Raw genomic sequence first — 69,404 nt, 5'->3', positions numbered from 1 at the left:
TGCTGCCTATATGTGGATTCATCTCCACACCTTCCAGCAGGAGGCGCTAGTTTGCAGCTTCTGAGAGCTCCCCTTACCTCCAGCCCATCAGGGCCAGCCTGTGGCTCTTCTTGCTTGAATTCTTAGGGCTCCTCCCTTTTCAAAACTTCCTTGTGCTTTTTTTTTTTAACTGACGTGGGAAAAGAGGACACAACCATATCTATTGTTTGATGGAAACTGACATAGTGTTTGTCGACATCTGATCAAAAGCTTTTGATGTGGGAATAGACGGTGTCACCTGAAAATAGCAAAATAAAGTTACATAGCATGTGTGTGCGTGGGCTTGTGTGGGTGTGTGATACAACACACAGGAAGATCTGCATTTTCAAGGGCTTGGCATCCACACTTATTTCCCCCCCCCCCCCCCCGATTTTCCAAAAAGCTCAGAACTCATTTAAGTGTCCAGATAAGAAGCCCGATTTACAACCAGGCACAGCACCCACCATCTCCTGCTGTGAGCCTCAATGCTGGCTTTTCACAGGTGTATCCAACAGGCTGCGCTCTGCTGGAGGTCAAGTCACTTATTTGGGGGCCTAGATGGGAGCTGAGCTCTCCTGCGAATCTGAACCATAAAACGCGGAGCAAAGACGGTATCCAGGAATCATCAGAGTGATTGCAGACCGAAGGTTGTGGTCTGACTTCCATTACAAGCCTCCTTCAGATTTTGAATAAGGCGAAGCAATTTGTCTGCAAACGTATGTGGTTAAAATAAGTGATTAAGAGCATTTTAATCTTGGGAACTTGGAAAGTAGGAAATTTAAAGAGACAAAACTCTTTCATATGCTACTCGATACAAAATGATCTGGGTTTAAAATTTTACAGCTGCCGAGGGATCTTTTTCTGTCCACCTCTTGCTCAGCACAGGAAATCCTAAAGTTCCCCATAAAACACCGAGTAGTTCTGTGGCACCTTAGAGAGAAATAAATATGGAGAAGATCATGAGCTTTTGTGGGCAAAACTCACTTTTTCAGAACCCTCTGATGAAGTGTGTTTTGCCCATGAAAGCTCGTGATGTCTATAGATATGGACACATAGTTAAAAAACAACAAATAGTCTAGCAGCACCTTAAAGACTATCAAAACATGTAGGTGGTATCATGAGCTTTCGTGGGCACAACCCACTTCTTCAGATGAACGGAGTTAATAAAGGTACAGCTCCAAATAAATAGGGTATGGTGGGGGGGAGAAGGAAAAAGGGTGAAAGAAATAGTCAATTATAAGGCTACATCTACAATGCAGAGTTTTTGTGCAAACTACTGTTTTTGCACAAAAACTCATGAAGGGTATGTCTAGACTGCAGGGTTTTGTCGACAAATGTGAACTTTTGACAACAAAACTATACCAGCGTCTACACTACCGCCGAGTTCTGTCGACAACAGAACTCGTCAACAGAACTCGGCAGTTTTGTCAACAGCGGTAAACCTCATTCTATGAGGAATAACACCTTTTGTCAACAGAGTTCTGTCGACAGAAGGCGTTATTGCATCTACACTGTCCTTTGCATCTACACTCTCATGTCAACAAAGCGGCTTGCTTTGTCAACGGAACTGGATGCAGTCTAGACGCTCTGGGTGTGTCTAGACTACTGAGTTTTGTCGACAAAAGTGGACTGATAAGGGAAATTTATCCAGTCTACACTACCGCTGAGTTCTGTCGACATAACGTCGACAGAACTCAGCAGTTTTGTCGACGCTGGTATACCTCATTTTACGAGGCATAACACCTTCTGTCGACAGAGTTCTGTCGACAGAAGGTGTTATTGCCTGTAGGGTTGCGTCTAGACTACAGGGTTCTGTCGACAAAGCAGCTTGCTTTGTCGACAGAACTCAATGTGTCTGGACGCTCTTTGTCGACAGAAGTTTTGTCAACAGATACTGTCGACAAAACTTCTGTCGACAAAACCCGGTAGTCTAGACGTACCCTCTTTGTCAACAGAAGCTTTGTTGACAGTATCTGTCGACAAGTCTCTGTCAACAAAAGCCTGTAGTCCAGACGTACCCAAAGAGTCCACACTACAAGCGCGTTTTTGCTCAAGAAAAAGTACAGTAGTTCGTCAGAAGACAGGGCTTTCTGCACAAGAGTTATTTCTCTTTCTACAAGGAATAAGCCTTTTTGCGCAAGAGCTCTTGCACAAAAAGGTGTGTGTGGACGAACAACAGGAAAAAGCACAGGTGCTGTGATGGCCATTCTGTGAATGACCATCAGAGCTTTCTTGTGCAAGAACATCCATGGGAGTGTGGATGCTCTCTTGAGCAAAAGCACATGGCAGTGTGGATGTGCTCTTGTGCAAGAAATTTTTGCGGAAGATCTCTTCCGCAAAAAGTTCTTGCGCAAGAAGTCTACAGTGTAAAAGAAGCCCCGAGTATTCATGTCATATGAAGCTGATAGAGAAGGTGCAAACTGTTCTTCAGTACCCATTGTTTGGGTTTAAGTCATTAGGACGTAGAAGGTAGTGTGCTAGCCAGGTAATGTCTTTATTCACACCTTTGTGTTGGGTCCCAAACCTGTAAATGAAGGTAAGTTCCAAGGTTTCCCTGTGTATTTGGCTTGTGGAATAGGCCTGACACAACACAGTGACTTTGAGATCCTTTTTCCTTCTCCTCTCCATTCCCTATTTATTTTGGAACTGGACCTTTATTAATTCCATTCATCTGAAGAAGTAGGTTGTGCCCACAAAAGCTCATGATACCATGTACATGTTTTGTTAGTCTCCAAGGTACTGCTAGACTATTCGTTATTTTTTAAGTATTTCCAGTTGCAGACTAACACGGCTACCCCTCTGAAGCTTTTATATATAGTTAGTTAGTCTCTAAGGTTCCACAGGACTACTCGTTTTTAAAGTTACAGACTAGCACAGCTACCCCTCTGAGACGGTTGAAGTTCTCTCTGTATCCCACACATGCATAGCTAGATCTCCGCATGACCGGACAGCATGGGGTTCTTACAAAAAGGGCATCTGGAGAACAAGGGATGGATACATCCTTGTTGACAGGGAATAGATCTCTGATAGTTGCTTAAAGTGTTAATTGCCCAGTGATTAAAATTTTAATTACTGAGTAATTAGCACTTGAAATGTTGAGTGTTAAATTGCTTACTTGCATCCTGGACCTCCTGGAGCAGAGCAGGGTGAGCCATGACAGAGTACAGAAGTGGAGGAGGATGGGAAGGTGTGTGTATGGGCAGGCAGGGGGTGTTACAGATAAATAACATCCTACATATGCAAGTATCTAGCAGACCTGCAAAAGTCCAGTAGACTGCAGAGGGAAGTGTGGACTGGGGGAAAGCAGAGGGGGAAAGAAACTGGCAGGAGCCAACTAGCTGCAAAAACAATTATACCTGCTCTGGGAAAAGCTTTACATACCAGGCTGGAAGGGACAGACAAGCTCTCCAGGGGCTAGTCATGTGACACAGCAGGAGCTCGGCATCAGAGTGATTTCATCTTATCTAAATTCCCAACACAAAAACTTTAAGCCGCAGTAAAAGTTTCTAAGTCCAGCTGAAGGGCAGATGAGCCATGCAGTGCGTGGGCGTACATTATATAGACCTGGGTGCCCATATGCAGGACAGGCAAATGGCTGGTTTTTACAATCGGCAGCGACTCCTAAAACATTGGAGAGGGGGGAACAACTTACACAACGAATAGGCCTGCAGCACCTTAGTATCATGAATTCAGGTTGGGTGGAACCAAATCCGAAACTTTTCAGAATTTTCAGTCCACTGTAGAGTCTGTTTGGGGTTCCAAAGGTGAAGATCCATATCCCGGTCTCCCACCACACCCCAGCCTAGATACCACCACTGCTGACACCTCCTCTGGCTACATAAAACAGGACTATGTAGCACTTTAAAGACTAACAAGATGGTTTAATAGGTGATGAGCTTTCGTGGGCCAGACCCACTTCCTCAGATCAAATAGTGGAAGAAAATTGTCACAACCATAGACTGTTTGGGGAATGGCAGAAACTATTCCTGTCAAATTCACAAAGCAACTTGTAGGGACGCCTCAGCTGTGTTCTACATTGGGCTTCAAAGGGGCATCGATGCTGGTTTTGCTCTAAAGGCAGAGAGCCAGCTGATGTGAAACTTCACAGGGGGGGCGGGAGGGGGGCTGTCCTTTGAATTTTCCTTGTCTCTTTTGTTTGGTTTCTCTTCACACATTGCTCAAAGGAAGTCTTTGAAATTGGGCTCTGGTTGAAATTTGTCATTGTCCTACTGCTCTGAGTTGACCTGTCTCTTGTAAAACCCAGAAATTGGTAGCGAGGGGGATCCTGAGTCGCTCTGCCTCAGCAGGTAGATTTTAGTTGAAAAATGTGGGATTTTACACCCCTTTCTGCTTTCATTCAAGGTGGGCGTAGGGCCCTGCACATCTGCGGACAGCCGCAGCTCATGTTTGTGGATACAGATGCAGATACAAACTTTGTAACTAGAACCATGCACATTTGTGGATACCTGCTTTCTATCCATGGGGATCCACATCCAAACGTGTGGATGCCGATTTCTGTGGCTCATGTTTGCGGACACAGATGAGGATGCCGATTTCTGTGGCTCATTTTTGCAGACACAGATGAAGAGACACATTTTTGTTTCCATGCAGGGTAGTAGGTAGAAGGGAAAGTTTAGGCTCTGTGCATACAAACGTGATTGAGAGGGACCAGGCGCACACCCATCTGATTAGGGCTGGCTACACATGAACCTTTCTCCCTCGGGAATGACGCATATGTGTCAGCTTGGAGCCTGCGACAGAGACGGGTTCATGTTCAGGTGCAAGTGAAGGAAACATAAATGTGTTACAGGTGCTGTCCTATTGCAAGCCAGGTCCCTGCCAGCTTTTTCAATAGCTCCTGGCTGGCTTTTGCCAGAACTGCACGCCAGGGCCCACCTGCTTACTTTCACCTCTTGCGATGACACTACAATCCATGTGGAGCTGCTGATGGATCAAATATTCTGCCAGCACCTGCTTCTTGTTCCCCGGTCTCTCTGGGGGGTTTTCTTCCCTTCCCCCTACTTTCTGTTCTTTGGAAGAGAACCTGCCAGGGCCCTTTCCCAAGAACAGGGATGGGCAGATGCAGTTATAGAAGGAGAGAGACGGGCAGGCTAGTTAGCAGTGTCTGGGGTTTGCCCACTCCCATGCCGTTATTCTCCCCTGTCTTTGTTGCCATTTTCCCGCTAATTACCACACTTAGCTCTCCTGCGGCACCTCTCCACCCTGGCTCAGTGTCACTACCCGCGTTTACAGGGGAGGAAGATGAGCACTGAGTAGGGAAGCGGTTCTCTAAGGCCACGCAGCAAGGCCTGCGAGCTGCTAGGCATTAAAACTCAGCTCCCCGGCTGTGTTCTTGCTGTCGGACCATGCTACCTCAAGAGTTCTCTTCTGGATTTGGAGTGAAGGGGGTGGTTGAGGTCAGAATTCCACACTGACTAATCAGCTCTGTGGAGGACCAGGCCCGACACAAGAATTTGGTCAGGACACTGGAATTAACCTCCTTGAATTTGATCTTTAATTTCCACACGTGGCCGGCATGTTTCATCTAAAAATGGATGCCCTTGGCCATCTAGCGTAACCTCGGAGTTTATGCCCAATAAGCAAAGGACCCTGAGCAGTGTTTCCTGAATCCAGGTGTCCAGTCCTTGTTTACCGTTCCACTGATTCATTGTAGCAAGCGTAATAATCACGTGCCATCCGGCAGTGAAGGTTGGATTTCAGCTTCTATTCTATCCTGCCACCCTTCCATTGCGCAGAACGTTCTTGAAGAATGTCCTTTTGGGTTGAGATTTTCCAGCCTTCGGTCTGTTCAACCATTTTTTTGAATTATGTAAGTGTGAATAACCGTTTTCCCATGTGTTCCAGTGAGAGATGTTGTGCTTAGGTAACTCAAACATCTGAAATCACAACATCACCCTGGTTTCTGAATCATTTCGAGATGTGCATTTCCAGCTACACGGGAGGCCACACGGCTCTGTATTTTAAAAGGGGCATATTTACAGTTAGCAAGTTCGCACATATGCAATAGAATTTTTTTCTCCTTTTTTCTATCAGGCTTACGTTTTTTTATTCTCCTCACCCAGGCCCGCCACAGCTATGTTTACACTGCCAACCCCAGGCCCTCGTTTGCCTCTCTGGGTATGTCTACACTACAGAGTTTTTTCGGAAAAACGGCCATTTTCCCGAAAAAACTTCAAATCCGTCCATACTGCAATCGCGTTCTTTCGAAAGAGAATGGAAAGAACAGAGGGTTTTTTTCCAACATTGGTAATCCTCTTTTTATGAGGAAGAAGCCTTTTTCTGAAAGGCTTTTTCGGAAAAAGGCGTGTGTGGATGAGGAAGAGGGAATTGTTTTGGAAGAAGAGGAAAGAGGAAAAAGCACAGGTGCCTTGGTGGCCACTCCATCCATAGCACTCACAATTTAAATGCAAGATAGCATCCATTCAGTCAGGATGCTGTCTTTTGAAAAAGCAGATTTCTTTTTTGATGCACTTTGGCAGTGTGGATGCTCTCTTTTGAAAGAAGTTTTTTCGGAAGATCTCTTCCGGAAAAGCTTCTTCCGAAAGAAGCCTGCAGTCTAGATGTAGCATGAGTCAGCCAACTTTGCGCTTCCTTCCACGCTACCCCAGCCAGCTGCTGCCCTCTTCTCTTTCAAACCCCTCCAGCTGACCCGCTTCTCCGAGGTCACATTCTGGAACAGACAAACAGCATGGCAGCCACTTTCCTGAGCCAGCACGAGGGAGTGAGTTCTCCCAGCTCAGAGAGGTTGAAAATTTTCTCTTGAAGCTGCTTTCCCCGTGGAAAATTAGGATTTTGACCAAGTCCATTTTTCTGTGAAAAACGTGCGTGTCTGTGTAAAAACTGCCCGAGAAAAGTGTCTGTCTGCATTAAAAAAGTCATTTTTTCCTTGAAAAACTTGCCTGGAAATTGAAACTGGTGATTCTGAAATGCCAGTGCAGTGCAGTACAGGCAGTCCCCGGGTTACGTACAAGATAGGGACTGTAGGTTTGTTCTTAAATTGAATCTGTATGTAAGTCAGAACTGGCTCCAGATTCAGCCGCTGCTGAAACTGACCGCCAGTTCTGACTTACATACAGATTCATCTTAAGAACCCCAAGTCAGCTGCTGCTGAAACTGATCAGCCGCTGATTCCAGGAAGCCGGGGGCAGAGCAACTGTGCCTCGGGCTTCCTGTAGTCAGCCACTGGTCAGTTTCAGCAGCGGCTGACTTGGGGATGACTGGGGCAGAGCAGCTGGGGTGCTGCCGGGTTGGTCCAGTAGTGCCCAGAGCGGCGCTGCGGGACCAACCGGCAGCGACCCAGCTGCTCTGCCCCAGGGTCCACAACAAAAGCCTGGTCTGCTGGGGGGGGCACACTAGCTGCGCCCCCCCCCCAGCAGACCAGGGACACGGGGAGCAAAGCCGCAGCGGCGGGGTGCCGCGCCTCTGAGGCTTTGCTCTGGCGCGGGACCCGCCGCCGCTGCGGCTTTGCTCCCGGTGTCCCTGGTCTGCTGGAGACGGTCCCCAGCAGACCAGGGGCACCGGGAGCAAATCCGCAGCCGCGGCGGGGTCCCGCGCTTCTGAGACTTTGCCAGAGCAAAGCCTCAGAGGCGCGGGACCCCGCCATGGCTGCGGCTTTGCTCGCGGTGCCCCTGGTCTGCTGGGGACCGTCTCCAGCAGACCAGGGGCACCGGGAGCAGCTTTTCTCGCCCCGGAGGTCGAGGTGGCTGACCGCTGCCTGCGAGCTCCGGGGCGAGAAAGCCCCGTTCGTAAGTGCGGATCCGACGTAAGTCGGGGACTGCCTGTATGGGGGTTGCAGTTTGGACACCTAATGCCCCGTTCTCCTCTATCAGCCAGACTTAGCATGTGCCATCCTTGAACAAAGCCCCCACTAGGTATTCCAGCCTGCTGGTTGTGTTTGTTCTCCTGGCCTTTCTAGGAGGGGGGGATGAGGCAGTCAGGGCAGTGAACAGGGAATGCTGAAGAGCAGACCTCCCTGTAGGTATGGGGAGGGGTGTTAAAATGCCTGAATCTGTGGAGCTCTGTGAGCATTTTCGCAGATACTTAGCGCATGCCCGAAGCCCCCTGGGTGGCAAATGAGACCCCAGGGATACAGCCAAGCTAATCAGGCATGTTGATTCATGAATCTCTAGTCTCAAAACTCTCCCTACTTCCCTTTGCTCAGCCAGCTGGACCTCTCGCTGCTGGGGCCCCCTTCTCCGGTAATAAGCCTGCAAAATGCAACCCAAGCAGTGGGATAATGTGCCCTCCAGAGAATGGAGAGGAGTTTAGGATGCTGAGCAATGTCCATGCTATGCTTGGTGCTGTCCACACATGCAGCAGGACACAGGCCTGGTCTGAACAGCTAATACAGGGGCCTAGGCCCGGGAGGTGGCAGGCAGTAAGAACCAAGTCCCCGCGGGGCATGTAGTGCTATGTATGTTTTCGGTTTGGGGGTCAGATCCTTTGCAGCACAGCAGCAGCAGACCCTGCCCAGCAGCAACAGACCCTGGCTGTGTAGCAGGGGAGCTTCCTATTTCCTCCGAGGCTCTTTCCAACCGGGATGCTTGCGCAGAGCCTTCCATCCATGCCTCGGGGCAGGTGTGTGGGCGACACTCAGCCAGGGGAGCAGTGGGCCTACACCAATCAGTGGGTGTTGACTCTTACGCCCTAAGGCTGATGGGGGGGCATTTTTTCCAGTAACGCGTGGGCAAATGTGCCTACTTTGCATGTGCAATTGCCAGTGTGCCTAAGTACCACGCTGACTGCAGCTGCCTGGAACTGGGGAACCGTAGCTGGGGTAGGTTCTGCTGTGGGCTAAGTCCCCCCGCAGTGCTGGCAGGGGCTCCGCTCTGTAACCCTGCCTTCTAAGCAGCTGAGGGCCGCTGTAGTGGGTGAGGAGCTGCGGAGATTCATCATCCACTGCTGCCCTGCTGGGATTGGGCCTCTGTTTCCGGTTAGCACTGGCTAAAGTCACCCCCTGCCCTGCTAGGCCAAAAAGCTGGACATTCCTCTGGCTTCCTAGCCGAGTGGCAAGGCTGAGTTGAGCTTCTGAGCTGGCCCACATCAAGCTAAAGTGCAGCCCTGGGGGGAGGCAGGGGCTGAGGTACCTCGGACTGGGGCCCCAGAGGATGAGAACGGACTCTTTCGACACACACGAACCAGGGGGGCGGGTGATGCTGGCTGGCCCAGTCAGGCACACGTGGAAGCGCGAGCAGCCCCACGTTCATCGGCAGAGGGGGTGAGGAAGAGGAGGCTCAGTGGAATGCAATGCCCAGCCAGGAGGCAGATGGATCCCTGCTGCAGCAGTCGGTAAAAGAGCTGCATCGGACTCAGGCCCCACGGCACACCATGCAAAGCCCTGGCAGAGGCAGTGCCTGTCTTGGAGAGCTCTCGCTCCAGGATGTAGTCTGGTAGATGGGGGCGGAGAGCAGAAGGAGTAGGTAGGTAACTGGCTGCAGGCTGTTCCTGGGGCTCACACTGCCTGCCTGTCTGGCCTTCAGCAAGTCATGTGGGAGAAATAGTCCGAGGTAAACAGGATGAAGTTTAATAAGGACAAATGCAAAGAGCTCCACATAGGAAGGAACAATCAGTTTCACACCTACAGAATGGGAAGCGACTGTCTAGGAAGGAGTACGGCAGAAAGGGATCTAGGGGTCAGAGTGGACCACAAGCTAAATATGAGTCAACAGTGTGACGCTGGTTCTTTTTTTGGTTGGTTGGCCGGGTTTTTTTTTCACAGAAAGATGGGAAATTTCTCTTTAAAAAATATAGTTCTGGTGAGAGATTGCTGCATCTCACTTCTAGGAGAGGACACATTGCAAAAAAAGCAAACATGACTCTGGGCGGCATTAACAGGAATGTTGTGAGCAAGACACGAGACGTCATTCTTCCGTTTACTATGCACTGATTAGACCTTGGTTGGAGTGTTGTGTCCAGTTCTGGGCACCACATGTTAAGAAAAGCTGTGGAGAAATTGAAGAAGGTGCAGAGAAGAGCAACAAAAATGACTCAAGGTCTAGAAGTATGAGCTATGAGGGAAGTCTGGAAGAACTGGGCTTGTTTAGTTTAGAAAAGAGAAGACTGAGAGGGGACATGATAGTGGTTTTTATGTGCCTAAAAGGATGATACAAGGAGAAGGGAGAAAAATTGTTGTCCTTGGCCTCTGAAGATAGAACAAGAAGCAATGGGCTTAAACTGCAGCAAGGCAGGTTTAGGTTGGACATTAGGAGAAACTTCCTAAACTGTCAGGGTGGTGAAACACTGGAATAAATTGCCCAGGGAGGTTGTGGAATTGCCATCATTGGAAATATTTAAGAGCAGGTTAGATAGACGTCTATCAGGGATTATCTAAATACTCCAACTGAGGCCTAATCAGTGCAGAGAAGAATGACTTCTTCCATCTTGCTCACAACACTCCTGCTAATACATCCCAAAATCATGTTTGCTTTTTTTGCAACAGTGTCACACTGTTGACTCATATTTAGCTTGTGGTCCACTATAACCCCTAGATCCCTTTCTGCCGTACTCCTTCCTAGACAGTCGCTTCCCATTCTGTGTGTGTGAAACTGATTGTTCCTTCCCAAGTGGAGTACTTTGCATTTGTCCTTATTAAACTTCATCCTATTTACCTCAGACCATTTCTCCAGTTCATTTTGAATGACAGCCCTGTCCTCCAAAGCACTTGCAACCCCTTCCAGCTTGGTATCATCTGCAAACTGAATAAGCGTACTCTATGCCAATATCTAAATCGTTGATGAACATATTGAACAGAATCAGTCCCAAAACAGACCCCTGAGGAACCCCACTTGTTATGCCCTTCCAGCAGGATTGTGAACCGTTAATAACTTTACTCTGAGAATGGTTATCCAGCCAGTTATGCACCCACCTTATAGTAGCCCCATCTAAGTTGTATTTGACTAGTTCATTGATAAGAAGATCGTGCGAGACTGTACCATATACCTTACTAAAGTTTAAGTATACCACGTCCACCGCTTCTCCCTTATCCATAAGACTTGTTATCCTATCAGAGAAGGGTATCAGATTGGTTTGACAAGATTTGTTCTTTACAAATCCATGCTGGCTGTTACCTATCACCTTATTTTCTTCCAGATGTTTGCAGATGAATTCCTTAATTACTTGCTCCATTATCTTTCCCGGCACAGACGTTAAGCTAATTGATCTGTATTTTCCTGGGTTGTTCTTATTTCCCTTTTTATAAATGGATGCTAGATTTGCCTTTTTCCAGTCTTCTGGAATCTCTCCTGTCTTCCATGGTTTTTCAAAGATGATAGCTAGAGGCTCAGATACCTCCTCTATCAGCTCCTTGAGTATCCTAGGACGCATTTCATCAGGCCCTGGTGACTTGCAGACATCTAACTTTTCTAAGTAATTTGTAACTTCTTTTTTTATTTTATCTTCTAAACCTGCCCCATTTCCACTAGCATTCACTAAGTTAGGCATTCCCATGAATTACTTTGACCCCATGGACTAGGGGGAGGGACAAAGGGGTATCAACTGTCCCCTCCCCTGGTCTTTCTTATGCTAGCTGGTAATGGCCCCTAAGGAACACTGGCAGGGGACAACCAAAAGGGATTTGTGCTCCTGCCATTAACCTTGCATTGGGGGTTGGTGGGATGGTGACACAGGATCCAGCATTGCCAGTTCTGTGCCATCAGGCCAGGTAAATCCCTTGCTGAAAGGCCATAACCCATCTCTCCCCTCTCTGTGTCACCTGAGCGGTGCCGAGAGAGCAGAGTGGAGCAAAGGAGCTGCCCTGTAAAATGCTACAGTCTGGATGTTTCTACCTGGGATCGTGCCAGGCCCAGTGCAGCTGAGAGTGCCATGAAAGTGGGGAGCAGCCTCAGGCCCCCTGATTCAGGGATTAGAAGGCACAGGGTTACCTCCTTTACACATTAGCTACATGTCCTTCACCCACATCCCAGAGAGCGGGAGAGATGGGCACTTGGACACTCCTTTGCTGCCTGGTCCATGGTTGGCATATGTGGCTGCATGTGGGTGCTGATGGCCAGGAGGGGGGAGACTGTCATGGAGGGGTTCCGGACATGTTGCTTTGTTACTGGGACTGCTGCTACCTGGAGCTCAGGGTAGCAGGAAATTCCCACCTCCCTGGGCACAACTGAGGGACAAAGGAGCCCCCGCGCTCAGCCCTAGCCCTGACAGTAACCTCCTCCCTCTGCTGCTGCAGCTCTCCAGGTTTGGGCCGGCTGCAAGACCCAGCATAGGCATGTGAAGCGGTAAAGGAGAGGGGAAGGGTGGCAGAGTGTCAGAGGGGTTGAGCAGCCAGGACAGTGTTAACAGCTGGGGCTCTGCCAGCCGCTTTGCAGAGCTGCATGCCAACTTCAAGGGTGGACGTGAGCGGGAGGGACTGTGGGCCTTGCAAATACTGCAGCTCTTGGATCTCAAAGGAAGCTGGAAGTCTGGGAGCACAAGGATCATGGGGTGGGGCAGCCGTTGGTCACCCATCTGTCCTTGTTTCCAATGGGAGGGAGGCCAGGCTGCCTTCAGGAAAAATGGGGGCCACCTGGGACCTAGGAGAGGAGAGTGGGGGGGCTGGGGGAGACTAAGGGGAGGAGGGTGCAGGGGAACCCGGAGAGCTGATGGAAGACTGAGGAGGGGGGAATGTGGGGGGCAGGAGGGAGACGGAAGAGTGCAGAGGGATAGAGGGAAAGGAGACAGGGCACGAGCAAGCGCATGTGGGGGGCCGGCTACTGTGAAGGGAGAGAACTGGGGCAGCAAACGGGGGCAGAGGAGGGGCTGGCTAGGGCTGGAACAGTGGGGGGACCTGGGATGTGGATGTGGGGAGAGCAAAGACTGTAGGAGGGTGCTGGGAGATGGGGGAGGCTGGGCAGGGATGGGGGGATGGGTAGCAGCTGCCTTGCCGGAGGGGGGAGCAGAGCTGGCTGCACGGCGGGAGGGGTGGCGGGTGGCTTCCCGTTTAAGGTAGGCTCATTATTCTCGTGCCCCCCTATGGGTGGGGTGGGGGTGCGGCCCCTTTAAGAGGCCAGTTCCATTTGTGGCCGCTAGGTGGGGCGCTCTCCTCGCTCTAGCAGCTCAATGGGAGGGGGACGGGGCGGGGCCTGTAGCGAGTCCCCTCCCCTTCTAATTCATCTTTCCTACAAAGCCCCGCCCCTGTCTTAAGCTCCGCCTCGCGGCTGGGGGCGGGGCTTCAGGGACTTTCGCGCCCAATGGGCTGCGCGCGTGGCGTTGTCAGGGGCGTGTCCCCAGCGCGGCGCTCCCGCTGAGTGCGCTGTTTGGTTGCCAGGGGCGTGTCCAGCGGGTGACTGGCGGCCCGGCCCCGCCCCCCGGGGCTGAGCCGCGGCGGCGGAGCCGGAGCCCCCAGAGCTGGAGCGTGAGCGGCGGCGAGCGGAGCCGCGAGACCCCGGGGCAGCCGCGCCGGAGCCGATTCGCCCCCCGCAGCCCGGCACCGCCCCCCCCCCCGCCACCAGCCCGGGACCCCCCCACCGCGCAGCTCCCCCGCCACCCGCCCGCGCGGGGCCGCCCCGAGTCCGGGCACTGCCGGGGCCCCGCGCCCCCGCCATGGCCGCGCCGCTGCCGCTGCTGCTGCTGCTGCTCCTGCCCGGCGGCCGCCGCGCCCTGGAAGGTGAGACCCGCCGGGGGGGCTGGTCCGGGCTCTCAGGGGGGGGGCACCCGGGACACCCCCCGGGGGGGCCTCGCGTGCTGTCCCGGCTCCGGCTGGGTCCCCCCCCCTTCTGGGCCGTCCCGGGCTCCGGCTGGGTCCCCCCCCCCTTCTGGGCCGTCCCCGTCCCGGGCTCCGGCTGGGTCCCCCCCCCCTTCTGGGCCGTCCCCGTCCCGGGCTCCGGCTGGGTCCCCCCCCCCCTTCTGGGCCGTCCCCGTCCCGGGCTCCGGCTGGGGTCCCCCCCCCTTCTGGGCCGTCCCCGTCCCGGGCTCCGGCTGGGTCCCCCCCCCCCCCTTCTGGGCCGTCCCCGTCCCGGGCTCCGGCTGGGTCCCCCCCCCCTTCTGGGCCGTCCCCGTCCCGGGCTCCGGCTGGGGTCTCCCCCCCCCCTTCTGGGCCGTCCCCGTCCCGGGCTCCGGCTGGGGTCCCCCCCCCCCTTCTGGGCCGTCCCCGTCCCGGGCTCCGGCTGGGGTCCCCCCCCCCCTTCTGGGCCGTCCCGGGCGCTGGCTGGGGTCCCCCCCCCCTTCTGGGCCGTCCCCGTCCCGGGCGCTGGCTGGGGCGCGCCGGCTGCGCTGCACAGCTGGAGGCGCCGAGCGCAGGACGGGGTGTCGCCGGCGGGTGGGATGGGGGGACGCTGCCCCGACTCCTGGCCCACGACAGCCAGCGCCACTGGCCCGTGGGGATCAGCGCCTGGCGAGGGAGTGAGGGTTTGGCTCCCCCCGTGGGCTGGCCAGACCCCCGCCGAGGGCGAGAATCCAAGCTCCCCGCAGCCTGCCCACCCGTGTCTGCGCCGGGTGCCAGGCGAGCGCAGGGCGACGCAGCCAGTCTGTATGGAGCGGCAGGGGGGCAGAGAGGCGTCCCTGTGGACCCCCCCTTTGAAGTGGTGGGGTGCCGCTGGGCCCAGACAGAGGTGGGGAGCTCAAGAGGGGTCCCTGAGGTGTTGAGAGCCAGATTTGCAAGGGCATATGTGGAAGTTGGTTGAAAAAACTAAAATCTGTTGGCAACATTTCTTGGGTTGTTTTTTCCCCTTGGTTTTTATTCTTTTAATTGACCGATTCTGTCAGGAAGTTAGGATTCCCCGCTGAAATTCCAAGGAGCCGAGTGGGATGTGGGACAGGTAGTGTACTCACAACCCTAAACTCTGCCTGAATCCTTCAAGTAGCCAAATCCAGGGTGAAGCATTGACATTGTCACATCATTAGACTTCAGAGTTAACACACTGTTGAGCTGTATGTGGGCAGCTGCTCTTTCTGTGAACTGTTTCAGGCTATCCATTTGCAAACACAGGAGAAAGAGCTTCCTTAGTTGATAGCTAGTGGGTTTTCTCCACAACCAAAAAGCCTAGAAATTTAAATGTTTTAAGTGAAAGGTTGGAGGTCACAGAAGCTGATGAGGCCCCCAGAGAAATGCCTGGGTGTTAGACTGTTGTATCCTGGCTCCTCTACTGAGACCAAATGGTGGCTACAAAGCTCTGAACGATTTAACTGCAAATATGAAGGAAAGTCCTCCATACAGAGCCTGAAGCCTTTTGGTTACCTTACTTCCCCCAAAGGGAAGTAGCTGGTGACTGTATTAGTGTGTGTCCTTCCAAGAGTAGGCGTGCTGTGGGCAGATTTCTTCCTCCCCCTCTTGATCTGGAAAAGAAACTCTCTTATAGTTCAGTTGAAGATAAAAAGGCAATTAATTTTTTTCCACGAACAGGGTGAAATTGCAATCTTCTGGGTAGCCGGGTGATCCTTCCTATTTGTGAGAGGAAAGCAGCTTTGTAGTCCCAGCTGGCTAAAGATAATAGGGGGAAGAGACTGGAATTTGTGTGCCTTGTGGACAGACAGTTTGGAATGGAGGCTAGTTGTGGATGATAGACGTTTCATTTTTGCACTCAACTTCTTGAATTTTTGTGTAGTGACAAAAGTCTCCCCTCTGCTGAGATCATTGTGGATTTCTCATTTTTGCTCCCCCTTCTCCCCCCTCCTCCCGCCCTTTCTGTATCTATCCACTCTCGCTTGCCAGAGGATAAAAAGGTGTCTGCGCATGTAGGGTTGCTGACCACTTCCAAAAAAACCCCCAAAAACAGATTAAGAGAATTTCCTGCCTTGTTAAACACATCAGCTAGTCCCTGAAAACATTTGTAATTTAGTTTGCGGGGCTGTGCGGGATAACAAAAATAGAAGTGGCGAGGAGATTCAGACTAACACGGCTACCCCTCTGAAAAATAGAAGTGTGTGTCTTGTTCGGAGTCATTTTGCTTTCCCTGTGCATGGTCCCATGCTGCAGCCTTTGGGTGGTGATGTTTGTTTTTGAAGGTGGTAGATTTGGGTGCTTCCTCTGCTGGAGTGTAGAAAAAGCAACATTTCTTGTGGCCTTTGGGCTTTGTGAAAGGCTGGGACTTTGTTCCAAATCATGTATATTTTTCTCCCCCTCAAGAAAACTTCAAATCTTAGGCAAAAGTCACCTTGAGTGGTTCCCTATGAAGGCCAAACTGGGATCTCTTGGCCTACTCGGGCTTTGAGCTTCTAGAACCCCAGGACTCCCACCGCATGCTGTGTGTGGATGATCACTGCTCTTTTGGGGAAATGTTGAACTAGCGGTGGTCCCCTCAGTATCCGCTTGGAAATTGCCTGACGTGACAGAGTGGCTGTAGTGAATAGATATTGCAGAATTAAGTACTTCTGGGCAGGGTCTGGGTTCTTATGCATCTGTGCAGCACCCGACACTGCAGAGCTTTGATGTTGATGGGAATCGCTGGGTGCAGCATTATCCCGCATCTATCCCACAATTAATTTCCTATCCAAGATGCGGGAGTTGAGAGCCTGGTCTGTTCTGGGGCCCAGCACAATCGGGAGGATTTTGACGCGGCGTGCGTTAGAGGGGGATTGATTGTGTGTCACAGGCATGCGTCTCAGCTTGAGTTTCTTGTTGCCTACTGCTCCTAGGTCAGCCCTGTGCTCCCTGGCTGTTGCATTGTCCTTCTGCAGCGCTTCTGGTGGGCTGTCTTGGGCACCTGCATTCCAGCCCTAGTGCTGGGACCCAGGGTCTTGCAGTGTCAATGGGTTGCAGATGCAACAGCCGGAATCCACACAGCTCCCAGAAAGGGGCCATGAGAGGTTGGGCCGCCTTTCCTCAGGAAGGGCTTTGGTGGGCTCTGCTGTTTAACCTGCGTGGATTGGGGTGAAGAGCAGGGCAGGGAAAACAAACCGCTTTCACTTAGGCACGGCAGGATTTTCTTTGCTTCTGAAGGGCCGAGGGCTCCTTTGGAGGGGCTCATCTTCCAGCTGTTTGCCAGGTCTCCGTGAGCAGCCTGCTTCAGTGCTGGGTTTGGAGGCTGCCTGTGTGTGGAACAAGCCGGCATGACTGTCTCTGGTATTAGAGGGCGCTTCTAGCCCCCAGCCTGTTTCAGCTCCTCTTCTAGTAAGGCTGCGAAGCTGGCTGGCTGGGCCAGCAGCGGGTTCAGTGACTCCTGTCTTTCCCATCCCATCCATGGGAGCTGCGATCCATGGCCCCACAGCAGGGGATCACGCTCCTGCACTTCTGCTGTGTTGTGCTTTTTTAGCCGCTCGCAAAGCTGTTTCCTGACGGTACTGGAGCATTCGGGCCGTTCCTGTAAATCTAGTGTGCATGGCTTTTCAGATATTTTAGTGATAATCATAAATCCACCACGGTAATAAATCTGTAGGCAGATACTCTGTAACCGGCCTGGGATCCTGCCGTCTGACTTGTCAGGGCGTCTCTGCTGGGAACGGGCAGCTCCCAGCTGGTTGGCTGAGGTGTAGAGTCCACGGTCACTGCTGTAGTTCGTGGTCACTTGGGCTGGGGTGTCGCCGCTCACGGCTGGCATGGCGTTGTGCTCCCGGCCCTGTCTTGGGATGGAATCGCTTGGAGTTGGGTTTCTTAGCAAGGCCCCGAGAGGGTGGGGGGAAGCCGTTCTCCGCAGCGGCTCAGTGAGGGCTTTGTGCTGCCGAGAAGAAAATGGTTTCTCTCCAGATCCTGTAAGTGCGCTGCGTTTGTTTGAAGTCACAATGTGTTTTTCTTCTCCAGTTTAGCAGAGCCTCGGCCTGCTGGAGAAGGAATGCTCTGTCCAGAAGCCACAGCAGTGGCTTTCTGCGGGCGAAGCGTTTGAATTCAAGGAGACGGGTTTGGCTGGGAGCTGGGCTGGGGTCGGGAACTGGCTATGGGAGCCTGCGTGGAGGGCTCACTAACATGCATGTTATGGCCTCTGGGTCTCTAGCCACCTCTTTACCCAGCTGTTGGCACTTAGTCTGGGCTGCGGAACCGCTCGGGGCACTGAGAACCATCCATTACGTCAGAGACTCCGTGTCCCAGCCTGCCAAGGCCCAAATGTGGGACCCAAGCAAAATGCTCTGGGATTAATTTATTTCCCATAAATCACATTTTCTCTCCCCATGTTTAATGCCTCAGCATGTCTGATGTGATTGCCAGCTGTCCAGGCGAGGTCCCTGGCGCTGTGCGGCTGGGGGTAGAATTGGTCGTGGAAGGAGGCATGGTGGATAGCTGCTGACGAGGCTCCGCCAGGCTCCCTCACCAGTGTGTGGCCCGGGTGGGCAGACAAGACGACTGCCTTCTCTTGTGTTTTTCTCCGGGGTGAAATTCGGCCTCTCCAGTGTTTGTTTTCTCATAGGCTCCTGTGTGGCTGCCCGTTGGGGAGCGCGTCTGCGGCTGGGGAGAGGGAAGCGATTTTCTGTGCGCCTCTCCCGAAGCAGTGCCCTGTTCCTGGGCTCCCCTAATGTAAATAGCTGAATGTCCGCACCTTCCCTGAACGTTTGGGAATGTGAAAGATTTGGACTGAAGTTGCAGAGAGAAGCCGCAGGCTCCTCTTCCAGGCCTTGGCTGGCACAAATGGCCGCCATGAAGAACGAGTCCTTGTCTTGGTTTTTCCTGATTGCTGGTCTACAGCCACCACATAGCTGTATGAAGGCCCCCTCTCCCAATGCTGCGCCCACGTTCATTCCTGTAACAAAACCACACCCCAGCCCCCCAAGTTCTGAGCCTGTCAGATATTTTCTTGGCAGAGGATTTTTGCTTTTTGTTTAAATACATTTCACTGACATGCCTCATTTCTCGACGGGGGTGACTAATAGATCTTAGTTCGGCCCTTTTATTGACGCTTGGGGATAAGTGGGGGGAGAGAATGCCAGGCGTGGGGCTTCAGCGTGTGGGCTACACTTGTGAAATCTCCGTTCCTCACAAAATGCCCTGCTGCCTGAAAGCTGCTTGTCTGTGCTTCCTGAGCCGAGGAGCAGAGAGGCTTTCTTTTGTGTCAAGTGGAGCATGCAGCGAGTTAGCGCGAGGGAAGAACTTGCACCGTGTTGCATGTGGTGAGCCTTTCGGTGGCAGTCAGTATGTTTGTGGCTTCTCACTTCTATTGTTCTTTTGCATAATAGCACTTTGCTCCAAGTTAGAGGCATAACGCATCCAACTGCCTGAACGAAACTTCCCTGAGTTCTCCACCAAGGGGATGACTTACTGCACCAAATATTCGGGGAGACCAGTTGGTTGCATTTTCTTTCCGTGATAAGTTGTTGCTGCTGCTGCGATTGGAAAATTAAGGGACCACAGACTTGCATGTTTCTGAATCACAGACTTGCATGTTTTTAAAATTGTAGCTGCGCCTGTTGTTGTGCTGAGTCAAACTGGTTTGTCGGGATTAAGCGTCTCCTCCTTGGTGCCGAGCACAGGGGGAGGGGTGGCGGCGGGCGGGTGTGTGTGTAAACAGCCGAGTGCCCTCCAGTCCAGCCACAAAATGTTGTAGGCCCAGTTCCGGTCTGGTTTGGGTGCCCTGTTTCAGTGGCTTGGGATTCTCAGCCATTGGCCGGACAAGCTGACGGGGTGTGTGCCAAGTTTCTCCACGGGGCTCTCAGCCTGGCTCTGCCCTAAGGGCCAAGGTAGCAATTTAAATAAGAGTTACCAAGTCATCCCCAAAAGTGGGCTCGTCTGCAGGAGGGTCAGGCAGAGCCCTGGGTTCACAGGGAGCGCGCTGACCACTCAGCTGGGTGTCTCCTGGCTGCTAGCATCTAAATCCTGACATGGGTGGGTTCTGTCCTGCCCTTTGCTTCCTCTGCAGTTCGGTTCAAGGATAAGTCAAAACAGTGTGTTTGGGAGGGAGCTAGTCAGTGGCGGGGCAAGGAGGAGGGCTAGACATGCGTGCTTCGGCTCACAGCTCAGTGGAGTGGGCTCGCAGCTCCCTGAATATCGCCCTCAGCATGTTACTAGGAAATAAACAGGCACAGAAAACCCCTTCTCAGCCTTGTATTTGTCAGGTTGAGAACTCCTGCCCCTCTGCACCCGGCCACAGAGCACGGGGAGCAGGAGGAGGGCAGCGCGGTCTCGGAGCAGGGTTTCTGACCAGAAGCTGCCATATTGGAGAGAGGGAAGGGGGAAAAAATCTTTCATCCGGGTCCTCGTCCATTCCTCGGTCTCCGGTGTAGCTCTGGGCTGGGGGGGGATGATGGAGCTGTCGTGTTCCAGGCACGTCGGCCTTGTTCGGCTTGTTGTTAAAGTGGAAATGTTGATGGCCCAAACAATGTGTGGGATCCGTGCCCCTGTCTCGGCTTCCCTCCCAGCCGCGTGGGCACAGGCAGGCAAGCAGCGGAACTGCGCTGAGCCCTTTGTAGCCCAGTAAGATGGCACTAAATGAGATTCAAAAGGAACTTTTACAAAAATTTCTCCAGTCAGGCGAATGGAGAAATACCGTGATTGCTAAGCAGGGCCGGCACTGGGTAACTCGAATAGGGGATCCTAAGCCTGTAGGGCAGGGTGGTGGCTTAGCCACGAAGGAAACCAGGAACCCATTCTGTAAGCAAAACAGGCCACCTACACTTGACTTCTTAGTGATTCTCCTTCCTGATTAAGGGCACCTTTAAAAACAAACGTCCCTAGGAACACACATTAGCGCGTTGGGGCTCTTGTCACACGATGCTGACGTCTCCCTGTCCTTGCCAGTGCCTGGATTTCTGTGGCACATCCCGATCAGGAAGAGGGCAATGGAAGGGGGTGCAGATCGGGCAGCCATGACGCTGAGATGATGCGTGATCCGTGGGGGGCTCTGTATCCCCGCTCTCTGCTCTGCCAATAGTCCGGGAGTTAGCAGTAGTTGTAACTCCTTTGGGCAGAGCCCTGGGTCCATCACGGTGGTAGCTTTTCTTCTGGGAAGCCCCACTGCTTCAGACTTCTTGCACTCCAATGGTGTTGCCATAGCGAAGCGCCATTGACCGGCCCTTTATTCCTCCCTCCTGCTGTTGAGCTCATCTGACTCCTCTGTTTCCACTTCCCATCAAGGTCAAGCACCCAAATCCGTGGCCGCTGAAGTATGGGCACTTGCGGGTGTGAAGCTGGGATGTTCCTCTGCAGGGGGAGGGCGGTGGAGCAGGACTGGCTCAGAATACGGGGAGGGAGACTGGTTAGGTTAGAGGGTATTTTTGCACAGAGAGGGACACCGAGTGACACTGAGTGCCAAGGCTGTGTGCCCACGTAGGGAGATTCGGGGTGCAGCTTCCCTTCGTGGTGTTACTTGGGGCGCCCCCAAATGGGAATTCAGCAACACAAACAGCAACACCAAGTGGGCTGGCACATCCCAGCCCTGCGCCGGGAGGCACCAACCAGCACCTGTTTCGCAGCCCCCTTCCCTGGAATGCCAGCAGTGGCCAGCTCTTCCTAACCATGGCAGGCTGCAGGCGTGGGGCTCGGCCGAGCCGTGAAGAGCAGCTTTGGGGAGAGTGGAGTTGAGGCTGGAACTGGCCCATCCTCCCCGGCTTTTCCTGCCCCCAGATGGAGCTGGGGAGGCAGTTAGCTCAGGGGGTGGATGGTAGGAGAGACGGATGTACTAGGCCTCGCCCTCCTGATGGCAGCTGCTGCTGCAGCATTTGCTCAGACTGGTTTCCCTGGGAGGTGGGGTCGAGTACCGTTGGTGGAGGGGCTGAAATCCATCTGGGTGGGAGGGCGGGGGTGGGTTGTCCATGTCTCCAGCCGGCCCCGCTTGTCACTTGGCTAATTCTGCCAATTGCCCAGCGAGCGCCGAGCCCTGAGAGATCCCCCACTTGAGGGATTACCGGGAGGGGGGCTGTTCTACATGCACGCACAAACGGCGTGCAGTCCGCAGCCTTTTTTTTTTTTATTAATGAGAAAAATGTGCGGGGCTTGAACGATTGCCAGGAACAGATTTATTCTAGTTCCCCAGAAATTAAACTGAAATGAAGAGGAGAGAGAGCCAGCCAGGCCTGGGCACCCCCCTCCTTGACTCTCTGCTTGTTTTAACTTCGGAAGAATCTGACTTTGGAAAGTGGGGAGGGGGGGTATTTGGGTTTAAACAGTTCCAGATGGGGTCGGCGCTTGAGAGCTGGAGGAAGTAAGCAGAGTGCAGCGCAGAGATTCGGGTAACTGCCCCAGGCAGGAGTGGGGAGGGAAGTCTTGGCAGAGGTAGCTTGACAGCCGAGCACTGCCTCTCTGAGCCCTGCGTCTATGGGCCGGGGAGCGTCTCTGGATCCGTGATAAGGAACTTCTGGAAACATTTTTTTTTTTGGGGGGGGGGGGGGACTGCCAGAAGAATAACCTGCCAGTGCAGCTCAGAGGGAGGTACCCTGGCTCAGTAATGACTGCCACCTCCAGGAGCCACAGCAAAGCCGGAGACGGACCGGAGCTTGTTTGGTGGCCCTGAATCACATGCAGCCCGGAGCCTCTGATGCCTGAACCTCCCCAAAACAGGCTCTGCCCCGCGGGAACCCTGGAGCCAGGGGTGCAGCCTAGAGCAGCAGGGATCTGCTTGTTTCTCTCCTCTGGCTGTTGGGAACTTGCGGATGAAACAGGCCGCGCTCTTCTCCATCTCACTGTGCTGGAGGGTGCAGAGTGGTTCTATTTTGCCATAAAGTCTGGAAAGGAAGGCGTGTTAGTGGAGCAGTTCGCTGCCTCTATGTCCCGGCTGATGGCGTTTGCGGCTCAGGCAAGGCTGTTGTCACCCGCTCGGCTGAGTTATTCCCATGGCCGGCGAGTGGACAGAGTGGCCATTTCTGCCAGGAGAGTGACTTATCCATCCGTCCTGCCGGCTGGCCTGGGAGGTCTCCGCAGCTGGAAGGGGTGTCAGTTGTTGCCCCCAAAGCCCGGATTGGCTGCCGCAGCGGTGAAAAGAGAAACCCCTTGCAACAGGGCTGGGAGACACCTGTGGTGTGATGAAGGCTGCAGGGCTGAGGTGAGGCCTACGGCAGGAAGTGGCAGCCGGAGGCTTGGCTGAGACCACAGCTTTGGAATGTGAGGGAGTCAGTGAGCAGAGACTGGGGTCTCCGTTGTGAAGGAGTCCAGGAGCAGCCCCGTGGGAAAGAGAGCTGCTCCTTTATCTGGGGATGCTAAAGGCCCTGCAGAGGAGAGCAAAGGGACCTGGCTCGCACCTTTGAAGGGGAGCTGGAGCCAGGGAATAGCTCTTCTTCCACGTGAAGCTGCCTCCCTCTGCAGACCCTGGAGTTGCACAGGGTGCGTCGCGCTCCGAAGTCCCCGGGGTATTAATAGAACTGTAATTGCAGCGTGGAGACAGGCTCTGAGCAGCTGGCTCTAAATGGCTCTGGGTTCTCTCCATCTTTGGTGCCTTCAGCCATGGCTGCTGCCGCCCCATGGCTGGGCCTGGCACGGCTGGTGGGGCCGTCTGCTTGGGAGGCCGCACCCAAAGCTCCAGCTCAGAGTAGAAGGGAGAGAATCACCAAAGTATGGGGGGCAGGAGGGTGTCAGGCTGCCCCTCTGCCCAGGTACCGTCTGCTGCTGTTCTTGCCTGAATCTTCCTGCTCAGGGGGTGCATGTCCAGCACTAGCAGGGAATGGCAATGAAGTGACTAGGCCCACCAATTGTTAGCAAGCCTCAGTCTGTGTGAGGTGGGGAGGCATTGACCCCCCCGGTGGGGGGCAGAGTGGTGAGCGGGGCAGTCCTGCATTGGTAACGCCAGGCCTAGCCTCTGCTTCCTGGCAGGTCAGAGCTGAGGGCTCTGCTCCCAGAGTGTGCGTGACCCAAAAGTAACGAGCACTCGGCCCTCCCTTTATCGCCAGCACTTCAGCAGCTTTTCCAGCCGGAGAGCTGGCACCTGTCTGACGTCACCTGATCCTAGTCTGCCTTGTTCCCATCCGAGCTCTGCTCATGGGGGGGGGGGCGGGGGGGATTCCAGCCAGAAGCTTCCCTTTGGGGCTTTAGTGGTGGGCCAGTGAGACACCCGGGGACTGCAGAAAATGCTCCAGCTCAGAGAAGCTACCTCCGGCTTCCTTGCTCGTTCAGTGATATTTGTCTGCGATTTGTATCTGTAAATGACCGAGGGTCTGCGTGAGGGTGGGTGAAATAGTCGTGAGCAGTGAGATGTGTTTGCAGGGGAGAAGGGATGGCGGGGGTGGAGTTGCTGGCTGCTCAGTCACACGGCCCCACCCATTCCTCCCTACCCCGGGTTCAGCTGATTGTACCCTCTGGTTTGGGCTAGTTTTCCAGGAGGATTGTTGGGGGCACATGCACTGTCCCCTGCAGACAGCCTTGCAGTAAAGGAACCAACCTGGGACTCAAGAGCGAACCTCCATTCCCGGCTCTGCTATGGACTCCCAGTGTAGCCTGGAGTTGGGGCCCTGAACCTCCTAGTGCCTCAGGTCCCCATCGATAAATGGAGCTACTTCCTTTGGGTTTTCTGTTGAGGTTGTAAACTCTTCAGGGCGGAGACTGCCGTCGCGTCTCTACAATGGGGCCCCAGTCTCGTTGGGGCGTCTAGGCCCTACGATGATACAGCAATCATGAGTCTCTTCCTAAGTGCTCACAGCTCTCTTAGCTCAAAGTGGGGCAGGCTCTGCCCACTGCCAGAGGCAAGATACTGGATTGCGTGTGCCAGTGTCTGGCTCAGCAGATCTGATCTCCTTTGATGTTCCAAATGTCCTGAGCATGAAGGGCCACAGATGGGACCCCGGCTCCATTTTCCTTTTGCTCCCAGTTGGCTGCTGGCATGTGCGGGTTGACAGTCCGAGGTTCTGAACAGGGATGTAAGCGAGCGGTCAACTACTTGCATTTCCCTGCAGCAAGAGGGGGTGAGTGCTGTGGGGAGCTGGCTTAAATCCTGGTTCCTCCCAGCACCGTCTCTGCAGTGCTGCCTGCTCCTCCTCCCTTGCTGCTGCATCTATCAGAGGCAGCAGCGTGGAAGAGGGGAATAGGGGAGGCTGCCACGAAACAGCCTCCGCCCATGGCGGGCCAAGCTCACCAGGGCAGAGGCTGCTCCGGCAGCAGCCCCTGTCTGTGGCAGCCTGGGCTGGCTGCAGGCAGAAGCTGCTGCAGCTGAGCAGGCAAGGGGGATCTACCCCTGCTGTGGATCTGCACTTCAAATGTAATGAGACAGGCGGGCAGGCACCCTGGCCCTTAGCACATTTAAACTTCAGAGCTGCAGCAGGGATGGCTCGCGGCGGGTCGAGGAGCTAGGACCACCAAGCGCCTTCTCTTCTCAACTAATCGACTACATGATTAGCCAGTTACCTGCCTCTTAACATCCTCTGCTCTGACGTGAGGGGGTGGTGCGGCCCCTGCCACTGGAGCCGTGTAGGCTAGTGTGGGAAGCTTGATGGACCACAATGTTCCCTCTTTCCTGCCACGCCCAGATGCCCCTGGGTTGGAAAGGGAAGTATTGACTCCGGGACAGGTGCCTGCCGCTGACGCGGGATTGCTGGTGAGAGACAGGAGGGGAGCCATGCGGGTCTGTCTGCATGATCTGCTTGGGCTGGGCCCTGCCCGGCCGCTGCAGGGAGGGTGATGGTGTATGCTGCTGGGGTGCAGCCCCTTGCTTTGGCTCAGGTGTCAAACCGCACAAGGGGGCAGAGGGGTAGGGTGGGTAAAAAGGGGGGGCAGGGAAGCTGACCCCTGCCTGATGAGATGTGATTGCGGAAGGGGCTGGAAGCTGAAGGATTGATCCCGCGCTGGGTGGATTCCCCAAGGGGGGTTGTGTGGGCAGGACCTAGGGCTGAGCGATCCCAGGTGCGGGGATAACCTGTGGGATGGGGCAAGAGGGGGAGGTATTTATCGGGCGCTGGCAGAGTACAGGGCTCCTCGCTCTGGTGTGTCTGCAGCTGCAGCCAGGCCCGGCTCCTGCAGGGGGAGCTGTCGCACAGCATCTGTCTAGATCAAAGGCAGGCAGGCAGGCAGCGCAGGTTGGGGCCTTGGCAGTCCTGCAGAGGCCCGTGTCCGAAGCTCAGGGGTCACAGCCTCTCCTGGGCCTGGAATAGCTTTGCGCTGACTGTTCTGATCCCCTGGGGCGTGGGGGGAAGGAGCCAAGAGGGCCTCCCTTGTTAAAAATACTGGGGGTGGGGAGAGTGAGCAGCCCCACCTCCGTGGCTCTTGCCAGTGCCCCAGCATTGCTAATTCCAGCCTGGGATTCTAGCACCAAACCGCGCTGGGTGTCTCCTCTCCTCTCCCCCCTCGCGGCACACGCCCCAGCTGCTGCCTCCCGTCCCTCCCACGGAGAGCCCTGTGTTGCGCCACCGGGACCTGCCCGGGAAATGCACTGTGAACGGGGGAGCGTTCCCTGGCGCTGGAGCAGGCAGGGGAGCAAGGAGAGCTCCTGGCAGCCTGGTGAGGCAGGAGCATTCCCTGCAGTGGGGTGGGGCAGACTGTGCAAGGGGGATGGGTGGATGGGATCGTCTCGTTTCGGGGGTGTGGCATTGTCACCTGCCCTCGCACGTGTGCCCTGCTGCCCACCTACTAACCTGTGCTTCGTTGGGCACCAATGCTCACCCTGTCTGGCCTGCGCTTCTCTGGGCACCAGTGCTCACTCTGCTACCCCTCAGCAATGGGGCTCCTTGGCTCATCTGCCCTATGCTCCCAGCTGCCCCCAAACACAGCCCGCTCCAGAATCCTCCCCCTTCCCAGGTTACAGTTCAGCTCTTGAGGGGCCGATGGTAGGCATAAAGCAGTCAGCTCCGCAGTTGCAGGCTTTGCACTGACTAACCCCTTGGTGCTCTGTTAGACTGAGTCAGACGAATCGCGCAAAACAAACTTTACACCCACGTCTCTGCCTCCGTTTCCTCACCACTACAGGGCACTCTGCTCCCTTGCTTTGTCCCTGGGCCAGCTAGGATCAGGAAAGCAGGCAGGGCCCCTACCCCCTGTGCTGCTCCTGCCTTCTGTGACCTTGCTGTATCTTGCCTCTGCTTCCTCCTCCTCTCTCACCCCCGCTCTGGTGTAGTTCTTTATATAAACCCCTCTGTCACCTGGTCTCGTTTGTTTTACTCCTGGTAAGTTTACACTTCTGCTCTCCCTTCAGAAGGGTAGAGCTAGGGTGGATTTCCAAGGCTGGGGCTGGTTTCTAGCATAACCTTTCTGTGGGCTAAGCAGCATTGTGAACCTGAAGATCTGTTAGCAGTGCTGGATCCTGACTCACAGGGGGACTCGCAGGACAGCCACTTTTAATAACACACCTTCGCACACTCAGCCGTAATATACAAGTTGTGCAGATACAGCCCCGGTTCATCACAGTTGTCCCTTACCAGTGACAAGGGCTGAGTGGGATCTGGGCAGCACACCCAGCATGGGATTCAGGGTGTTGCTGGGCAGATGCTTGTCCTGGGATAGTCCCCAGCAGCTGGCCAGCCATCTCCCTGCCTCCAGTGAAGGCTCCTCCCAGAGGCGTGGGGGCGGGATATAGGAGTGGGTGGGCATTGGAGTCTGGGAAGTGCGTGGAAGGGTCTCCCGGCAGGGCCTGCCCTGATGCACAGCACTCTGTGTGGCTTTGCTTTGTGTGTGTGAAATGCGCGTCAGCGGGAAAAGTGCAACCTCAGGTTCTCTCCCGCAGGCTGCCTTTTGTTTCCAGAGAAAGGGCCTCGCTCCAAATCCTTTGTGCTGCAGTTTAGAACGGGGCTGGGATTAATTGTACCGATAGGTGCCTGAATGGGAAGCGCACAAGGCCGCTCGTTCCGGTTATAATGCTCTCAAAGCGGGGGAGGGAACTAAAATGTGCAGGAAATGCCCCGTTGGGGGCAGCGCCCCCTGCAGGTCCTAGCCTGATCTGCTGCCCACACCCAAAGGATCGCCCTCTTCTTTGCACAGACCTCTGTATGTGGGCGGGGGGTGGCCAAGCACAAGAGTCAGGAACAGCCCCCCACTCCCCCGCAAATACTGTTTCTTCTTTTGAAAGCGCTGTGCACAAGGCGTTGACTCATGAATAGCTCCACACACTTCTTGGTAGTGCTTGCACTGTTGGGTTGGCCATGGTTCCATTCCGGCACTCCAGAGAGGGGCTTGCCTCTGGAATGGACCCAAATGTTCTAGGGCATCAAAGTAACCAATGGACTTGATATAACCAATGGACTTCTCTCTTGCCTACCAGGACAACGCTCTTCGCTGCAATGTGGGTCCTCTTTCTCCCCATGGGCTTGATACTGGTTAGCCCAATGATCCCTCTCACCCAGTAGCCTGTTTTCACATGGTGGCCGGTGCCAAATGGTTCTGAGACGCAGTTTGAGTGATCCCTTGTCCCCTGGTGTCCTGTCCCGCCTTCTGGAGCTCAGCGGTTTAGGAGTATCGCGAGCATGGGGTTGCAACCTTGACCACCTTGGCTAGTAGCCATTGATGGACCCGTCTTGTGAACTTATGCCATTCTCTTCGAAACTCCTTGGGCTCAATTAGTGATGGCCACCAAAGAGGGAAGGCAGGTGATCTAGCCTGTTGGGTTTCTCTGCCACTGATGCAGCCTACATAATAGGGATGTAAGCAAGTAGTCGACTGACTGACTACCCGAGTTGACTACTTGCATTTCCCCCCAACTCCTGCTGCCTCTGTAGCAAAGGTAGTGGGGATGGGAGAACTGGCTTAAAAACTGGTTTCCCCCAGCACTGTCTCCACGGTGCCACCTCTCCTTCTCCCCCTCCCACCCCCCCACTGCTGCAGAGGCAGCAGTGGGGCAGGCGAGGCTGCTCTGGCAGCAGCCCCTGTCTGTCAGGGGACAAGCACAGCGAATCCCAGAACTGTTTCAAGCACGACCAGGGTGTCCTAGTTCCTAAAGTAAAAATGGGAGAGCCCCAGGGCTTGCCAGAGGTAACCACCCACTGCCTGCTGCCCGGGGTTGGGGCTGACATCCCCTCCCCGAACTTCCCTGGGACCGATTCAATCCCCGTGTCACCTGCTGCTGGGGCTGAGCAGCTGGGAAACCCATATCTGGGCTGACCCCCTTGTCCCAGTTTTGTGCCCCATCCCTCCCACGGCTGGGGCTGAGCCCTGTGCTACCTGCAGTTCAGGTTTTTACTCCTCTTTTCTCCCCCAGCCATGGCTCAGTAAACTTAGCATGTGTTTGTTTGCTCTTGTTAGCTGATGACTTGGGAAGAGAAAACGGAACCAACACCTGTTTTTGTCAAAGAAGTCGGGATGGCCAGCACAGAGCTTAAAAAAGGGATTGTCCCAGCCAGAATGGGGTGTATGGTCACCCTAAGCATGACCCTCACATACAGCCAATCTCAGACAAAGTTACAGAAGGCCTGAAAAGCCCAACACCTGTAGGCCTCAGGCCTGAGAGAGGCCTTCTCCCCTCTGTTTACGGCCTTTTCCTCTGTTCATATCTCACTGTTGACTGACATGCTTGTTGTTTCTCTGTGTGGTGTCTGGCCTCGGCTATGGACTTACTCTGTTGCCTGCTGGTTTCAGAGCTAAGATGGTGGATCTGGGGTAGTGAGGATTTGGCTGGCCTGTCTCAACCACAGCAATACCCAATCGATTCTGGGGGGGATACCGATTTATTCCTAGAGGTTTCTGACCCCAAAAGAGGCGCATGCCCCACTGTGCTGAAGAGCTAGGGTTCTACTCAGAAGCTCAAGTCTTGTATGATTCCCCTGGAAGCATTAATCCCTTCTCTCTGAGCTCTCGGGCCTGAGCTCTCGGCCGTGTTGTGGTAAGCTGTACTCCCTCACCGCCATTTGACGACACAACGTTCAGACTTGGCAAAGGCCAATCCCTGCCAATGCCGAGTGCTTGTTTGGCTTCGCTACAACCGCTTGGGTCGTGATGAAATGCTTAGCGGCTGAGGCTGCATCAGGGAACACCAGTGCACCTGTATTTGGACAGCCTCCTCTGTCCTTTCAAAGGGTGTCTCTCCCTTCCTGCTGTTTGTTCCCACTGCAGGGAACTGGGACTGCAAACCAACTGTCTCTTATAGGCGCTCCCCTTGGACTTCACCACAACTGCAGCCTTTCTGCTGTAGGAAGCGGGACACACGGATCACTGTAATGATGCTACAGTTCCCGGGGAACAGACAAGTCTCCCTGAAACCGCCTTCTCTCATGACCCTGGTCTGTGACACTTTTTGCCAGGCTGTAACGTTTCAGGCCAACCAGTGGCTACCCTCTAGGTTGCACGTGTGTCGAACGGCACCTTGAGTAGTTGGAGAGACTCTGCTTCGGTTGACAACAGGGTCCAATGACCTTGAGCTCTCCTGCTTAGCCCACCTCATTGGGGATGATTCCTGCGGAAGCTGCTCTTCAGGAAATACCCTGTTACCAATACGCTAGAATTTAAGGCTGTTTGACTCTCCTGCTTTCCCTTCCTGGTGGAATGACTAAGCCATGTGGGGTGAAGCGCTGCTGTCTCGAGGCCAGGTGTCCGGGAGCAGGGATACGATTTTGGTGTACGATTTTGGTGTACGATTTTGGCAGCCATTTTGGTGCCCCAGGGCACGTGGGTGGGCACACGGCACATGCGCTGCCCAGCCACCACCGTTGCCCCTGGCTGTGTAGGGCCCTGTGGCCGCGGGGGGAAGGGCACTGTGGGGGTTAACGCGGGCCCCTACCCCAGGCGGCCACTGCAGCCTGCCGGGTGCACGGCGCCTGATGGCAGCTATAAGGGACACCACGTGCCCTTACAGCTGCCATCAGGCGCCCCCCATCAGTTGGCCTCTCCCACCCCTTAGTCCGGCCCTGCCTTTCTTTTGTGTCCTGCTCCCCTGCTGCTTTCTCCATAGACACACTCCCCTGAGGAGAGCAAAGCTGGGTAGAGCCGTTGCCTGGGCTTGTCAGATCTGGAGCGCGGATCCAGATTCCTTTTGCCTAATAGTCAGGGTGGTGTAACAGCTGTTTTGTTGACTCTGCTTCATCTGGCGTGTAGGTCTCGCCGATCCTGGTGTGTTGCTTCCTCCACTTCCAACGCTGAAATGCCGCCACTTGTGTCAGGGTTAAATTCCCCCCACAAACCAGGCCGCGTTAGTGTGGTCCTGGTTCAGGACTCCCTGCTGTGGGTGGATGCGGGGGGCAGATGTGCATTGTCTCAGTGAGGGGGGGGCTAGAGCGGTCAGAGATTTAAAAATGGGGATAGTTGTTCCAATTCCTGCTGGCGGGAGTCGCATCCCACTGACTCAGAAGCTCAAGAGATGTGAACCTTCCCACGTGGCCCTGAGCTTTGAGCAACGTGATTCCCTCCGTGCTGGTCAGAAGCAAAGCAGCGTTGTTTCTGAGCAGGAGCTGCGCACATCTCAAGGCGCCTGTCCCACAGAGTTGTCGTCCTGCAGAGGAACACGCGCCGCGGCCTCTTTTCTCCCAGTCGCTTGGCTGAGGAGGGAGACTGCCGTCGGTGCTGCTAGCGCCAGAAGGAGGGCGAAGCATCAGCCGTAGTGTCTGTTGTGCACTGGAATCCCCTCTCCTGACAATGCCAAATGCCTGCTGTGGGGTGTAGAACCAAGCAGTTACGGATGGTGGATGCCATGAACGGGGAAGACCATCTCAGCCCAGGATGTTTGAGTGGAGAGGCCTGTCCTAGCTCTTGAGCCCAGTCTGAGCTCCTGGTACCAGAGCACACTGGCTCTACCAGGGCTGTGGTATTAATAGCATCTCCTGTATCACCATCTTCCCATGGGACCTCTGAAGGGACGTCCCTCGGCGCTCTTAACAGCGCGCTCCTCCCCGCTGAGAGAAGCCAGCTGCCCACTGCGGAAAGCTCAGGGCCATGTGTGCCTCGCATCCCTTGAACATCCCGGTCAGGGTTCTGCTGGTTTGTCTCCAAGAATGAGGTTCTCCTGAGTCAAGACGTGGAGAGAGAGGTTCTTGAGCAGCAAATGGAGTTTCCCCAAACAATGCCCATTCGCCGGACACCCTTCTTCCTTCCTTGTTCGTTGTGCTGGTCTGTTGAGGTTCTTCAGGGCCGAGGCTGACCTCTGTCCATGCTGCAAAATGAGCAGAGGGTGGAATTCCAGTTTTTGCTACTTGACCTCCCTGTCACCCCAGGGCTGGATGGTAGGATCTGATAATCCTTTCATTTCCTCTTAGAAGGGTCTCCACTCGGGGCAACTTCTGCTGGCCCACGGTAGATGACTTGTATCCTATTGGCAGAATAGTGGTGAGTGTCCTGGCGTCGCGTCTGGAACCCAGGGACGTGAGCTGTGGGGTTGTGCTAGGGAATGCTTGGGCTGGGCTGATAGTTGCCCACATCCTGGGAGTGACCCAGTGGCCTCTGCACAGCAGGGAAAGCCCACGTGTGTCTCAAGGCATCTGTCCCAGAGTAGAACATGCCTCTTATTCCCCATTCGCTTGGCTGGCATGTGGCTCGTGGCTGGGCAAGGCGCTGTGGCAGTTGGGAGAGGTGGAAGGATTGGGACAAGGTATGTTAAGAAGCATGTAATTCGTTAATTGTGCAGTCAACAAAAATTTTGTCGACTACGTGATTAATCGATAAGGGGGAGCACTGCAAGCATTCAGTCCCAGCTTGCGCCAGGTCCCAGGAGCTACCCGCTGCAGCTCTGCAAGGTTATTGCCCCTAAATGACTTTTCCTGCAGAGCTGCAGCCGGGGTGGTTCCTGGGACCCGGCGCGAGCTGAGCCTGAGCCAGGCTGCCTGCCCCCTGGCTCCTAAAATACTTTGACTGCAGAGCCACAGCAGGGATAGCTCCCAGCACCAGTCCGAACTGAGGCAGGCCCCTGCTTGGATCCACTAAAAAATTTACTGGCGGGGAGGAAGCTTTTGCTCATTGGTTAATCGTTGAATCGGCTACAACTATTACATCCCTAATCGGGACATTTCATGCCTCAGCCGTGGGCCACTTCCCGCAGCCAGAGAGGGAAAAATGTCCTCATGGTGCTTCTTCAGGGGCTGGGCAAGCAAGCCCTGACTTCCTGCTTACAGAATAAGGATGTGAATGGTTGTCCAGTAAGCATCACCTTTACCGGGTGATGCTTGCTGGTACCGGTTAACCAGGGAGCAGCCCTTCAGGGATTGGGAGCTCTCACTCACACCCCCACCCCTCCCCAGCACAGGAGTGGGACCAGGAGCGCTGCCCCGTGCATGTGGGGGAAGCATCTGAGAGCAGGAGCCAGTTGCCCAGTGCACGGGCAGGGAGGGAGGCAGGAGCAGGATCACATTTAATCAGTTAACTAGGATTTTACATCCCTGATTGAGAGGATGTTTGGATAGCGCTGCCCAAGCTGAGCTCGCTCGCTGATTAGACCCTGTGCAAAGGCCTGGGGACTGAGCCATGGTGTGGGGCTCCCCATGCTGGGTATCACTATGTCAAGCCACAGGGGCAGGGCCCAACAGCGGTGCAGATTCACTTCACGACAAAGTCGATTAGAGATAGACAGTCCAGAGAAGAGCAACAAGAATGATTAAAGGTCTAGAGAACATGATCTATGAAGGAAGATTGGAAGAACTGGGCTTGTTTAGTTTGGAAAAGAGAAGACTGAGAGGGGACATGATAGCGGTTTTCAGGTATCTAAACGGGTGTCACAAGGAGGAGGGAGAAAAATTGATCTTCCTGGCCTCTGAGGATAGAACAAGAAGCAATGGGCTTAGACTAAAGCAAGGGAGGTGTAGGCTGGACATTAGGAAAAAGTTTGTAACTGTCACGGTAGTTAAACACTGGAATAAATTGCCTAGGGAGGTTGTGGAATCTCCATCTCGAGATATTTCAGAGGAGGTTAAATAAATGTTTATCAGGGCTGGTCTAGACAGTACTGGGTCCTGCCATGAGGGCAGGGGACTGGACTCGATGACCTCTCGAGGTCCCTTCCAGTCTTAGTATTCTGTGATTTTATTAATCTCACTACGTCACTATTATTACAGGCTTAATACTGCCAGATGGTTAAACAGCTAGTGCAAAGTAATACAACAATCTGCGTAGGCAAAGCAATGCATATAAGAGTAACAGGCACTTGGAAATGCTTACACCCGTTTAGGTCTGTGGGGAGTCCCGTTCTGGTCACTGCGCACCCAGCCGCAGTGAACATGCCTCCACCTAGGGGGATTCAGGACACCCTTCCAGGTCTAGGTCCCTATTGAGACTCTGAGGGGCAGGACTCCCCGTGATCTTATACTACAGTTGTTTACCGGGTGTGCATGTACCTGGCTCAACACCATTCTTATCACTCTTATGGGCTGAGACCGAGGTCAAACTTGTTTACCGCTTCGTAGTTTCCCAGCTCAAGGCTCAGGTCAAAGCTGATAGAGCCCAGCTGCTGTGTGTGGGCTTGCAGGGTGCCAGGCTATGCTGAGCTGGGTACAGCAGGGATGGGAACTTCCATCCCAGGCCTGCTAAGGTGCAGGACCCACATATGACTTTCATGTGACATACCATGCTAGAGGGGATGCCACTGGGGGCCTGGGATTTGTAGGCCTCCTGGGAAGTGTGAGAGACAGGAGTTGGAGGGGGCGATTGGCCTAAAGGACCTTCTGGCTAAAGGCCACAAGTTGGGGGCAAAGAGGAGGTAGAGGGGAATGGGGACATGTGATCTGGGTGGAGGAATGACTCTTCTCTCTCCCTGTTGGCAGGGGGCTCTGCCCTGAAGAGGGGGGCAGAGAGCAGTGAGGGGTTTGCCAAGCGCGGGGGCAGCCTGTGAGGCAGAAGCTGTCTGTGGGGAGGGCGTGGGGCGGGCACAGGCTCACACGGCGTTCGGAAGGGGTGTTTCTTTGCCCTGAATGTGCTTTGCGCCTTCGGGAAAGGCCATGGGTTTGGGGCGCTCGTGCTGGGTAACTGGCAGTGGGAGCTAGGGCTGTTTGGAGTGAAGACCCTTTTCGCTAGGCAGCCTGGGAGCGAGCTTGTCTGCTGGTTACGGTGGGTGGGAGGGAGAGGGGAGGCTGTGTGCCTCCAGGCCTCTGCTACCCCCACCCTACCCCACCCGGAAGGGCTTGCTCAGGTTCGGTAGGGCTGCCCGGCCTAGCCTGGAATTAGCCCCAGCTGGCTGCGATTCCAGCACGCCTCAGACTGGGTTCTCGCGCGGGCCCCCCTCCCCCTCCGCGGCTGGGGCTGGGGCTCTCGGGGGAATGCTGACGGGGAGGTTTGGCTTGTAATCCGTTTCTGGAATGTCGGCCAGACGGTCAAATTCTTCTCGCCTCTTGTGAAATGAGTGATGTGGGGCGGCTTGGGAGGACAGCCTGCCATCCCTCCCCCGCGGGAGAAACTGGCCTGGCCTGCACCGCCCCTTTCAGCCTGAGCCGCAGCAAAGACACCTGTGTGTGTGGGGGGGGGGGTTACCCTCTCTGGCAGCCCCTAGCAGCAGGGGGAGGTGTTTGGGGGCAGGAGGAGGTTGTGTTCATGCCCATCAAGGGGGGGTTCCATGGCGAGGTTGTTGAAAGGAAGATGGCTGCTCTTGCTGTCTGCATTCCCCACCCTATTTCTGTGGTGGCTCGGCTTCCTTAGCAGTTCTCCTGAGGGGGTCTTTTCTCTCCCCTTGACAGGAGAACAGAGGGAAATCTGGAGTCCGTCTCTCTCTGCCCCTCTCCTCCCTGCTCCCCAAGCTGCGTCGCTTTGCATTGTCTGGAAATGTTTTGAACGATTTCCCTTCTGCTTTCCTAAACCCTGACCACCTCTTTCAATTCCATTTTCCCTCCAGAAACCCTGATGGATACGAAGTGGGTGACCTCCGAGTTGGCCTGGACCGCTCATCCAGAGACCGGGGTAAGACTCAGGTTCTCCTCTCGGAGCCTGTGCAAGGCTCTGGATTCCCAGTTGAGCAGCTGGTCTCAGTCCGTGTCAAACTGGGACACGACCCATGATAAGGGCCCCCTTTGGATTCTCTACTGTGCCTTGTGACATCCCCACCGTTCCCCAGACCAGCTCACAGCTTGTGCTGGGAGTCACAACTGCATGGTACCACGTGGAGGGGAGTCAAGTTCTCGTGGGCTTTAGCATGACAAGGAAAGTCGGGCCAGGAGGGAGCAAGGCGGGACAGGCCTCGGGTTGATATTGGTTGTGTGCGTGCGTTGCTGCTTTGGGGGGTAATCATGTGTCTGGCTTCTGGAATGTGGTTTGGGTTTGTTGTGGGACGGGGCCGTGTTTCGGAGCATTCCGGTCGGCCCATCCCGCTGGCTAACCCCCAGTCTCTCCTTCATTGCAGTGGGAGGAAGTCAGCGGTTACGACGAAGCCATGAACCCCATCCGAACGTACCAGGTGTGCAACGTGCGGGAGGCCAATCAGAACAACTGGCTTCGTACTCAGTTCATCCAGCGCCAAGACATCCAGCGGGTCTACGTGGAGCTGAAATTCACCGTGCGGGACTGTAACAGCATCCCCAATATCCCGGGCTCCTGCAAAGAGACCTTCAATCTCTTCTATTACGAATCGGATACAGATTCTGCCTCGGCCTCTAGTCCCTTCTGGATGGAAAACCCCTACGTCAAAGTGGATACAATTGCTCCTGATGAGAGTTTCTCCAAGCTGGAGTCTGGCCGTGTAAACACCAAGGTGCGCAGCTTTGGGCCGCTCTCCAAGAATGGTTTTTACCTGGCCTTCCAGGACCTGGGCGCCTGCATGTCCCTCATCTCTGTCCGTGCTTTCTATAAGAAATGCTCCAACACCATCGCTGGCTTTGCTGTTTTTCCGGAGACCTTAACTGGGGCTGAGCCCACGTCTCTGGTCATTGCCCCAGGGACCTGCATCCCCAATGCTGTGGAAGTGTCCGTGCCCCTGAAGCTGTACTGTAATGGAGATGGGGAGTGGATGGTACCAGTTGGAGCCTGTACATGTGCTGCTGGATATGAGCCTGCCATGAAAGATACCGAGTGCCAAGGTAAGCACGGGGCTAGGTGGCCTGTGACTCTGAAGTTGGGCACGTGTTCAGCGTTTCCTGTGGCCCGAGGCCTGGCGCTTACAGTGTCTCCCATTCTGTCCTGAACATTGATGTTTGACCATCCCTGATTCTAGCTCAATGACCGAGTTTACTTCTGTGTCTCCGCCTGGGTGCCTGATGGTGTCACAGCCCCCATGCTCACACCGATCTTAACGGGGTTAACATCTGCCGCAGTGCACTCGCTGTAACACCCAGGGGGTTCCAACAGCTGGGAGCTATGGCCAGGTTCTGACACCTCCCGGTCCTTTTCCTGGCATCAGGGCGAGGACCGCATGCCATTTGTAGAATCCTAGAAGAATAGAGCTGGAAGAGACGTCTAGAGGCCATCTAGTCCACCCCCCTGCTCAAGGCAGGGCCAACCCCAACTACATCATCCCAGCCAAGGCTTTGCCATTGAGCGTTCCAGTTTTGCTGCAGGAACTAGAATCGCTTCTGGTGTCCTATTTACAGGCCTAACAGGGAACCTTGGGATCAGTGGGACGCACCACTTAGCGATCTCTCCCTGTGAGGTCATGCCAGAACCCAGTCCCCATCCCTTTCCACTTTGCCCTCCTTGCGGTAGGTAGCGACAGGGTCTGTGCCTCCTGGAGGGGGCGGCCAGAGAAGTGGGGCTGAAGGCGCAGCTGTACTGCATCTCTGGGCAGTAGAATCCGTACGCTACATTCTCAAGGCTATTCAGAACTCATGTAGGATGCTTGCTTCCATGTGTCCGTAAGTGAGCAGCGCAGGAAATGACACGGGTTCAACAGAGAAGGCTGCCTGGGTTTGTGCAGAGCAGTGCCCGTAGTGCGAACGGCCGGAGTGAGGGTGTTTGGGGAGCTTCGGGCAGTGGTGGCTGCCAGCTGATCCCATCAGAGCCCTCAGGGGGATCCGTAGGTAAAGAACTGGCTTCTGAGAGCCCGTACTTACAAGGGTGTGATTCATTTGGCACTCTTCTTAACCCTAAGGTTAAGCATGAACACGGAAGCTGGCTGTGCTGGTTCTAGGGATGTTAAATTTAGGTTAAGAGGCTAATCGAATAGTCAATTTGCATCGACTGTTCGATTAGTCTGTAAGGGAGCCTCGCCTTTCAAGTGTAGCAACAGTCCCAGAGCAGTTGCTGCCCTTCAAAGGCGAAAGCGATGCGGGGAGCACGGGGCTAGTCGGGTACTGATTGAGTCCCCCGCTGGCCTCTTCCTCCATGTGGCGTTTCAAAGTGGCACCGCTGCATGGAGCCAAGTGCCAGCTGGGGACTCCCCCCGCTGACCCTGGCTCTACATGGCGTTGCCACTTTGAAACACAGCGGGGAGCCAGGGGCCAGCTGACCCCAGAGCCACACAGCACTGCTGCTCTGAAGTCTCCCCTCCTCTTCCCCGCCCCTTGCTGCCTCTTTCTGATAGAGGTGGCAGGCGGGCGGGCGGGGGGGGGGGCTAGCGACTAGTCCACTAGTGTATCGACTATCCGATAAGCTTTTGCTGATTGGATAGTTGACTAGTCTTTCACATCCCTAGCTGGTGCTCAGATTCTAACACTGATAGTGTCTCTCATGGACTCCGAGAGGGGGAGAATTTAGCCCCCTCCCAGGAGATGGAGTGGGGCTTCTAGCAGGTGGTCTTGGAGCCCAGACTGTGAGCCAGGCATTACTCAGACGATCCACAGTGCACAGGAAGCTGCTAGGCCTACGACTTGCCTAATGCTCTGTGCTTGGTTTCGCTGATGAGAGAAACGGTAACCGGTTCGAAGGAGCATCTCTGCAGCAGTCACTTATCTGAACAGCCAGGGAGATCCTGGGGTCCTCGTGGGCCAGTTGGAGGGGTCAGGTCATGCTTTCATCTTGCATCCTGGGGCAGGAGGAGAAAAGTGCCCAGTAGATAAGTCTGATCGAGTCGTTTTCATGGAGACTGAACCAAACTCCTATTTTGTCAAGTGAGGTGCCTGCCCTGGCCCTGGCCCTGGCCGTGGATCTTGGAGTTGGAATTGTACCTGATCTACTCCAGTGAATCCAGGGCTCCAGGTTGAGTTAAATGATCGTACGCTGGGGAAAGAGGGTTCATCTGTCATTCCCCATCTTCTCCTTTCAACAAAAGTTGATCCAGAAGTGATCTGTTTGGTTAGCCTTCTCCATGGCAATTCTTGCTCCAATCTCTTTCCTCCTCAACAAGGAAAGCTCCTTAGACCTAGAAATCTCCATGGGATGCATTGGTTGCTGAGTTCAAAGGGGATCTTTTCATTTCCCTGGTAAAATCATGTTGCCCTTGTGGAATAGGAGATCTTGCATTCCATGGCCATGAGTCCATAAATGAAAGCAGCACAAGGATTTGGAGAACCTAGAGAAGTCGCTCCATTTTCTTGTCCCTTTGCCAGTCACAAAGGGTGCATCTACACTGCACCGTAACTGGAAATAAGGTATGCAATTTGAGCTACGCAAATTGTGCATCTTATTTTGATGCTATTTCTAAATAGCTTATTTTGTCATTTGGCGCTGTCTACGTAGCGCCAAATTTCAAAATAACCTGCTATTCCAAAACGTCGCTTACTCCTCGTAGAATCAGGTGTACAGGGACATCGGAATAGCGAGCCTGAAATAATGGGCTAGCTGTGAAGACACGGGGATAGCTATTTTGGGATACTCCGGTATCCCGAAATAGCGTTGCAGTTTAGACATACCCTTAGGCTATGTCTACACTGGCGCGATCTTGCTCCAGTAATATGCAAATGAGGCTAAGCATGGAATATCGCCGAGCCTCATTTGCATATCTAATAAGCCGCCATTTTTGCGGAAGAGGCTCTTGCGCAAGAAGGAGCGTCTACACTGCCTTGCGCAATGCCTTTACGCTGATTCTTTTCAGGAATAACGGCATTGCGCAATTGGGTTTTTCTTGCGCAAGAAGGGGCAGTGTAGACGCTCCTTGCACAAGAGCCTCTTCTGCCAAAAATGGTGGCTCGTTAGATATGCAAATGAGGCTTGGCGATATTCCACGCTTAGCCTCATTTGCATATTTCTGGCGTGAGATCGCGCCAGTGTAGACATAGCCTTAGAGTCGTTCTGTCCTTAGCAAGTTAGATTGCCCTGGGATGCAACTGAAAAGTAATTGGCTGTTCTCTCTGCTTTCCATGCACTCATGCGAAGGAGGGGTCTTCTGTCATCCTTTGGAAAATGGTGCAAAGTTTGGGGCATGCGGATGCCTATTTGCCTGCAGACTTAACCTGTCTCAGCTGCGCGGTATACTGGTGTGGAACTTGTCGGCTCATTCCGCTACTCTCTGCCTCCCGTTCCTAGTCATAAAATGGGGGTGCTTATGGCACCGCACACAGGGGTCCTGATGGCATTCGTGGCTCCCATTTGCCAAGTGCTGGTCAGACAGCAGTCGAAATGGTACTTTGCCCCGGACAGGGTTACTTTGTGAAGTGCTTGGAGATCTCTGGGTGTAAGTGCTGATAGAGGTTAGGGGTCACTTTAATGGGGGGGCAATCCTGAGTTACTGCTGAGGGGAAAAACCCTGCTGCCAGTCCACCCCTCTGCAGCTATGGCGTGTGAAGAGCTCCGTGCAGGATTAGGCTTTGTATTCAGACCCTGGGGGGTTGAGGGCTTGTTCTGCCAGGCAGACGGCAGCGCCGTTGGTGTGCTCTGTATGAGACCGGGCATTGGTTCACCATCTCACTCTCCAGCACATTGTCTTGGTTACATTAGCGCACAGCTCTTTGGGGAGTGGCGTTGGGTTGCTCGCCGCTCTCCCAGAATGGAGACTTCTAGAGGCACCGCTTCTGGGAGGGAGAAAAGTTGCTGACTCTTGGCTGTGGTTCTCCGATCCCGTTGCTGGAACCCTGTGGATAGCCACTTGAGAGCCACGGGTATCTGTGGATGCGGGTGTCCGTGGCTCATTTTTGTGCAGGCGGATACAAAGTTTGTATCGAGAACCCTGCAAATTAGCAGATATCTGCTTTGTAGCCACGGGGATCTGCACCCGTGGCTTATTTTTGCAGATGCGGATACCAATTTTGTATCCACACAGGACTCTTACCTGTTATCTCCGCAGATCCACCAACCCCACCTGGCTTCTCTGGACTCCTGCAGATCCCTGAATGAGGAGGAGTGTTGGGGGGGCGGGGAGGGGGAGAGATTTGCTGAGTTCCTTAAAGGGGTGTGCCATCCCTCCTTCCCCTAACGGCTGCTCATTTCCAGAGGGTCCCAGGACAGCTGCATTGTGAGCATGGGTGCTCCATCTGCTTTGTGTGGTGCCAGGTGCATCTACCCTGCAAAATGCTCCAACCAGAAAACCCCATCCAATGGCCAAGAGTTTGAACCCAGGCCAACTGACGGGATCTCATGCTGCTGGGCTAAATCTAGCAATGTGGGCACCGGGCTGGCGCCTGGGCTCTGAAACCCGTCCTGTTTGCTGCGTGTCAGAGCCCGGGCATCAGCCCAAGGCCAGACGTCTACCTGGCTATTTTTTTTTTTTAAGCCCAAGTTGGCTCGACCCAGTTGCTGAGACTTGCTGCGGCAGGTGATTTATTTTTTTGCAGTGTAGATGTACCCACGTTGTATTGCTTCTGGAGACCCCTGTGCCACCTTTGGCTTGTTTAGTGGGTCTCTGTCATTGCCCTTTGGATGGGACAATGGTAGGGTGAAGCAGCCCCTGGAGTTTTCCTGCAGGTGCAGGTCACGTCAGACCAGAGCCCGCGCTAGGCATATGCATGCTAAACAATTGCTTAGGGCCCGGAGCAGCACATGGCACCCCCCTGTTAATTATTAGTATTCCTGCTTAGGGCCCCCCCCCCCATAGGTTTTCACTTCATTCCACAATGTTAACAGTTAACTCGAACTAAGGACTTAGTTCGAGTTAACGTTTGACTGTCGCATGTAGCCACGGGCAGTTCGTTCGGACTAGGGGGATTTAAAAATGACGCCCGGACGGGAAGATGCAAATAAAGCCCGGGATATTTAAATATCATGTGAGCGGGAGTGTTCAAAACTTCGAATGCCTACATTAGCCTCCCTCGTTCGAACTAGGGGGCTAGTGTAGACATACCCTCTTTGGGGAAGTTGGCTTAATGCTTTTCCTACCTTGGCGGTAGGGATGCAAATGTGCAGCCGTTTAAATGGTTAACCAGTAAGCATCCGCTTATCAGTTCCTGTTACTGTGACACACTGGCTCATTTCACCCCACATTGCAGGCTCCGCAGTATAAAAACTCACGGCTGTTGGCCCCACTCCTGGGGAGCCAGCCATGCTGTGTGTTCTAGAGTATAAACTTTATGTATAAAGCTTTATACAGGCAGTCCCCGGGTTACGTACAAGATAGGGACTGTAGGTTTGTTCTTAAGTTGAATTTGTATGTAAGTTGGAACTGGTACATATTGTAGGGGAAACTCTAGCCAAACATTTCTCCAGAGCTCAGTTTTATTCTCCTACACCTCACTTCCCTCAGTCCTTTATTCTCAAGCTGAGGTGTCTGCTGAGAAAAGCCGCTCCACGTCTCCCTGGTCTGCTGTGGGGGGCGCTAGCTTCGCGTCTCCAGGGTCTGCTGGGGGGAAGCAGCTAGTGCGGGGTTGCCTCACCCCGTTTGTAAGTAGGGATCCAATGTAAGTCGGATCCATGTAACCCGGGGACTGCCTGTACTACAGATCCCTGAAGGAACAGAAGTTCAACACCATATAGATCCAAGCACGACGGTTTATTACACTCTGCCCTGGCGGAGTGTCACTAGGCTTGTTGGGCTCAGTGAGACTGCCAAACAATGGATTACTATCGATTATATATAGGATGCCAGTGGGCGGAGAGAAGCAACGGGGTGGGAGTTCCCGAGCCCCTGGATAGGTTCTAGCCGCAAGACACAGTGAGCGCAATAAGCCAGCAGTCTAAAAGATTACATCATTGCTCCGCCCATGGCTCAGGTTTACCTGTATGCTAAAAACCAGGTGTTATGGCTTAAGTGTCCTTTTGCAGTAAATAGATTAAATCCTGATTTCAGGTCCATAGAAATGACAGGTGGCATCTCCCAGACAGGTTTGCTCGAAGGTACATTCCTCTATAGTCTTAAAACAAAGAGAACAGAAAACAATGCACAGCATTGGCAATTGTATATATTTATCATTTGCACCCCTTTTGGACTGGATTGGCATCTGTGAGGGACGGAGATCATTACTCATGCTGTCATGCTGTCTGTCTCCCCTCTCCGAATGCTGGCTGGTATGTGGGGAGTATACACTGCTATCTCCTCCTGAACTTGGGAGGCAGACGTTTGAGGCCACTCTCAAAGAGTTATGTGTCTATAATTCTCAAAAAGGCCCCAACTACTGCCCTGCACCTGGGGTTATGCTGTCTGAATTTTTTTCATGTCTAGTTGTACAAACAAGGCTATCTTTGCTTATCTCTGTTCCCCTTTTAGCCATGTCTTGTCCGTTGTTAGCTAGGCCTCAAACCAGGTCCGTAAGGTTTGGGCATATGTGAAAGATTCTTAACAAAGACCGTGGTTAAGATCTTACATACGTATTATTGGGATTTTCGCCCTTCAGTCCGCAGCACAGGTAACCACTAGGATTTTTAGCAATTACACGGTTACGTTTTTAAATTATTTTTTTACATCCCTACTTGGCACAGTGGCTATGGGGAAGTGGTAATTTAGTTCTGTCCTTGTACATTTTTCTCTCTTCTCCCTCCTTCCCACTCCCCGTCCCCTTAAAAAAAAATATCTTGTAAGGGGCAGTTTATCCAGATTCCTTCACGCATGGTGTCCATCATGTCAGACTGATCGGATCTCTAGAGATGTCTGTTTGAAGTCTCATTGGTAACGCAGTCCTTTTCCAAGTCTTTCAACACTCCTGCTCACATGATCATCTGAGATGAGATTGGTGGCAATCTATTCAAAGTAATCCATTGCCTAGAAAGCAGCCCAGCTTCCCTGATTTCTGTGCACATAAAATCAGAGTCATCATATTATCGGAACAATGATTTGTTCGAAAAGAGAAATGTGATTGCTTAGTTCAATAATAACTGAATATCTAATCGGTTAAATGCAGAGAGAGCCCAGAGCAGGACTGCTAGGCAGTTAGTTCTCACTACTCATTTTATTCCTCAACCAGCTGTCTTCCAGACTCAGCAAAGCATATGTTCCTTCAAAGCCTGCAAACTAAATTTTAGTGTTTTTCAAGGGGCTGCCGTTGGGTCAAATTGGGGCCAAAGTCTGCACTTCGTAGAAGCAAACTTTTTGCAACCAATGACTAATAGAAATATTACCATGGCTTTTTTTAAAAAATGCCTACTAATCATAGCAGTTACCAATTGTTTACAACTCAACCTTGCAACATTGGCTTGCTGCATGAAAACCAGGAAGTGAAACTAGCTAGTTAGATAATTAAATGAAGAGATGACAGATTCCAAGGCAGCATGAGAGCCCAGCATGAGAAGTAAGATGCAATCTTAAAAAAAAAATCTGTTAACTTGCAGCATACCTAAGGAACTCAGGCGCCTAAATATTATTTCTGATCCATCAGTGCCCTTTAAATTCATATTACAGTGATTTGTACAACAAATGAAGTTTTCCTTTTTTCAGATTGGTTTTACACTTTATTTGAACGTCAGACACCCAAAGACTTTTTCAGATTTACTCCAAATCCCATTCCATCTACCTCCCCAACATACCACTTTTGGACGGAACTGGCATGGGAGCGTGTTCAGCCCAAAGGGTGATTTTTCTTAAAATTAAGTGCCTTGAAAAATGGAGTTTAGAATGAGCGTTGCCACCTGAACCGCAGCTCGAGTGTTGCTGCCGTGACGCTAATCCATCTGTAGGCACTTACAGAAGAGTAATGCGAGTGAATGGCGCGGGTTCATAAAGCACAGATTGTCCCAGGCAAACTTGATTGCTGCCTTTAACAAAATTACAGGGTTGCTGGACAAAGGGATGTGATGGGTTTAATTTATCTAGAGTCATGAGGTTTTTGCTTCAGTCCTGTAGGGAAAGGAACAGAGAAATTGGAAAGATGCTGCCTCGGTTAGAATAGTGTGGTGTGGATAGAAAACTGTTTCAGCCCTTAAACAGTATAATTCAAGGTTATTATCCACCTCGAAGAAGGAGCTATAATGCAGCGCAGTCCTGTAGAAGTCGGTGGTGGGGTGGAGAGTTACAGTGTGACTAATGTTTTGGACTGTGTGAAGTATGCAGAACCGTGCAGATTTGAATTTTCATGCTGTCTGGGTAACCCTCCCTCAGCCCTGTGCAAGAAGGGGACCCCAGCATATGGAGTTGTGTGTGGGGGGGGTCTCTCTCTTTTTGCCTTTTTGCCCACATGCAGTGCAGTAACCGCGGGCCCTGCGCATGGTGAGTCATGGTGTGTCATGTCGGGATGATTTATTTCAGTGTGTTTAGCTCCCTCCCTTGGCCTGTATTCACAGGGGTGGGGCTTTGTTTTTGAAAGAGAAGCGTTCTGCAACCAGACCACCTGGTCCTGTGATTTCGGTCTGACTCCCAGCGGCTCTGCGAGGCTGGGCTGGGTCAATACTTGGATGGGAGCGCTCTCTGCGGAAAATCCCCCATGTGCTACAGGAAATGGGATTTTGGCAGGGGGCCCTCTGAGCCAGCGCTCCCTGTGATGCAATCGGCGCTGTGTCGCCGGAGGAGAAGTTGACTTGCTGGCCAAATGCGAAACCAAATCCGAACCTCTTGTGATGTCATCCCGTGGCAGCATCCTCTCTGGAGGGCTGGCAAAAGTCTAGTGGAAGGAACTACTTTCTGCTAGCCTGTCCCCTCCCCCTGCACTCGGCCTGGCTTCTTTATTTTTAAAAGACTGGGATTTGGCTTTGTTTCCTCTCCCTTGTCCACTTGTGCTGCGACTGTTAAATGGCTGCTGCGTTACCCCCTAGAGCTGGCTGCATCTCGGTTCTGACAGACGCGATCGGTGTGTCAGGAGTCTTCTGGGGAACCTTGGGCCCGAAAAGCATTTCCAGAAATGTCAGCTCCTGTCGGGAAGCTCAGGGGCTGCGGGTTCTTTAGCACAAGCTGAAGGGCTCGCGCGTCCATCTCTGAAGAAGCCCTGCTGCAGTCCCTGGGGCGTTAGCCCAGACCGTGGCTGTCACATGCAGTTTCTCACCACGAAAGGACGGTTCAGTGGTTAGGACATCCCTGCTCTGCCCCAGATTTTGTGCTTTCTTGTATGAGTTCGCACAGCCTCGCTCTGCCTGCGTCCTCTCCGTCCCCATGCCCTGCCTCGCGGACGCTAAGCAGATAAACCCAATGAAGAGTGGCTCCTATAGGGATGGAGCCCACATATGTGGCTTGGATGGGGGAGAGCAAGAACCCAAGAAGGATGAGTCTGCATCTCTCACCAGACACGGGAGGAAGTGAAGCCAGGCTGTTGCATTCTTGTATCTGTCACCAGCTGGGTGTACAGGCTGGGGAGATTGTATCGGGATGAGAGAGTGACTCTATTGGAGCCCGCACCTCTCTGCTCCTCCCCGGGACTGCTGGCTTGAAACTCCTCGAGATGGTGATGCTATGAGTCAAATCAGTTACTAATTGCCTCACATTCAAGTGCCTTTCATCCCAAAGTACTTAATAAGCAAAATAAATAAGTGACGCCAATGGGTTTACCGCTGTCTAACCAAAGGCACCGCTACTGCTTTGGGGGGCCCCCGGATTAGGGCGTGGGTTCTGCCACGGACAGGACAGACCCAAGTTAACCAGTTCAGACCCAGATACTTTTCTCTGTGCTGAAATGCAGCTGGTTCTGGGCTAGCTGCCCCCCAGCAACGCTGCACACTATTGAGAACAAAGAACGCCATATCCACTCCAATGTGCAGGAAGCTGCCGGGAGGCAGGGTGTCATGATCCAACTTGGGATCCAGCCAGACCTCTTCGGCTTTACAAAAGTGATGAAGCTGCACTTATAGCATCAGGGTTTCTCACCTGGTGCAAACGATGGGAGCTTTTCCTGTTGCCTCAGTCTGGTTGTAACCCTGCTGGATTCAGGCTTCTCTTGCTGTAGGTCAAGTGCATGTGGCAGCTATTTCAGCCTGATATGTCCAAGGGGCTTCAGTCATTCCTCACCCCTGGAGAGTGGAGAGTACGGTTCCTTAAATCTGCACTTGTATGCACCAGCTTGTAACCATGTGGGGCATTGACCTGTCCGTCTAAACACATGGAGGTTCTTTGGGTCTGCGTTTTTCACTAAGCGCGCTTTGCTAGTGGCCGTGGAATTGGCTAGGAGTTCGGACCGCAGACCCACCCACTATGCTTTCCATCAAGATAAAGTAGACCCCGTCCCTATTTGTGTCTCGTGGTGGTCCTGGGTTTTCATCTGAGCCTGTCCACCTACCAACAGCGGTCCCTGTAAGCAGGGTGCTTGTGCGATCGCTCAGGAAAGATACCAGTGCTGTCCAGCTGAATAGCAGAGTGCCCACAGCTAGGTTTTTATTTCTACAGGTGGTGCACATTTACACATGCCTCGGTGTACATAAAATGTATTCCACACATGGATGGAAAAAAACTGTATATGGATGGAAATGATTAGAGGAAACATTGCCTCCCAGTACTATTTGTGGGGCAAAGCCAGGCATCCAGTCTTGCTGGTAAAACTTTTAATCTAGCAGGCTGTCAAGGGTCCCAAGGACCAGGTGACTTCAGCTCAGACAGTAACACAATGGATTAAGCGATGTAATCTGTGTGGTATGGCCAGGCTGGAATCTGACTTGGAGCCTAGTCAGAGGGACAGCAGCTTCTGCAGCCTGTCGGCGTAATGTCTCTGTAAGAGAAAACCAGCTGCCTGGTAGACTTGAAAGCATTTTCTTTACTGAGTCTAGATTGGATTTCCAAATCCAAGTAATGCATCAGGCTCTTAATCAGAAGCACTGAGCTTTTCCCTTGCTGCCACTTGCTTCTTTCTTGTGCTGCGGGCCTGCACAGTCACCGAGGTGAGGGAGGAAGAAAGGTTGCGTGGTAAAAATACTCTCTAGGAAGTAGCGCTTGTGTAGGTCCTCACGGATTTGCCCTCCTACCCTCTGCATCAGAGTTCTCAGTGATGTTCCTCTCCCTCCCTCAGGAACTAAGCAGTGGCACAGTAGGCCTTGGTTTCCCATACCCTGGTGCTCTAGAACAGGGGATCAGAGGCATGTGCAGGTTCCCCAACCGGCTTTGCTGCTTTGCACGGTGGCGTATGTGGCAGGGCATGCAGCTGCTGCAGGGTGGATCTGTAAAGGCCATACGCTTGGAGAGCCATTGCAGTATCCTGTCTTCCAGTGATGCAACTGCAGGCTGGGGCCATGTGTACACTACACACTTGGGCTGAGGCAAGTTACATCAGCAGAAAGCCACCGGGCTTAGCCTGGCACTTGTGCACTTGCTCGACACCTTGCATCATCGCCGCACATTCTCAGCAGTAGTGCTTGTGTCAGTGCTCCCAGAAGTTGTTGCACAGCAGTGTCCAGAGCCATTTGGGAAAGTGCGTGGTGGGACAAATGAGTCACACAGGCATGACTGGGAGCAAAGGGTCACGGTCCCATCCCATAACCGGATAAGCATTGCCCAGTAAGGAGGTTAACCCTTGTGCAGACACAGGATGCACAACTTGCAGAGCTGCAGCCATGGAGGGGGGACATGATGACTTTGTGGAGGGCAGACCGCCGGGGGACCTAGAGCCAATTCGGCGTTGGTGGCATTCACGCAGTGGCTGTAGATGATGGAGTGCTGTATCCGGGCCTGAGAAATGAGCGCTGACTGGTCACATCCCAATTCAGAGCTAGGATGGCAAGAATGTTATTTCCACGTGACACACCCCTGGATCTGAGCGCTCCCCTCGTTCGCCCCAGTCTTCCAGTGCAGGGACGGCAGACTGAGAGCCACATGGCCAGTGGAGCAGCGAGTGGTGATTGTGCTGTGGAGTCGTGCCCTGTCGGATTGCGCCTGTCCAGTGGTAAATCGCTTGGGAGCTGGAAAATCCACAGTGAGGGCTGTTGCCACACGCGTGTGCAGGACCAACTCTACAGTGCAGGACTGTGACGCCTGGTACTGTGCAGGGCATAGCAGATGGCTTTGCAGCAGTGAGGTTCAGTGTTCCCTGTAAGCTGAGTGCTTGGGGGGCCACCCAGGAGAGACTCTAATGCCACCCAGTGGATTAGCCGGCAGCAGGTGTTTCTGTTGGTGGTGCACGTCCGTACATGCCTTGGTGCACATAACATTTATTCCACACATAGATGGAAAAAATGAAAGGGAACATTGGTGGGGTTCCTGACCTGCAATGTAGCGATAGATGGTGCCATTTTTCCTATGCTGGCCCCAGCGCACTTTTCCAGAGAGGGTTACTTTTCTGTGGCTATGTGCTTGTTAGTGGCTCATGTGGGGTGCATCCCTGACCTCTGCACTGGTGCTGTTGAAAAGCCAATAGTGATCCTGGGGGACCCATCCTACCTCTTGCTCCCCTGATTTGCGAAACAGTATGCTGGCCACCTTGCCAGCACCAAAGAAAGAGACGGCTGCCAGCTCAGCAGGCGCAAAGTGACAGTCGAGTGTGTTTCCAGTAGACTGAAGGGACGTGGGTGCAAGATTGGACTTCAGTGAGAGAATATCCCAATGGTTATAGCCGCCTGCTTGATCTGCATAGTATCTGTGAGGCAAAGGTGGGAAAGTTGGCTCCGTGCAGAGGTGGCGCAGTTGTGTGCTGAGTGGGAACAGCCAGACACAAGGGCTATTAGAAGTGTTCCTCAAGGAGCTTTGTGGTTGAGGGAGGCCTTCAAGGAGCAGTTCTCAAGTCAGCCGCAGTAATGCACTGCGATGGACTGTGCTATACCTGGCCCTGGAGTTTTGGGGCTGTTAGGAATTGGGTGAAGTCTGCTGCGCGTCTGTAAATACCACCCTGGCAGCTGATGCATCTCTTAGCCTTGCAGTGCTGGCTGTACGTTTCCAGCTATGACCCTTGCTAAGGCCTGATCCTATGAGCTCTGTCGCCTTGTGTATAACAAGCAGCGGGCACTTTCAGTAGTGCTAGGCACTCGGCAGCCTTTATGGTGAAGTAGTAAACAATTTTATACCAAATATAGATTTTATTGGACATCAAAAACCAGTGGAGTCGGGGACCCAGAATGCAATTTTAAAACTTCTGTTCTGCTGGTTTATTTCAGAGCGTAATGCAGGCGGGGACATGCGTGTCCGTGCTTTGTGGCTACGTGTGCTCTGACTTGACAAGAGCCACAGCCGCTGCTGGTGAAGCTGTAGTTGTTCTTGCTGTCCCTGGCGTGGAGCGGCCTGGGTCGGGGTGTAGTCGCTGACACCGTGTGGCGTGTTGGGTGCTCTCGCTGGAAAACTCGCCTTAGCAGAAGGAGGTTGGCCTGTGATTGTTGGACCTGTAGGTCTACAAGACTAGGCAGCAGTTCTGAGGCACAAAGTGGGGTGATGGTGAAGGAACAATACGGGGAGACGGTGGCTCTGGATCTGAAAGTCTGCTCTCATGAGGCCCTGCCACAGCCTCGAGGGCCAGGGGTCGTGCGGGCCCACCTGTCTTCGGCGGGAGGCGCAGTACGGCATGAAACGAGGCAAGGCGTTGGCATTCGTTCCCAGGCGTCCGCTTTGTGCGGACAGGCACCGAACGGAATCGAGCGTCTCTAGGAAATGGGGAGGATTGGAAGGGCCTGTGAACACGAGCCCTGGTGTGGTTACGAAATGCCCCACCCAGCCTGTCTGCGAGGCTGCCGTTCCCAGCTGGAAACCTCCTCTCCGTGGGTGGTAGGAAATGCCTCGGAAGCAGGGACGGAGCGGCTTGGTCTTCTCACTCTGTGGATGATGAGCCTAGCAGGCCTAGGCCGGGGGCTCCTCCGCTGAGATGGGGCTGCTGGAGATGGTGATACCTGAAGGCAGCGTGACCCCCCTGGGCGAGTGGGAGGCCCATGAGGTGCCTTTAGGAGAGGGGGAAGGGCTGTCTGGTTGGAGGGGGCCAGAGCGGATAGGTAAAGGGTCTGAGTTCCTGGGAAGCCAGTGGCGCTGAGGAACTGGCCGGGGTCCAGGAGCTGCGATGCCAGCGCACAGCAGGGGGCCGTCTGCAGACCATTTCCAGCTGTAACTCTGAATTTTCAGCAGGCCAAGGTCTAACTTATTTTCTAGCCTCGTTTGTTTGTGCCTTTGATACTTAGGAGCTCAGGACCGGTCCTGGAGGGACAGGCTCAGCATTACCAGCCCCAGATCTGGGTTAGTTTCATGGCACTTCGCCGCCCCGGGCTCCTTCAGGTTCAAGTGCTGTTAGTCTTTTCACAGAGCCCGTGGTAGGACTAAAGGGTCCATTGTTCACACCAGGCCTGGGTTCCAGGCTTTTCCCTCCCGCTTCGTGAGGGGTTGTGCTGGGAGAGTTTTCAGACGTGGGCAGCTCGGTAGAGGCGGCTGTTTAGCAAAGTTTCTAATAAAGAATTGCTGAACCTTACTTGACAAACTACTTCAACGATACTGTGGCAGGAGCTGAAAACCGGCCAAAGGACCATAAACAAAAGGGGTCGGGCTGCTGGAGTCAGTCAGTGCCTCTCAGAGGGATGAGCAGCATGTCAGACGTGCCGAGCCGGGGTGATGAAAACCAGCCAGAACAGAGAATTAATTACATGGCCACTGAAGGGCTTGGGACCGCCCTGGGGGGAACCAGACAGAGGGCCGTGCTGGGCAATCGGAACAGCTGGCACGAAGGGGGTGTAATCATTTGAGACGGGGAAGGAGGCATTTGGAAAGCCGCGAAGGCTGAGAGGGGAGCCGCCGCGAGAAAGGAGCCAATAGGACTGCGCCTAGAAGCGGGTTCGTGGGGCCGGGCGGGGATTTGGGAGCAGGCGGCAGACCCGAGCAAGGTGCGGGAAGGGTTAGGGTTCTATGTCTGGCCCACCAGATATTTTGCTTACCTGTTGCTCGTGCACAAGGTGGCCAGATTCCCCTGGTTTCTGTCCGCCTCGGGTTTTTTTTCCTAGTGCTATTACTCAAGTGACACGTAGGAAAAGCAAGGGCCATGGGAAGGGAGCTGCGTGCCGATTGCACACCACGTTGACTGAGAGAGCCGCGCGCTCCCTCTGCAGCCAGTCCGCTTGCTGCTCCCGTTCAGTTGGCGCATCCCCCACACCCGCGGTACGCGAGCGCAGTTGAAGGGTGGAAATGTTTGCAAGGGGCTGTTCTGTGCCCAGCAGCCTTCATTTGAACTGGGCGACTGACAAGCTCTCCCCTGCCCCGTCCAGCAAGCCCCTTGTGAGCTGCTCCAGCTCAGAGGCGGCCGGCCTGTTTCCACTGCAGACCAGTCCCTGGGGAGCTGGCCATGCTTCACACTGGTGTAGGAGACCTTGCTTTGGCTCCTCAGGCCCAGAGCACAGCCGCGGGGGGAGCGCCCTGAGTTGGGCTGGGGTCACCAAGCGAGCAGTGCTGGGGAGGGGTCTGTTCGTTACTCCCATCCCGTGCGGTATTAGGGCTGGGATTGGCATCCGCCCGTCAGTGCTGCGGGTGTTGGGATGAGAGGGCTGCTGCAGAAAGTTCTGGGCTCCTTCCCAGCCGTGGGTCCAGCCCCGGGGGTGAGCGCTCTATTCAGATGGAGTCTGAGGTGACTCACTCTCCCCAGCATCTGCTGAGGCAGGCCCCAGCATTCGGCCTTCGGGCTCTGGAGAGCGTCCCTGGGAAAGACTGACCACGGATCCCACTGCTGCTCCGAGGGGACGTCTCTGTATTGGCCTCTCAGGGCAGGAGCGCCCTGGGCATTCGCAGCTCTTCCCACGCTGCCCATGCAGGGCTAATGCCCCAGGGAGTCAGTCCGGGAGGGTTGGCAACAACGTTAATTTTTCCCTTCTCTCCCCTCCTTGCAGCCTGTGGTCCAGGGTATTTCAAGTCGAAGCAAGGGGAAGGTCTCTGCTCGCCCTGCCCCCCCAACAGCCGGACAAGCTCCGGGGCAGCCACGCTCTGCACCTGTCGGAACGGCTACTTCCGGGCAGACGCGGACTCCGCAGACAGCGCTTGCACCAGTAAGTGCGTCCTTGTCTGGCGTGTGTCACGGATCCCCCAGTCACTCGGGCTCTGAGCGTGGGGGACATGATCGGGGTCCCCAGGCGGCAGCAGTGCATGCCGCTGGTTTGAGATTCCCTCTCTCAGGGAGCCCTGGGGTGCCCTGGCTAAGCATCTCGTTGTAAAGGCAGAACAGCCGGAAGGCGAGACTTGTGAATCCAGACCCGAGGGCTGCAGATCCATGGGGCTACCTCCCCACAGACCCAGGGGTGGGCTGGGCTTGGAGGGGCTTTACCGCCCCCCTGACGCGAGTGTCTCGTCTGCAGCCGTGCCATCCTCTCCGCTCAACGTCATCTCCAACGTGAACGAGACCTCGCTGGTGCTGGAGTGGAGCGATCCCCGGGACGCGGGGGGCCGGGACGACCTGCTGTACAACGTCATCTGCAAAAAGTGCAGCGTGGAGCGCCGGGTGTGCACGCGCTGCGACGACAACGTGGAGTTCGTGCCCCGCCAGCTCGGCCTGACGGAGCGGCGCATTTACATCAGCAACCTCCTGGCACACACCCAGTACACCTTCGAGATCCAGGCGGTGAACGGCGTGTCCAGCAAGAGCCCCTACTCCCCCCACTTCGCCTCCGTCAACATCACCACCAACCAGGCAGGTCAGTGCAGCCGGGAGAGGGGGCATCTCTGCCCAGCCCCACCCCACACTCCCGGAAGCCGTTGTCCTTTGTTCACTCCCTTTGTGCAGCCTCGCTGGCTCTGAGCTCCTGCCTCTAATCCCCTGGGTGAATTTTTCCCTCGGTTTTTAAATTCCTGTCCCTGGAGGGGAGGAGATCGGAACACCTGCGAACAAAGAGGAGAGGGGACCAGGATCCTCAGGGTCCCGGGGCTCTAATCCTGGCTCCAGAGACCCCCGGCTCGCAGGGGGAGATGGGCTTTCTCCTGGCGAGCCTGGCCAAGGTCAGGACCCTTTCAGGCCCTTGGAGCATGCTGCGCTCTCTCTGCTTTCTATCGCCCCCTTCCCCCGCATCGGGCTCCACTCCAGCGTGCTGGAAACCTGCCGCCACTCGCGGAGTGCCATTCGTGGCCATCCTCCCAGCGGCGGAGGGTAACCTGGAGAGCAGGGCGGGGAGTGGTGGGAGGAGGGGAATCTTGCTTTCCTCAGCTGGTGGTGGATCTTTGCCCCTTTGGTTATGACTAGGAAGGAGGCGACATTGCCCCCTGGCAGAGTGCTTTCTCGGGGCTCCCCAGGCATCTTTCCAGCCCCCGGCTGTGGCTGAGGGTGGGGAGGGCTCCGCCCGGCCAGGCCGTGGGTGCTCCTAACTGAGAGCCGGAGGTGCTGCCCTGTGGCTGGGCCGAGGCTGCAGAGTAGCAGACAGATGCAGTCGGGGGACGCGGAGGTACCGGTAGATGAACAAAGGACCCGGGCGGCAAATGCTTCAGCCTCACCGGCCCCTGCCCTTCCTTTGTGTGCAGCCCCCTCGGCCGTTCCCAGGATTCACCTGCACGGCAGCACCGGGAGCAGCATGATGCTGTCGTGGACCCCGCCGGAGAGACCCAACGGGATCATCCTGGACTACGAAATCAAGTACTTCGAGAAGGTAACGCAGAGCCGGGGCCAGTAGCGGTGTTAGAGGTACCCCAGGAGCCAGCCCGCTCCCTGCGGGGATTATAACTGCCCGTATGTGACCCCGCTCTCCCTGCCCCCCAGCAGGGCCAGAGCGACGGCATCGCGAACACCGTCACCAGCCAGAAGAACACGGTGCGTCTGGACGGGCTGAAGACCAGCTCCCTGTACGTGGTGCAGGTTCGGGCCCGCACCGTGGCCGGCTATGGCCGGTACAGCCTCCCCGTGGAGTTCCAGACCCCTGCGGAGGACGGTATGCCCTGGGACTGGGGCTCCTTTCCCTGCCCCACCCCCCTGGCTCGCCCTCTTGTTCTGATCGGCTTCCCGCCTCTCCTGCAGGTTCCAGCGGGAAGAGCTTCCAGGAGCTGCCCCTCATTGTGGGGTCGGCCACCGCCGGCCTGGTCTTCGTTATCGCCGTGGTGGTGATTGCTATCGTCTGCTTCAGGTACGGGCTCCGGGTGGAGCCGGCGAGGGAGAGGGGTGAGCCCCAGGCTGGGAACCCCCCGGGGCCTCACCCAGCCCACAGTGTCCTTCAGACTGTTCTCCCCACTGCACAAGAGTAACAGTCGCTCCAGGCCTGTCCGGCTCCGTTGTCCTTAGCCTGGAGTGCTACATGAGCACTAAGCCGGCAGGGGAGGGCGTTCTCCGCTTTGGGAACGTCAGCCGAACAGGTGCCCCTTCCACTCACCCTCCCTGCTCTCACCTGGCAGCCGGCCTGTGCTGAGAGAGCATGGCGCTGACTGTTCCTCCGCTGCCGTCGGACACAAACCGGGCTGTATGCAACTGCCCTTCTCCCCCTCCCCTCCCCCCCCCCCCCCAAAAAAAAAGCAGGAGCCAGCCTTCAGCCCTCCTGGGGCCGGCTCCCTGATTCCCCCCCATGTGCTTTACAGTCCCACCCCGCCCGCTGCAAACCTCGCAGGGCCGCTGAGCCCGTGTGAATCAGGGAAGCCAAGCCCAGAGGAAAGGCCCCTTCTGCAGGCCAGGCCTGTATCCTGCCTCTGGGCCAAGGATGCCGGTACCGGGAGGAGGGGAGGGCAGGTGCTGCTCTTGACACTGCGTCATGCCAGAGCTGTGTATCTGCTCTGCGGCTGCCTTCTGGATTGCCCTGCGGCCCCCTCGGCACCCAGCAGGCCTGGACTGCCCTGACCGGTTCTCGTCTCCTTTGGCAGGAAGCAGCGGAGCAGCACAGACTCGGAGTACACGGAAAAGCTGCAGCAATACAGTGAGTGTGACCCCAAGCTCTTGTGCATGCTTGTGCCCCCGGCATGCTGCAGCCGTGTGACTGGTCCTTGCACCCCCACCTGCATGCAAGGCACTGAGACTGGTCCCTGTGCACATCCACACCCTAGCAACACAAGAGACGATTCCCTTTGTGGTGGGGGATTGGCGTCCGGCGCTGGGCTTCCTGGCCTAGACCCTGGGGCTCCCACAACGCTGCAGGCTGGGGTGGGGGAGGGCGTTGCTGGTGCCGTGCCCTCGCACGGGGCCTGACTGGCTCTGCTCCCGCAGTCACTCCCGGCATGAAGGTTTACATCGACCCCTTCACCTACGAGGACCCCAACGAGGCTGTCCGGGAGTTTGCCAAAGAGATCGACATCTCCTGTGTCAAGATCGAGGAGGTGATTGGAGCAGGCAAGTCACCTGACCGGGCACGGTTCATCTTGCCACTCGGCCAGTGGCTTCTCTCGGGGTGTAACCTCCTCCCTTCCCCTGCAGGGGAGTTCGGGGAGGTCTGTCGGGGCCGCCTGAAGCTGCCGGGCCGGCGGGAGATCTTTGTGGCCATCAAGACCCTGAAAGTGGGCTACACAGAGCGCCAGCGGCGGGACTTCCTGAGCGAGGCCAGCATCATGGGGCAGTTCGACCATCCCAACATCATCCACCTGGAGGGCGTGGTGACCAAGAGCCGGCCGGTCATGATCGTCACGGAGTTCATGGAGAACTGCGCCCTGGACTCCTTCCTCCGGGTGAGGCACCAGGCCTGCTGGGCCGGGGGGCAGGATGTGCCATACGGGAGTAGGGGGACAGGAGGCTGAGGTGGAAACGCTCCTATTCCTCTCTCTGACTGGGCAGCCCTGCTCTGCGCTCTGCCCACGACTTTTGCTTCCCTGCATTTCACATGGACTCTCCCGGGGCTGGCCAGCCCCAGGGTCCGAGTTGTAGGAGGAGAGGAGCCCTGTTGGAGAAGGGGCATTGATGGCACCTTACGCAGGAGGGTAATAGTGCATTCGGGTGTGCACACGTGCACTTCCCTTTCCCCTGCTGGGAGGGGCGGTGGGAGGCTCTAAGCAGGTTCATCAGCCCCTTCCAGAGGCAGCTCAGAACCCCACCTGAGCCCCCAGTGGAAGCAGCGAACTGGGGGCTCTCTGACCTCTCCCCTCCGTCTGCCGGCAGCTGAACGACGGGCAGTTCACGGTAATCCAGCTGGTGGGGATGCTGCGCGGCATCGCGGCCGGCATGAAGTACCTGGCGGAGATGAACTACGTGCACCGGGACCTGGCCGCCCGCAACATCCTGGTCAACAGCAACCTGGTGTGCAAGGTGTCGGACTTCGGGCTCTCGCGCTTCTTGGAGGACGACCCCACGGATCCCACCTACACCAGCTCGCTGGTATGTGAGATTCTCGGCGGTGGCGTGCCCCCTGCCCTGCCGCAGAGGGCTGGGGCTGGGGCCGGGGGAGCCCGGAGGTAGGCACTAAATAATGGAGTTAAGTGTCTCTCCCCACAGGGTGGTAAGATCCCGATCCGGTGGACGGCTCCGGAAGCCATCGCCTACCGCAAGTTCACCTCGGCCAGCGACGTGTGGAGTTACGGGATCGTCATGTGGGAGGTGATGTCCTACGGAGAGCGGCCCTACTGGGACATGTCCAACCAGGACGTAAGTGCGACGGCGGGCGGGCGCCAGGCTGCAGCGGCACCAAGGGACCCTGGCTGACTCCCGGCAGCTCTGAGCACCGTGTGTGTGTCTTGGCAGGTGATCAATGCGGTGGAACAGGATTACCGCCTGCCGCCACCTATGGACTGCCCCACGGCGCTCCACCAGCTCATGCTGGACTGCTGGGTGCGGGACCGCAACCTCCGGCCCAAGTTTGCACAGATCGTGAACACTCTGGACAAGCTCATCCGCAACGCAGCCAGCCTGAAGGTCGTCACCAGCGTCCAGTCGGGGTCAGTGCCCTCGCCAGGCCTCTCGTCCCTTTGCCCCCCCTGGAGTTTAGCGGGGGGGGGCTGCTGACCCACAGAAAAATCAGTTGGGGGCCGCACATGAGAGGGAAGGAAAAACGCCAACCCAACCAGCCCCTCACTGACATGGCTCCCAACTGAGGAGGAGAAAGACACTCCCCACATTCCCTTTGTACACCAGAGCCTCAGGCTAGTAGATTCTGGGGGGGACTGGAGTGCCATCACGGGCTCCCTGACGCAGCGGGAGAGCCTCGGGGGCTGGATCCAGGCAAGCTGGGGCATCCACCCCCTGGCCTTACGTTCCCCACCCCTGCCCTAGGGGGCTGGAGGTGGGAAACCTAAGGGATCCAGTTGGAGACACCATGCGGGGAGGCCCATGATCCACCTGTGCTGGGCAAGCGCCTGTACCTACCCCATGCCCCCCGCGTTACCTCCGGGCTCTCTTGTCCTCACAGCGTGTCACAGCCGCTCCTGGACCGCACCGTGCCGGATTACACCACCTTCACCACCGTGGGCGACTGGCTCGACGCCATCAAAATGGGACGGTACAAGGAGAGCTTCGTCAACGCGGGCTTTGCATCCTTCGACCTGGTGGCGCAGATGACGGCGGAGTAAGTGGGGGGCAGAGGGGCTGGGAGCAGGGCCGGGTCAGAGGGCGCTGCAGGGAGGCCAAGCAGCTGGCAGCTCAGATGGCAAACGTCTCCTGCCCAATGAACTGGGCAGCTTTCCCTGGTGGGCTGGGAGCTCTGTGAGCAGCGGACAGCACCTCGGCTCTTACAGCTTCTTCGACCAGGTCAGAGCCGGCACTCCTGGCTTCGGCCCACTGGTGTGTGTGGTTCATTTGAGCCCTGCGAGCTGGAGCCAGTGGGCCTGGGCTCTGCGACTCAATGCAGTGCAGCTGTACCCGAGCGGCTAGGAGAAGCAGGCGCAGATAAGTGCCTGGCTGGGGGTGAAGATTGGAACAAAGTCGGAGTGGGTGGAGGTCCTGACGAGATGGTTGTTGTGTCTGGCCCGGAGGCTGTGGCATTAAAGGATTTTCCTGGGCCTCTTAACACAGCTGGGGAATTGGTCTGCTCCACCAGCCAGTGGTTAATGCCGGAGCAGAAATGCCCTAGCACAGGGGTGGCCAACCCGTTCTGGGCAAAGAGCCAAGATATCAGTGGATCCAGTGCAAAGAACCGGGGAAGAGCTGTCAAACAAAAAAAAAAAAGACTGCCCCTTTCTGCCACTTTTACCCCTTTAAAAGGAGCCCCCACCCCCCCCAAAAAAAAGCTCTGCCCCTTTAAGAAAATGCGTTTAGAGGCTTTTTGGCCACATCAGGCTCCCGCCAGCAGACACCATCTTTAATTCTCCTTTTTTAATGGTCGTCTGGGACATTTCCTCTGCCCGGGTCAGCACAGGGAGCCAGGAGGAGGGCCGTTTTTGGAGGTGCTTTACGTACCACGGGGGGGGGGGGGGGGATTTGCGAGCTGCAGCCTGGTGGGGGGGGAAAAGAGCCGCATGCGACTCACAAGCCATGGGTTGGCCACAGCTGCCCTAGCACAGGCTTCTGGAAGGAATCTGGAGACTTGTTACGAGCGCTGGCCCCTCTTGTCCTTTCAGAGACCTGCTCAGGATAGGGGTAACGCTCGCAGGACATCAGAAGAAGATCCTGAGCAGTATTCAGGACATGAGATTGCAAATGAACCAGACCCTCCCGGTTCAGGTTTGACCACAGAGAACTCTGGGACTGGAATGGACGGAGGGAATCTTGTCGATAAGATTCTAGTTTGCGGTGCAGCCCGGCTTCCTGTTTTTCCCCTTTGCGTGGAGCTTCTCGGCCCCTGGACGGTCACACAGGATGGGACGCGCTCCCTGAATCCAAGGCACTTGAGCCGAGAGGGAGACCAGCCGTGGGTTTTGCGTTTTGGAGCACAGCCGGCCATGCCGTCTTCATATTGAAGACAGTTTATTGGATGAAGACTTCACCCCCTCTTCCTGCCCCGTTGCCGCTGCTCGCCACGCCGTTGGTGCAGGAGTTGTTCTACTTCTTGAATTTCCTTAACCCCGAAGTCACAAACATTCTCCTCCTGTTCCGCGGCCGGAAGATCCTTTTGGAGACACTGCGGCGGTTACTGGCACCTTCCCGAGCCCTCACCCTAGCGAGGGAGGAGAGGGGGCTGTGGGGATACAAGCATATACCGTGGAGGGCATGGAGCGGAGTCCGGGCTGGCCGCCGCCTGAGCAGCCCCAGACAATCACGTCCCCCTGCTGCCCTCCTGCAGGGATCTGCACTGGAATCTGTTGGAAGGGAGGGGATCGGTCCGTTTGGCTCTGCACGCCGGAACCTGAACCCAGTGAGATTACTATGCAGGGAGTTGGGCGCGCCAACTCCAGATCTCTCGTCCCTCTTTGTTTTATGGCCGAATCTGGACTGTGGAGAAAGGCCATCAGCGCGAGTTTGCACAGGGACCCGGGGAGCAACAGCAGCCTTGCTCCTGCTCAGCCAGAGCTCGGAGAGGTGTCGGGGAGGCCAGGCCGAGCTGACTGGAGAGCCCGGCCTCTCCCCAGTCTCATGTTTTATGCAGAAGGAGCAGGTCTTGTCAGAGCAGAGCCGTCTCTGCAGAGCCTCTCCTGACACACGCTGTGATTGCTGCCAAAAGACTCTCGCTTCTGCTTCTTTGACTCTTCCCGGCCGCTCGGCTCTTCCCGAGAGAGGGGAGCGGGGGGGTCCCAGCGCCGCGAGCGTGTGTGCGTGCATGTGTGTGCGTGTGTGCTGGCCGACGGGGCTCGGGGAGGGCACAGGCAGAATAAAGGCAATAAGAATTTTACTTGAGTTTCCTTCGCTCGCTTAGTGTCTGCCGCTGTACAGAACCCGAGAGGCGCGGGGCGCGAGCCCATTCCTTCCTTTGTACCGAGATAGTGCTCTCCCTCTCCTGGAGCACAGGGTATGGTCCTTCCCTTCCCCCCCCCCCCCCCCCCCCAGCCCTGTGCACCGTCCCCTGGCTGTAAATATCACAGGGAGCTGGCAGAAGGGCTGCCTTCGCGTGTATAACCCCCTTCCCCAATGCCATGTTGGTCATACAGGGTCTTGGCCACTTCCTCAGCTGTGGCCACCAACCCACCAGTGTCACCCCTGCCCTTCCCCTGTAATGCTTACCAGGGAGCCTTACCCAAGGGCAAGCTGCAGAGGCTGGAGGAGAGGGGCATTGCTCCCCGATTGCATTGGGAGCGGGGTGACTCCGCCTGGGGGTAGCAGGGAGTGGAGCTTGGGGTTTGGAGCATTTCAGGCTTGGTCACAAAGTGCTACGCTTAGTGCAGTGTCTGAGGCTGGTTTGTGATCCGAACTGTGCAAAACAATCCTAGAGCCAAAGCCAGACACAACCAGCTGAGCGGGGTGCAGCCAGCAGACGGGGAGCAGAGTTCCATTCCGGTGCCAGAGCTCTGTCTGGGCCCAACCCTAAGCTTGCGAAGAAACCGCCCAGGCTGGCTGGGCTAGTCTGACTTTCCTGGCTGCTGGGCCAGGCCTCATTCTGTCCTGTCTGTTGGCCGCTCTTGCTGATAACCCTTCTAGCTAGACAGACCTGCTGCGCCTCCCCCATCCCCACCTGTGAAACAGTCTTCCCTCTTTCGCCCACTGCTGGGGATCTTCAGTCCTCCAGCGTCCCAGCATTCCCTTGGGAGTATTAAGCCTTGCGGAATGAGGGGACAGCTTGGGTGGAGTGTTAGCAACCGGCTACACCCGTGAGTCAGCTATAACATTCATGCCTGATCCTCCACCACCTCTAGGCTTGAAAGGATTCAATTTTTATTGGCAAATATTAGTGAATGTTGATTTCACCGTGCACACGCAGACCAGTGGAAGGAGTATTTCCATGGGCAGCGCTGGCCACTTAGATAGGCAAAGTAAGGAACATGCTGCATTGGCGTTTGATTTTAGGGTATTTGCTCCCTGTATTTTGACAGGCGATGTTGTCCCCCCGTCCCACCCACCTCCGACGTTTCACCCAGCTGTGAGAATTTCAATGGAGAAGTCAGAACAAGTTTCAGAATAAACCTGGATGTTCTCAGTTGAAAGGATGACATGATACAAATTGTAATCTGCCCCGCCTGGCCGCCTCCTGCACAGGACAGCTGCCCAAGATGGCTGCTGGAGACGCACAGTGATGTCAACCAGAGGGAGAGAAAGCTGGTCAAGGCAAATGCCTTTACCCAGCAGGCCGAGCCAGAGCCAGCTACCTCTGCCCAAACCATGGAAGTCTTGGGGTTGGATGGCTCTCCAGGGGTTTTCCCTGCCCTTCATGGGGAGCCCTGTCTTTATACCGCTCCATGGGCAGCGCTGGCCACTTAGATAGGCATGGGCTGATGTTCATTCTGGGGCGGGGGGTCTGTAGGGCCTCTGTGCTAGCTCCCTTGTGGCACTGGTAACTTCTCAACCCCTGTGCCATTCTTGCAAGAGGAGTGCTTTCCCCCCCCCCCCCCAGCCTTTGAAAGCTCCAGGGGTGGCATCCCCCTAAGGCTTGATGGAAACCATTTTTTTTTCTTGCTGCCGTTCAAGCTCCTTTCTGCCTGATGGGTCTCTGGACCCTATCATAGAATCATAGGACTGGAAGGGACCTCGAGAGGTCATCGAGTCCAGCCCCCCGCCCTCAAGGCAGGACCAAGCTCCACCTACACCATCCCTGACAGATGTCTATCTAACCTGTTCTTAAATATCTCCAGAGAGGGAGATTCCACCACCCCCCTTGGCAATTTATTCCAATATTTGACCACCCTGACAGTTAGGAATTTTTTCCTAATGTCCAATCTAAACCTCCCCTGCTGCACGTTAAGCCCATTACTCCTTGTCCTGTCCTCAGAAACCAAGAGGAACAAATTTTCTCCTTCCTCCTTGTGACACCCTTTTAGATATTTGAAAACCGCTATCATGTCCCCCCTTAATCTTCTTTTTTCCAAACTAAACAAGCCCAGTTCACGAAGCCTGGCTTCATAGGTCATGTTCTCTAGACCTTTAATCATTCTTGTCGCTCTTCTCTGTACCCTTTCCAGTTTCTCCACATCTTTCTTGAAATGTGGCGCCCAGAACTGGACACAGTACTCCAGCTGAGGCCTAACTAGTGCAGAGTAGAGCGGCAGAATGACTTCACGAGTTTTGCTTACAACACACCTGTTGATACAACCTAGAATCATATTTGCTTTTTTTGCAACAGCATCACACTGTTGACTCATATTCAACTTGTGGTCCACTATGACCCCTAGATCCCTTTCTGCCATGCTCCTTCCTAGACAGTCACTTCCCATCTTGTATGTATGGAACTGATTGTTCCTTCCTAAGTGGAGCACTTTGCATTTCTCTTTATTAAACCTCATCCTGTTTACCTCTGACCATTTCTCTAACTTGCTAAGGTCATTTTGAATTATGTCCCTATCCTCCAAAGAAGTCGCAACCCCACCCAGTTTGGTATCATCTGCAAACTTAATAAGCGTACTCTCTATCCCAATATCTACATCATTGATGAAGATATTGAACAGTACGGGTCCCAAAACAGACCCTTGAGGAACTCCACTTGTTATCCCTTTCCAGCAGGATTTAGAACCGTTAACAACAACTCTGACTACGGTTATCCAGCCAATTATGCACCCACCTAGATGTGGCCCTATCTAAGTTATATTTGCCTAGTTTATCAATAAGAATATCATGCAAGACCGTATCAAATGCCTTACTAAAGTCTAGGTATATGACAACCACCGCTTCTCCCTTATCCACAAGGCTCGTTATCTTATCAAAGAAAGCTATCAGATTAGTTTTGTTGGGCTTGCTCCTCTCTAGCATCCCTTGATGCATCTGTGGGTGGTTCTCCTTCCACCAGTGTGAACCTCCTTCCTATGCTCTCAGCTCTTCCTCAGAGTCTAGTTTCCTAGAGATCCAGGCCAGAAGGGACCAGTGTCATCTTGTCCAACCTGTACAATGCAGGGTAATCTCCTTGGCACTCCCCAAACTTTAATCGGGCATCACTCCAGTTTATCCAGAACTGCACATAAGGCTGAACTGCCCTGTGTCCATCAGCTAGGCTTGGATGATCTCCTCGCTCTTCTTGTGTGTGATGGTCTGTCATACAGCCCAACCGGACAGTTCCATATTGCCATTTCTCCCACGGAGTCACCCGCACGTGCCACCGTGTCGTGGCTATCCGGGTTTTGTCTGAGTCACGATGCATGACGTTGTGTTCCGGGGTTTGTTTTTTCGCCTGTTCCTTCACTCCTGCGGGGCAGGCAGTCCTTTCGTTCAGTCCGTCTGAGTGTTTGGGGCCTTCCCGTCGTGATCAGCTGAGTTTGAGGGGGAGCCATGTTTGTCAGCAAAAATGGCAAATCCTGTGGCACCTTAAAGACTTAACACATTTCTCAACCTTTTTTTTATAAAGTACCCTCCCCCTTTTAAAAAAAAAAAAAAATACCTACAGTACCTACAGTTTTCAGACAGACACCGGGTTTTTTTTTCTACCATTGCAATGCATTTGTTTAAACAACTTAATCGTAAAGCCAGGCGGGCGAGGAAATTTATGGGTGTTAAAAGTACACCAATAATAAAGCGCTGTAACACTTAACACACACATTCAGTTTTCTCCACATTTCAGTTGTGTTGACGTACCCCCCCAGACTTCTCTCACGTACCCCTAAGGGGTACCACTGGTTGAGAAACACTGTATATGCTTTCGTGGGCGGGAATGCACTTTGTCAGATGCATGAAGTGAGCTGCAGCCCATGAAGGCTTCTGCCTGGATAAATGTGTTGTCTTTAAGGTGCCACAGGACTCCTTGTTGAGTTTCCTTAGGCTTTGCCTCGGAGCCCTCCCAGCTGTGCAGCTTAGGCCTCTGCTCTTGGATTGCTCCTTGGGAAGGGGGGGAAGGTAGTTGTATTTCTGTGCTGGTTCCCTTCCCTGTCTCTGGTGCAGTGCCATCTGCTCCGCGCCAGGCAGCTGACTTGCGTCCGGTTACACCGTGCGGCTTGGAACAAATGGCGAGTTAATTCGGCGGCGTAGCTTCTTCCAAAGCCCCTTCGCCCGGGCTCTGGCACGGCGGCGGAGGCTGGCGCGTGCCCTCGCCGGACCCAGGGGCCCGGCTGTGAAAGGAGATCTCTTCCCCATTTCGCAGCCTGGCCCGGAGCAGGCCTTGTCCGGCGATCCCCTGGCTCAGTGCATGGAGCCGCCCAGCGTTGCCTAGCAACAGGCTTCCCAGCAGCAGCTGTCAGCACATGGTGTGGAGCCCAGTAAATGGATCCTTTCCAAAATGGCGTGAAATGCGCCATGTGTGTTGGGCCTTCCCCCGGCGCCATCCCAGGCTCTGTCCAATTAGAGTCTTCGCCTGCCAGGGGAAGGAACCGGGCTCCATTGTGGCCCGGTTTGCTCCTGACAAAGGCATCTTGCCTCTTTTTGTCCCTTTCCTCTTGGTGCTCCGCACGGGCTCCTCCGGCCGCTAAAGCAGGCGGTGGCGTCGATTGGCCTCTTTCCCTGCAACTCGCTCAGGCCGGGGCGGCTTGCCCCTTCCCGCTGCTGGGAACGCGCCCGTCCTTGGAGTTCCCAGAGACTCCTGCCAGAGGCTCGGGCACCACGTTAGCTGGGGGCGGCCTCCCATTCCAGGCTGAACGGCGATGGAAACTGTTGATCCGCGTGAAGTCCGATCCCCTGGAGAGGGACACGAACAGCCCGGCATCTAGGCAGCTAGTCGGGAGCCTGGGATCTCTCCTAGCACACCACCCCGGGTGCCACAAAGCGAGCTCTCTTTTCTGGCCACTCGGGGCTGTGTCAGTCCGGTGATGGCAAACATGCAGCCTGGGGAAGAGCAGAGCAGATTTGAGGAGGTGAACGCCTGCTGCACAGCTGTGTTTCCCCCACCCCCACCCCGTGCACACCCCTGCCGCTCCCCTAGGAGAGAGAAGCAATAGCAAATAGCAGGGAGGGGAAGAGGCATCCAAAGAGGATGAGAGCTGGAGATCCTGTTTCATGATGTCCCTTATCCCACCTTGAATGGCTCCCTCTTCCCATGTGGGGGGCCCTGCACTGTCTCCCACTTGCTGCTGTATTCACAGGCACCCCAGCTAACTAGTTTGACTAGTGCCTGGCCCAGACGATTGTTCCGGGCCCTCCTTCCGTTGCTCCCACCCACGTTGCTCTCTTGCTCCTGCTGTTCTCCAGCCCCTTGGCTCTGTCTCCGGCTGCACTTCCTGGCATTTCGGCACAGCTCTTTGCAGCCCCAGGGCTCTTCCCAGCCAGCCGCTTCCTGTAAGGAGAAGTGGGCTCTTGGGCCACCTTGGGTCTTCTCTAGCCCCCGTCTCACATCCTCAGCTTTCTTTCCCGAGCAGCCTTGTGCGGCTCTGTTCCCTGCACAGCACATGTTCAGTCCACAGCCCTGACGGCTGGTGACAGTAGGACAACTTGCCGCTGTCGCCGCTCCTCGTGCTGCTGTGTCAATCAGCCCCTCATACAGTCTCCTCTCTCACCACGTCTGCACAGCCCCCTTGCCCCCACTTCTTCAGGTTGCTGCAGATGGGCATCTCGGCCTCATCCTCCCACACTGGCGCTTGCAGTGGGTCTGGCAGTGCATCCTGCCAGCCTAGCCTGGTCTGTAGTTCAGATTTGTTTACAGAACAAACAGTGCTTTCTCCTCTCCGGCCGGTCCTTGGCCCACTCTGAGTCTGAGGGCCGCACTGTAGCTCCGCTGGTTCCCATTCATGATCTCTGCAGAAATTACTTGCCACTGGCTCTAAAAGTGACCAACCTCATAACCCTCTTTGCTGTCTTGGTTTGCCCACGTTCCTCTGCCAGACAGCCTGGCTGGTAGCATCACTCCGGCTCTCACGCTTCAGGAGAGCCCTAGCTAATGGGACTGCCTCTGTGACTCCCTACCCCGGTGCCTCCCTGAAGCGGTGTGATTGGTGGCAGTCCTGGGGGAGTCACTCGCGCCTGTAGAACTGCAGCATTATTGAACCGGAGCTTAGTGTCCCCACCTGCCCCTGGCCAGTCCTTTTCAGCACAGCTTGGTTTGCACCCGGTGACGCTCGGAGGTCTCTCCAGGCGGTGGTCTCCCCCACCCCCATGCCCCCCAGCTGTTTCTCCTGTACTGTACCTGCCACCTTTTTTTATATATTGAGATGTATTTAATGGTGAAAAAGGAAAAAAAAAAAGAAACAAATGATGCAATCGTGCATTTGTAGAAATATTTTTTAAAGAAATACTTTTTTCAATTAAATTATTTAAGAAATCTATGGAGCTCCTGAGTTTGTGTGTGTTTTGTTGACCCGGGCTTGGAGGGAGTTCCACATAAGGCTGCTTTCCAAGGGGCTGTGGTCTTGCTCAGGCGCCCTTCCTTGCTTGCAGCTTGCTATTCACTGTCCCTGGTGTGCTGCCTGCATTTCAGCCAGCGTCTTGCTTCCCACCAGAGCCTAAGGCAAAGGGAGGAGCAAGGAGCCCAGACCATGCTGAGGGCTGGTGGATCTTAAAAGGGAGTCACTAGGAGAGACCTGCTGCTTGTTAGTGGGCTCCTTTCAGTGGTTCACTAACCTCGAGCCAGCTCCCGTGCTGCAGCAGCTGCTGTTTGCCAGCCCTCCTCGGAACACCGGCCGCCCCATCTCCCTCACGCTGCCTCTGCCGCGGCTGTGCCTGCTACCGCCTATGCCGGGGCTTGCCGCTGGCCGAGGGGCTGCCGATAAACACCTCAGCAATGCTGGGAGCGCTTTCAGTACAGGCGCTGAGAAACTGTAGCTAGGGGAAGAGGTACAGCCGGGCTGTCCCCTACCCTGGGATGTGGCTCCCAGTCCTGTGTGCAGGGGCGATCAGGCCCCGGGGCAAGGTCCCCCTCCCCGGCAGAGGCTGCTTGATACAGCAGGGCTTTGGGTCCTGGCACAGCCTGTTCTGGAGCTCGGAGGAGCTGCATGGGGGTTAATCCACAGCTGCCCCCCCTTGCACTCAGTAACCTTAGGTGGTTTAAGTGCAACCCCTGCGGTTGCAGCTTTGTAATTGAGGAGCAACAGGGGCCTGGGGAAGTAAAATCCAGGCTGTCTTGCTGCCATAGGAACAGATGAGCTGGACTCTTTCTCCCCTGCCCAGGGTGACGTAGGTTGGGTGGGAGGTAGAAACAGAGGTTTAAAGCAGCAAAGCCGTAGTCTTTTTCCAAATGTACCCCGGGCGGGTAGCTGGCACGGTCCCCCCTCGCTCCCACCCAGGGGACTGGGAGGTCCCTCAGCACTGGACCCATCTGCCCCAGTGCCTTTCACCTGGATACTGGCCTGCCCTCAACCAGCACCCGTCCTGCCGCTTCCCACAACTCTCCAAGGAAAAGTGTTGACCGAGGGCTGCACCGGGGCTGGTTCCTCTCAGTGGGGCCCAGGACAGCCCCAGCCGTCTCCGGAAGCAGGTTCCTTGAGCGAGACCCCGTGGCCCACCCTTCTGTCTGGGCAGCCCAGCGTGGGAGAGGTGGCTGCTGAGGCGGACCCTCTGGTGTGTTGACTTCCAGTCTTGGCTCAATGTTCTGCTGTCTCAGCCAGTTCATCCACCCAGTCCTGGCCCCTTGGCTCCTGCCTGGACGGATGTTCCTTCTCTTGCTCCCCAGGTCGGGGGGAGGGGAAGGGGCCAGGCCCAGGGCACACCATGCCGCAGGGTGGTGGGACACTGTGCAGACAGGGCGTGCCAGGGATGGGCTGGCTGTTGCTGTGCAGAGGAGCAGGAAACGAGGAAGGGGGGCTGGTAACTGTGTGCCGGTCTCCTGGGGAGGAGAGCGAGGCCCCAGTGGCCATGCAATCTGGGCAGCAGAGCCCTCTTTCTGCTCTCCCCACAGCCCTTGCAAAGGGGCCTTTTGTGCTGCTGCTTTTCTCCCCCTTTTAATTCCTAACCAGGAGATTAAGGGGGAGACAAAGGCGCCGATTGTTCCTGGGGCTGGAGAGAGCCCGGAGCTGCTGGAAAGTTCAGGCAGGGGTGGGAACAGCGCCTCTGTCTCCAAACAAACCCGGGGGAGGAGCCTGAAGCAGCCTCCTGCCCCACACCCCAGCAGGGGGAGGGGTTCCACCTGCACTCGCGGGGAGCAGAGGGGCTGGCGGAGGTGCCCTAGTGTGGATGGGGCCTCCCCTCCTGGCTGCGGGGCTGGCGCCTGCTTAGTGATGTCCTAGAATGGGGCCTGGAGAAGTCACCCAGGGTTTCCCTTCATTTCCCCTCCCTGCTGCTGCATGCAGCTTACTCCCAAGCACAGCGTCTGCCCTAGCAGGTACCTTGGGACGGGCGCCAGCCAGCCAAGTTCAAAGGCTGGGTGTGTGGAGCGGATTGGAGCTGCCTTTCCCTTGCTGGTGGGGAAGGAGGAAAGATCTTGTGGTGTTATGGGGCTTGATCAGCCTCACAGGAGGGGAAGTGCTGGGCCAGCTCTGCAATGCAGCCCCCTCTGGACCAGAGCGTGGCTGGTGAGCAGGGCAGGCATCCCCTGTCGTGCTGTTGCAAAAGGCTTTCGGCAGGGCAGGTGGGGGAGCGGACCCCCCAGGGTTTGCAGTCTGCTGGGATCTCGCATGGGCGGGCAGGACCCAGAATATCCCCCCTCCAGCAGACCTGCGACCTGTTCCCACTCAGGGCTGTGGCCCATTGTTCTCAGCACCAGGCTCCTGCTGGCTTCTGCCCAGCAGAAAGCCTGTTTTTCTGGAACCAGAGACGCCTCCCTCCCAGGTTGGGGGAAGAGTCCCAGCTGGGTAAAGTAGCCACCGGCCCTGTCTGTGAGGCTGTTCCCACCTCGTTCACAGGGAGGGTGTTTGTGTCTCGCTGCCCCCGTGGCACCAGGCTGCCGGGGGAGCACAGCCCTCCTGTGCACTGAAGTGCCCTGCCAACTCCGTAGAAGCCCTAGACTCCTTGGCTGGGCTGTGGCTACTGGGTCACTGTAGGATCCCTGCCCAACTGCCCTGCTCAGCGCCCCTCTTGGCACGGGGGCGAGAAAAGCTGTTTCACATGATTGGTCGGTCGTGGCT

The 69,404-nt window shown here is 55.0% G+C and overlaps 1 protein-coding gene across 4 annotated transcripts; it reads left to right on the top strand.

Annotated features, from left to right (window-relative positions):
* The first annotated feature begins 13,391 nt into the window (after positions 1 to 13,391).
* EPHB3 (EPH receptor B3) lies at positions 13,392 to 66,675 on the top strand. 4 transcript variants are annotated; one of them, XM_075938070.2, is made up of 16 exons: positions 13,392 to 13,639; positions 35,469 to 35,533; positions 35,973 to 36,645; positions 52,487 to 52,642; positions 52,949 to 53,284; positions 54,102 to 54,226; positions 54,340 to 54,505; positions 54,592 to 54,697; positions 55,422 to 55,474; positions 55,762 to 55,884; positions 55,969 to 56,216; positions 56,644 to 56,859; positions 56,962 to 57,126; positions 57,223 to 57,416; positions 57,887 to 58,042; positions 59,034 to 66,675. In XM_075938070.2, the coding sequence occupies exons 1-16, from the start codon at positions 13,576 to 13,578 to the stop codon at positions 59,140 to 59,142; spliced, it is 2,955 nt and encodes a 984-aa protein (XP_075794185.2). In that variant the 5' UTR covers positions 13,392 to 13,575; the 3' UTR covers positions 59,143 to 66,675. The 4 variants fall into 4 exon arrangements, with proteins under 4 accessions (XP_075794185.2, XP_075794184.2, XP_075794187.2 ...); XM_075938069.2 differs by having other exon boundaries at positions 13,393 to 13,639; positions 54,337 to 54,505; XM_075938072.2 differs by having other exon boundaries at positions 13,396 to 13,639; positions 56,977 to 57,126.
* The last annotated feature ends 2,729 nt before the right edge of the window (positions 66,676 to 69,404 follow it).

The sequence above is a fragment of the Pelodiscus sinensis genome, chromosome 10, assembly GCF_052426305.1.
Source record: "Pelodiscus sinensis isolate ZL-2025 chromosome 10, ASM5242630v1, whole genome shotgun sequence".
NCBI classification, from domain to species: Eukaryota; Metazoa; Chordata; order Testudines; family Trionychidae; genus Pelodiscus; species Pelodiscus sinensis.
Note: the sequence above shows the minus strand (reverse complement) of the source record. Positions and strands in the feature narration are given on the sequence as shown.

Coding starts and splice junctions, on each gene's coding strand:
- EPHB3 (XM_075938069.2), top strand. CDS start 13,576: ATGGCCGCGCCGCTGCCGCTGCTGCTGCTGCTGCTCCTGCCCGGCGGC. Junction 53,285..54,101: donor CATCACCACCAACCAGGCAG/GTCAGTGCAGCC, acceptor CTTTGTGTGCAG/CCCCCTCGGCCGTTCCCAGG. Junction 58,043..59,033: donor GTGGCGCAGATGACGGCGGA/GTAAGTGGGGGG, acceptor TTGTCCTTTCAG/AGACCTGCTCAGGATAGGGG.